This window comes from Hoplias malabaricus, chromosome 1, assembly GCF_029633855.1.
Source record: "Hoplias malabaricus isolate fHopMal1 chromosome 1, fHopMal1.hap1, whole genome shotgun sequence".
Classification (NCBI taxonomy): Eukaryota; Metazoa; Chordata; class Actinopteri; order Characiformes; family Erythrinidae; genus Hoplias; species Hoplias malabaricus.
This window is the reverse complement of record NC_089800.1, coordinates 63213026-63273973: the sequence shown is the minus strand read 5'-3', so window position 1 is coordinate 63273973 and position 60948 is coordinate 63213026. Positions and strand designations below refer to the sequence as shown.

The following is a 60948-nucleotide window of genomic DNA, read 5'->3' as shown; positions in this document are numbered from 1 at the left end:
TTATCTATATTTATGTATAGATTTGTGTAAGTATTTTTAAGCATAGAGACTTTTTTTAGTTTATAATGATCAGTTGACTTGTAAAACCAGTTTATACTGGATCATATCTGTTCATGTTGTCTTCTAGGAGTTTGTGTGCATTATTGCATGTAAGAATCAGGATATGTTTTGCCATAGCCCTCTGTTTCCAAGTGCCTCCAAGACACTTTCACAATTAGAAAGACTTTGCTTAATCATTCATTAATTGATTGCCAGGTGTCACGGTGGTGCAGCAGGTAGCGTCACAGTCACACAGCTCGGGGGACCTGGAGGTTGTGGGTTTGAGTCCTGATCCGGGTGACTGTCTGTGAGGAGTTGGTGTGTTCTCCCTGTGTCTGAGTCCAAAAACACACGTTGTTAGGTGGATTGGCGATTCAGAAGTGAATGTGTGTCTGTGAAGGACTGGATAAGCGCTTACAGATAATGAATGATAATTGATTGCCCACAGTCCAGTCAATTAAAATGGCTATATTTTTAATAATAAACACAGCTGTATTTAACATTGAAATGTATATATATATTTTTTAATACATTGACCAAAATACATTTTAATTCATTTCTACATTTTTCCAGGTCAAATATCACTCAATGTTGAGAATAAAAATTATGGAATCTCCTTGTAATTTATCTAAAAATGCTGATTTGTTTGCAGTTAAAAATGAGTTCTTACAGACCTTAGGTGTTGCCTATACATCATGCTCCTAAGTTAGGCATACTTTGAATTTTCATTGAAAATCCATCCAAAATAAATGTACTCTGTCTTTCCATTACAAGCCTTCATAGTAGAGGAATAGATGAGTTTCTTAGTCACAAAACTGATAGTAACCAACTGACTTAAAACCAATCAATCAATCAACAGCTGTTGTTAAATACATCAAATTGATGCTGACTACATGGCATTAGAAATTGTCCTGACATTGAATTTTAGTCAAATTTATGCATAACACACGTTTAATCAGAAATCAGACAAACGTTCAACCAGCTGGGTACACATTAGGTGACTTTTGCATCACAATATGTTAAACAAATGTAATTAGGGGTTAAAATGAAGTGATGTTAAGACTTTTTTTGACATCTAATGCAAACTGTCTAAAAGCAAGCAAATGTCAGGTGAGTGTTAAGGTATCACAACCCTGTCAGGAAACTGTTAAAGAAACTACTAAATGGCCGCGTTGTAAGTGCATAACATGGTAGAATTACTGAAGTCGTCCAGTTTCACAAGGTTAACCCAGTTGGTTTTAAAGTAAGTAAAACCATGCTAGAATATAATTTGCCTGCTGACACTGAATCCGCTGTGACAGAAACAAATATATATATTACATGAAAATATTTGTACATGTGTCATTGCAGATTCTGGAGCTACTGTGATTTCTAGCATTTCATGTGTTGCTAATGCAGTCATTGCTCTTAAAGCCTGCCGCTGAAATTGCAGGCCAAATGCTATAAACTGAAATAAAATTTAAATCAACCTAAATAAAACAAAAGATTTAAGTTTAAGTTTAGTATTCATTATTAGGTAATTATGTGTATGTACCACATTTCCCTGATGCTCGGTACAAAAGGTATTAAAACCACTAAAACTACTAATAATATACCAAATGATTAGCCCATCCCTGAAGTGATTTAAATAATACACAAATCTAAAACGATCTTCTCAATATAAGTACCCCACAGTCAGGATTTATTTTAGTTTTTGGGTCCAGCATTAAAATCATATATGAGGAGCATCATCAGTAATGAAGCATCTTTCATTAAAATTTCAAAGTTGTATTGGGAGTTTAAATCTCCCCTCCATTGAAAACCTTTTTAACATATCTGTTTGATACTTTCATGCACTAAAATAGGTATAATGCGTGTAATAAATAATTGCCATGACTGCACATTACTGCTGTGACTCTGCAGTCTTCCAAAGACAGTCTCAAACTGGCCAATTCAGACAGTCTGGGTTACATACGTCATAAACCTAGGCCCACAATGCTGTCAACTTGAAAGGCACGGCTTGCAAGCTGAGGGGAGCAGTGCAGGGGTGAGGGAAGACAAAGGCACGTATTAGATGCTCGTTATGATTAGGTCAAGTATAGGGTCAAATATGAGAGACGTTAGGCTAGTTTTTGGAAATAACTTAACATGTCAAATGTTAAACAGTAATTAGAATTACGGGTTTAATCGATGCCCGGAAGGGGATTGGAACACTTTTTCAGTGCAGTGGTAGTCTGTGTGAAAAGATATAAAGCATGTACTGTGTTGTGTGTCCGTGTTTCTACAACACTGTTGTACTAGTGACCGGTCTCCTGTCTTTCGCTCTCTCTCCGTTTTGGCTTCGTCCCTGCTCCTCAGAGCAGACTGAGTCTCCCGCTGCGGCTCTGGAGCACAGAGAGGCTTCGCTGACGACAGACCCGGACAGAGCAGGAAGCGGAACTAGCCACAAAACTCGCGTTAGCCCCAGACTCTGAGATTTCTGCCGGGCTGCGGTCTGAGAGGGTGATCGCACGGAGCGAGATTGAACCTGCACCCGGAGCGAGTTGTGAACGGGGCGCGCGGGAAGTAAAGGAAAGCTAAAGAAAAGCTAAAGAAAGGCTAAAGACTCAACAGTTGTACAAAGCTAGCTAAATGCTAATCCTATTGTGGTCGCGGCTGCGGCAGTTTAGCTTGCTAAGGTTTTGAATGGATTTTAAGTTTTCTGGGGGAAACGTAGCATGTAGCTCAGGTTAGAACAATATCTGGAGTATGGTCATTGAAGAGTACGCGCATATAAATGAGAGTATAAGCGGGGTTTAAGATTTAAAGATGTCTGGGGACAGGTGGACGTGGACTCTGACGGGAGGGACTGTAGCGGCGGTTACAGCGCTCTACTTGCCCGGTGTTCAGCGCACGGTCCCCGGCGGAGACTCAGGTAGGCTTTATCTGTCACGTGCGTTTGTGTTCACAACACATTCAGCCAATCAGAGCGTTGCTTTACTCACCACGCGCCACAGTGCTCCTGACTTCAGCTGAATCATATAAACCACAATCAAGCCCCTTTCTTCAGCCTGAGGCGGCTGCCTAAAGTTTGAGGTGAAAAACACGCGTTTCTGGGTTCACAGAGCTGTCGAGCTGTGCTGCCTTGTCGAAATCTGCTATAGTGTACTTTTATACGTACTGTCACCTAAATATAACAGTCGGTAGGGTATTTCGATAGGCTAAAAGCACAGTACCTCAAAATGCTGTGCAGCGTGGAGATTCAGAGCAGAAGTAGAGTGGTGTCATCTTGAAGAACTATGTATGTGATGCAAAATACAGACGATGGATTTATATTCACTGTTTGTTAGGTACAGTGCTCAAGAATGATTCCTTCACGAGTTTGATAGCACTTTAAAATCACCACAACCTGCTCAATACAACACATCAGAACAGAAGAAGCAAAAGGAAAAAGTTCTGAACCATTTTAAATGTAATGGAACGTTTATATAAAAGCCTAGGTATGAGAATGTAATTGTTGCACTGTCTAAAGTCAAGCCGAAAATGTTTATATCTCTTTTTTTATGCCCACAATTACATTAAATACTACTCATTGTGCCATATTTCTTGCTTTTAATTACTTTTAATCAAACTATGTTGATTTTCCCTTCCTGTAACACACCACCAGACGAGGATCTGCAGGATTTGAAAATCATATATTAACCAATAATTTAAGTGTTTTCAGATGCTTGCTTTTAAACAAATTGTGAGAGATCACAGTCCTGCCCATATTACTACCCTCCCAAATGTCCTGTTTCATTCAGTAATACAATATATTTAGGAAGCAAAATCCTGATAAATTTCTGATTTCTGTTCTGTGGTGATTTTGGGGTGAAACAGAAACAGTAAAAATCTTATTTCATCTTTGTTACAATATGTAATTAATTGCCTTGGGGGACTGTTGTCACATATATGTATGATCTGTGTATCTTTTGTCCATTCTGTTTTTGTTTTAAAATGGGACAGTGGAAAACAGAACATGACTCATTATCCTATTTTTGGTTTAAAATAAGAAAAAGGAAAAATCTTAGGCTATTGTTCCAGAGCCAATCAGCTGAGTTTGTGCAGAGTGAGAGCAACAGAAAACATTCAAAGTGAATATGCCTTGAGTTCCAAACAAATTGGATCTTTAAAAATTTGATAATGAGTTCAGTTTTCCATTTTGAATTTTGGTTTTGGCAGAGATTATTCATTTGTGTGTATCTTCAAGATAAACATTGATTTTTTAAAATAAAAATAAAAACCATTCAAAATATTGCATATCAAAGTGACTTTAACAATGCCAATAAAAAACAACAACACTTTTTAATAAAATTCAGATTTTGTTTCCTGACCATTTGCTAACTCGACAGTCTGCATTTTTACGAAGCCCTGGTAACAGTAAATGTCTAAAATCCAAATTTTCTCCATCCAGCATGCTAGGCTTTCTCTCTCTCTCTCTCTCTGATCATTGCAGTTAAAAAGGCATCTGGTGTTTTTAGGCAACAGAGAGAACTCCAAACTTTGAAAAGCGCAAACTGAAATGAGTATATTGCTCTATTCCTGCTCCATAGGTGGGTAATATTGAGTTATTTATTTTGCTGTTACGGATTAATTGAAAGGTGGAAATGTCTCCAAACTCAGGCGACGGCAAACTGCATGAAAGTAAGCAGAACATAAATGTTACAAATGAGTTTCTGTGGCAGCTCAAACAGTGTCTAAAAAATATAGACAAGTTAAACTTAAGCCATGTACAAACAAGAGTAGTTTTTTCTCCTCAAACACCTTAAAAATGTGGAGCTTCTGAATGTAAACATGAGAACTGCAGTTCTCCACAACCGTATACGTTGCCTTTAAATGTTGAAATTTTAGTCTTAGCTCTTGAATTTAAATGAGTAAATATAGTCCTATATCTTTTTCAGTTCACCTTTTTTCAATCATCATAAATAAATATGAAATTATGGGTCAGTGTTGGCATTGTTGATATCTATTTATTACTAGGTGTTTTCAGTATTCAGAATCATTTAGGGCTAGGTGTGACCTGATCTTTGACAGACACTTGGTTGGCGCATTCTGGTCTTCACTTTGGTATTCATTCATTCATTCATTCAATGTCTTTAACCGTTTATCCAGTTCAGGGTCTCGCCAGTCCTTTCTAGGACAACACACGCTCACTCGGTTTATTTACAATAAATATTTCACACAACTGGATAACCTCCCTCTATTGCCACAGAGACAGACTAGTATATCCAGCATTTCTATCATCATTATCAATCCAGCTCCTAGATTAAAATATACTAACACTTGTGTTATACATTATGTGTAAACACAGAAATATGTTTCAGCTTAGCTTATATTATAATAAAAAGTTTCTTTATAACAAGCTGGATCACTAAAGAAAATGTTGAAGGAGCACACAAGTGAATGGGAATTTGTCCTGTTAGCTTTTTCACTATGTTTAGCTATGGATCCAGGGTGGCAGTATAGGGGAGAGTGTTGTATGAGGGGTGTTTTTGTAGGAGGTTAAAAAAAACAACAACAAAATGGCATAGCCCCTGAGCGTGGCGTTTAGGGACAGTGCAGGATGGTTGTGTGATAGAGCCAGCTGAATACTCTGCAGAAATTCTCCAGGTCTCCGTCTCACAGCCCTAATCCCTTTAGGTGTGCTGCGCCCTGGAGAGGCTGAGCGGGCGCCCCGCGGGACCGCTGTTGTCTAGGAATGCGAGTGTGGAAATGATGGGGATTAAGGGGCAGAAAGGCTGCTGTGGGTGCCCAGTGCTGTGCTATCACAAAGACACTTGGCTCTTACCACAGCTGCCCCGCTTTCACTGCATTTCCCCCACTTTGCTTTTTTTAGAACCTGCTCCTCACGACCAGGCCCAGCTTTGCTGCTCTCAACATACAGCAGTGCGTGGTGGAAGAAAGACAAGTGATAACTTTCCTAGTCCGTTTATACACCATGACCAAATTTGATCAAAAAGAAAGCACTACACTTGGAGATATGGCAGGCCTGACCTCGCCATGTGTGAGTTTGTGTCTTTGCGTTCATGGCTGTTCTAAATAGAACAGTGAAAGCAAAGAAAATTCAGACACTGAAGAGTGAGGGGCCTGCACACACAGATAGAAAACTGACCGAAAACTGCCAGTGAAGTGCTGGAACTGCCAGCTAACGATTTCAGAATTCAGTGATGCACTAAACATTTATGGTTGCATCAGAAAACAGAGTTTATAGGATTTTCCAGTGGTTAGGCAGTGTTGCATCAGACAGCATTTCTCAGATTTTTAACCACATCTTGAGTTGAGTTCTACCTTTCGCCAAGAGGACTAGGGACACTAGTTTAAATGAAGAATGTCTTTCATCTCACCTTCTCTCTCCCATGAACAGATGTTTTCTTAGAATTTCAGTGCCCTTGCGGTACCCAAATACCAGCATATGACACCACCTGCTCTGTCCAATAGATGGCACAGTTTGATGTCAATTCCCAGTATTCAGACAGATGGCTAGTTGTTGCCAAGAAGCAGGTAACAAGTTAATTTGACAAGAGGTATTTGCATGTGCAATAAATGGTTCTTCTCTTCACTCTTTTGGGCTGATGTTCCTCTCCATTAAATGAACAGTGTTTCAGATATGAGGCAGCATATTTTTAATCAGATGGACTTTTATAGAGGCATTAAACTAATCAGATTTTTGCATTCTGTCAGAACTGTTGAAGGTTTTTTTCCCCAACACAGTTTATTTGTTATTTTAGGCTTATTTCACTTGATGTCTGAGTGTATACCTTACTCTATGTCTGTGTAGAGACAGAGTGATGGAACTGGGAATTTTAAAAGTCTGGGAAATTGCCAAGCAGTAGGTATACTTGAGTGTCTCTGTCAGACTCCATTTGTGTGGAGGATGTGTCTTAATGTTTGTTTTTGGATAATGAGGCATGTGTTTGTGTGTAAGAGAGAGAAAGAGAGTAAGCAGAGGTGTGGGCATATGGAGGTTGTGCAGTGTGCTCTGTCACAGACTGGGGAGTATTGAGGGACTGAATGTGCTTTTGTGTGTGTGTGTGTATATGTGTGTGCTGTCTGTGTGTGTGTGCCTGCGCCTGCATGGGGATCAGGGGAGCACACGCGATGGAAGAGAATGAGCGTGTCGCTTAGGAAATGTCACACTGGGAAGATTTGCAGGTTTTGATCCGGGCAAATTAATGCAAAACCCCAGTGCAAGTATTTGATTTGGGAAAACTTTCGGGAGCGGACTTGTCTCTTAATAATAATTATTGGGTTTACATTAATTTCCCTCTCTGTTTTTCTACCACAGGAGAGCTGATCACCGCTGCTTGTGAGCTGGGGGTAAGCATTAGCTGTATTGTTTAATCAATTCACTCATTAACTCTTATAAGCATTAAGGAAGTTTAATTAAGTATGGGGGGGAGAGAAAAAGCTGATTAATTTACTTTTCAGGCTACAGGTTTTTTTCGTCACCCCCTTTTCTATGCACTCCTTTTTTTTTTTTTTTTTTACTAAGTTAGGACTAGAGAATGCTATAATTTGCAACCCTGTTCTTCAAATCCAATTAGACTGAATGGTAAGGCAATGGCTTTTGTAGGCTTTGCCTTATGTACGGTATAAGGCTTATTATACTCCAACCCCTCTTCTTTTTGTGTGTGTATGTGTGTGTGCCTGTGTAAGCCGCAAAGAATGAACTAAATCGGGTTACCAGTTATAATAAGTTTTATTATTTAATAAAGTTTATTACGCCGCCATGATCCTTTTAGGGAGGCTGTGGCAGTGTCAGTATGCCAGTAATCCTTCCCTCTGTCCGTGTGGCCTGCTTGCCTGCCGGCTCTCCCCAGGGTTGGAGGGGTCTCTCTGGGGCAGAAGGCCGGCGGCCCTCCCCTCCTGCTCCCTGGAGCCCCAGATCCATTCTGCCTTAAAGCTCCCTGCAGCAGGGCTCTCAAGCTGTGTGTTCTGCATGTCTGTTACCACACGCACATACACACAGACACAATACCTTTTCCCCTTTGGCATGAGCTCTCAAAACACGTGTGCCCCACATAACATCATATATCTTCAATGTACTCTTAGGAGAATTTCTGCCATCCACACCATATATTTATACACCTCACACAGGCGCGCACACACACACACCTCTGCTTCCACCTCATGCTCACCTTGTTGGCATGACAGAGCGCCCTTCCTGACCCTACCATCTGTTTGCCATACTGTCTGTGGTTCTTCTGTCCTTTCTCTGTCCTCTCTCACTCTCTCTGCAGTTATTATAAGACAAAGTCAATTAGATGTCAGCAAAACCAATGGGGAAATAAGTCAATGTCTTAATTACGTAATCTCATGCATGAGTCTAATAATGGGGGGAGAAAAAACAAACAGCCAACCTATTTGTTTAAGTTTGCACTTTGGTGAGTTACACTGTGTGCTGCCCCTGCTGGTAGAGTTAAAATCATTTAAACTGTTACAGGGTATGTCTCCATGCCACCATTTCTAACACTGTATAAAATGTTGATGAGTCTTCTTATATTCTGAATGTATTTTTATTGCATTGCTTGTGTATGTAAGTTTTTTTCAGTACAGAATTTTTATTACGGTATAATATACATATACATATATGTATATGTATCAGTAATTTAAACATAAGCAAAACAAAAAATAAAACAAAATGAACTGGTAGATAATTTTGTGTTCTTTTGATTGTTCTCATGTATCTTTTCAAAGTAATTTTGAAACAGTTCTCCAGGTAGTTCTCTGCTGGTGGTACTCTTTAGTTTTTATATTGATTTACAGCATCTCATATTTTGTAATATCTTTGTTTTCTTGTTCAAATGGTAGCTTCTGACATAAATTGTGTAAAAATATATTTTCACCCTTTTTAAGTTTTTACAATATTTTCATATGAGACGATAACTTGGCAGAAAGAAAATTAATAAAGACTTTCAAATGTGAATTGGCCTTAAAGGGTTCACAATAAAAGTATTCAATTTTTTTTTAAATATTCCTAATGCCCTAATTTTTATTGCACCACGAAAGAAGAAATTGCAGACAGAACTGTGGCTCTCTCTCAATCCTTGCCCGAGTACCTCTAAGGAGTGCACACTTTGTGAAGTTGTACAAAAATAAAAAAAGCATAATTGGTTCACACTCAATTCACTGTTAACCCTTTAACATTAATAAACTTTAAATATATGAACACACTAGGTCATACATACTTTTATTGAGGGTTTCCTATCTTCAAACATTTTTCTCCCTGTCTCTCTCTCTCTTCTCTTTCACTCTCTCTTACTCGCCAACCCACGCACCCACAAACACATACACACACACACACACTCTTTCTCTCTCTGTCCCCCCTCTCCCTCCCACCCTCCTCGCTTTCAGACATCTCCTTGCTCTAGAGTGTGTTACGTTTTCTCAGCCTGCTGTGACTGTGTGTGTTATCAGGCCAGTAGGAGTGAGACAGCCTTTAATAGCTCAGTCCCTTATCGCTCCTGAGGGGACTTAGTGCCTAATTGCTGGGAAGGCAAGGAGACAGGAGATCAGGGTTTTGGAGGGTGATCAGGAGGGGAGGAGGAAGAGATGTGTGTATTTGTGTGTGTGTGTCTGGGTGTGTGCCCAAGTGATATGGCAAAGAGTACCAAGTCATAACTGGTAAACGTGGGGCTGCCCTTTAGTAGATTTTTGGAAAAGCATGGAAAGATAGAAGGGTAGATCAGGTCACTTTCAGACTTTTGTTTTAAAAACTTAACACTGTGTTTCCTCAGGTGGCTCATCCCCCTGGATACCCTCTGTTCACTCTCCTGGCCTCTCTGGCCCTCCACTGCTTTCCAGCCAGTTCACCAGCTCACAGCATAAATGTGCTTTGTGCTCTATTGGGGGCAGGGGCCAGCGGGACCCTCTGCTACACTGTCTGCAGGTAGGAACCTTCCACATACTTTCTCAAGGGCCTTAAGGCACTAAAGAACTGTAGAAATCCTATATAACTATTGCTTGATTACCCTTGAAGGGAGTGCTGGTCGATATGAGCGCAAATCAATATCACAATTAATTGTACATTTTACCAAGATTATGATTAATGAATGATTGTTTTGTTTTTGTATTTTTGACCCGCATAGTTCAGTGACGAGGCTTGTGCTGTAAACATGCTCAAATATTAAATATGAGATATTTTTTCTAATGTCGCTGGGAGCTTGTTTCTCTCTTGTTTTCTGAGCACTGTTTATATTTGGTGTGTGATTGTGCTTTGGTCGCTGAAACTGTTTTTTCTCAGTGTTTACATTTGACTTCTTTTTGTTCGGTGTCATCTTAATTATATTCAACGCACAGCTCGTCCAAACCACAGACTCTGTTTTCCTTTGGTACTAGCTGCTAGAGTCGCTCGGTCGGCCTCGACATTTAGGTTGCTGCCATGTGGCAAATAGAGGCAGAAACACGTGACTACAGCTTGGTAGCATGGTTTTTAAAGAACAGTACATGAACACACAGAAGGGACATAACAGAATAAAAATGTAATATGTCAATTAGAAGTTCTGAATGTCAATTTTTAGTGAAGAAGTGTCAACTCCCAAAGGACTGATTCTTAGAGCATTGTTGCCTTGAAAACATTAAACTGATTAAGCCATTTTCTGTTTTCAAATCAGAAAAAACAGGTCATGTTTCAGTCTTTCACATAATCTTTTACCTTTTACCAAAAATTTGCACAATATCTTTAAATGAGAACCAAGTAAAAACAATCATTTTGTTTTATTCTGAAGAATAGGTCATCAAAGAATTTATTTTGTCATAGTTGTCTTTAACAAACTTAACACTGATTCACACAACCTGCTTGTTTTAACATAACTATCCAACTAGTTAAGTAGCCTTCCTCAGTTAAAAAAGATTTCTTAAAATTTATTAGGAGTAATATTAACAATAATGGACACTTTTGAGTTACCAATTCACCTACCATTGCGTGTGTATTTGGACCATGGGAGGAAACCCACACAGATACAGGGAGAACACAACAAAATCCTCACAGTCACCCAGAGCGGGACTCAAACCCCCAACCCCAGGTCCCTGTAGCTGTGTGACAAATATATCTAAGTTAAAACTGATCTAAATGTGCTGTGAAATGTGCACAAGGTCATTTTACAATCAGATTTGACCAAACCATAGTTTTGATGGATGAGGGCCATTGTGTGTTGCCCATGTAAATTATTAGTCTTTACTTATCTAATCTTAAAACTGTGATCTCACTTCTAAACTAAGTCCATATTTAATCTCAAACCATGCAGCCATGCACTTAAATCTGTGAAACATGCATCTTTTTTCTTACAAGCACTGTTTTATTTCTTCCTGTATCTGAGCATGGGCCTTTGACCTGCCAGATTAAAATCTTTTATCTGAAAGTGGGTAGAACAAAGTAAAGAGTAGAAATCTGATAAAAAAAAGTGGTAGTCTTGAGCATGAAATTTGAACCTGACCTGTGCTGGAAACATATTTAGAAGGTCACATTCAGATTTGGTGTTGAGTCTTCCTTGTAGGGTTCAGACATATATTTCAAGCATAAATTATCAATGGAAAAATAACTAGAGCACCTACCATTATTCCAACACACTCAACAGTGCTGTTCTTTTCATAAGTCAGTGTCAGGGTATGTATGTTTTGATTAATGTAATTAGTGTAGGACTCCCTTAATGACGTAGATGGTATAAAGCTTGCCTGAGGTCATACTAGCCACTTCACTTGGTATTGCAAAGAGGCTGGCCAAAGACTTGGCCGGTGGCTACATGTAAAATGCAGACCCTGCTTTTAATCCCAAAAGGATTTAGATCCAATTTTGGATTAGTGGAACCTAAAAGTCATTACCCATAGCCCATGATTCCCCCTTCCTCCTCCCCTCAGCTGATCGGTGCTAAGGATTTCAGCATGCATATTTTTCCCTTCTCTTCTCTTCGCTTACACATAGTTCTTCCCAGGCACTCAAGCACTAAAGCCCTCTGAACCTTAAATGTCTGTATATAATCTATGTTTTCAATTGAGTGTTTAATCGGAATAGGTTTTGATGGTTATCTCTCTGGATTGAGGCTGAGGTTTTTGGCCTTCACGCTCGTCTGCTGGGCTGTGAGCTGTTGCTGGCAGGCAGAAGATGCCAGAACTGGAGGGAGGCATTTTAGGGCTTCAGCGCTTCCGGCACAGTCTGGGACACCCTTCTGGGTTGGCATTGGGGTCCTCAGGTGCTTGTTTCATGCCCAGTGGATGTAGTGAAGTGGCATACCACACACAGTAGGAGCACTTCCGGGCAGGCCTGTCCCCAGACTGCCACTCTGGCACCTTATGCCACTTCATTCAGTGGGTGACCAGCAAACACGTTTCTTTGAGATGAGATTGGGAAAGGTGACTGTTGTTTCAGTACATTTCACTACATTTAAAAAAGTGAGGTGTCCTGAAGGGCTGTATGCAGTAACAAAGCAGTATGCATTGCTAATATCCTGTTAAGGGAAAAGCTTCACTAATTTGCGTGAGCCTGTTCATTTCTCCCTCTCCTTTGATAATAACGGGCAAAATATAATTTAAATGTATGTATAAACTCGGGTTGAGAATGTGAGTTAAGTGTGAGTATTTTATTTACTTATTTTTTGGTTTGTTATAGCTTTCTCATGAAACATGAGTCAAATAAATTCTCCATTATTTCAATTTCTAAATGAACTGTAATATGTAAACTTCAGGAAGATCCACTCTATGCTGAGTCTTTGATGTTCAAATTAGGTGGATGTCTGCCTGTAGAAATGTAGAGTGAGCACTGATGGGCTTGGAAGCCATTTCTTTTCAAAGATGAAGTTCCCCGCTTCTCAGACCCAGCACTTGGCCTCCCTTTGATTTGTCAATTACAGAACACTCCTCTAAACCACATGGTTTGATAGCCAAATTGCATGTCTCATTATGTTTCCACACTGGTGCTTGACAAGCCTTTGAGGATGGCCGGCCTCAATAATAATGGTAATTGTTGATTTCATTGCATCTAAAACTGCAGGGAATATATATCGTTTTTATTTATTTATTTTTTTGTGTGAATACATTTTGAACTAAAAGTTCACAAGAACTATTTTTGAACCCATAAACAGGAATAATGTAGAAGTTTTCAACTGTCTTGTTGATTCTAAAACAACTTTTGAAAACTGGCACATCATGCCCGTTTTTTCATAGATATATTTGCATCTCATGCAGGTTTGGTTTTAGCCGTGCCTTGCTAATCACTAAAGTATGACCAAATGACTCCAAGTGTCTAGAGAATACTATATATTATAGAGTCCCAGGATATTATTGTTACGGTGCGTATTTAACATTTTCTGTAGTATTTTATCAAATTAGTAATACTTATATAGTAATTAAATGAGGTACACTCATGAGTCATTGATGCATATCTGTGTCTGCCTGTAGAAATTATGATCACTCAGCACTTTCCACACCTTCCTTACATCTTGGTTACATAACAGAAGCAACCAGGTGGTCCGAAGGAGGACTCCACCCATCACCCGCTTGGCCCACCTGCCCCTGGTCCCATCTCCACTGCACCTGACAGGGTTCATAACTGCCAAGTTAAGGTGGGGCCTGTCCCACATTCAGCAGCTGATTACACAGCTGGCTGGACTCCAGAGCCCACCTGTCTCTAATATTCTTCTAAGAGCCTTCGCCATATGGCTCCAACTGTACTATCCTCAGCATCGCCGCTATAGTCACTCAGCCAGTCTGAAGTGGGCCCCCATGTTGTTTTCGGTCACAAGTGGGGTGTTGGTGTAAAAATTAACCAGAGGTGTTCAGGTTAATGCCAGTTAAGCTTAGTGAAGTTAAAGTTGAGTGTTTCAGAAAGTATTTGTTTTGACTGAATGAAAGTGGCGGTGTTAATTGTTGTAACAGGTCTAGGTCTGTTTTGAGAGTGTTTTCGGTATGTAAACAGCATGTGTGCTGGCTGCGCCTTCCCTCACACCTCTGTTGTCAGGTAGAATGCAGTCCCAGGAACAACAGCTCTTGGCAGCTTAAGGCTTGGAGAACATATGTCGCCGTTTATCAGCCTAATATTAAAGATGCTTTGGTTTATGACCATGTGCTTGTTGGTGGGCGACAGTAGAGTTATGATGCATTCGGCACAGTGTTTAGATTGGCAAGCCTGCTCTTGGCTTTTGTGGTGTACATAATCAACAAATCTTTAAAGGTTCACCTTCTTCTTAAAGCTAGCAGTGCTAAATGAGTGTTGAAAACAGTGCATGTTTCTGCCGTACATGGAGCCCTCCATGTTCTCTTGCATTTTCTACCACTGCTAAATGGCCACCCCCAGCATGACCAATGGTTCATTTAACACACATGCAGTAATACATTTTAACAGATGTTTAATGAAGATGTCTTTTCCCTCATTACCCCATTCAGAATGGAGGAATATAGTTATTTTACAGTATTACGCTATTACTTTAATTTCTCCTTGCCTGGAGGCCCAAGATTGTGTCTGCCACGCTGGATGTCAGTATTACCCTCCTATTACAATTCTCGCTCTCCACAGGCACTTCCTAATAGCAGTCGCTGAGCAAGGAGAGGATAAACGGCTGCTTATTACCATATATCACGAATTAATAGTCTATAGGGCTGCGCATAATACATGACCACTGATGGCTAATGACATTGTTGAAGTAGTGATGGTGAAAAAAATGCTGAATGACATACACATTTTTATTTTCTATTATGAGAGTGTTTGTCCACATGGTGGGAGTAGTTAGGGGATTAAAATGGCATTCCAAGAGGGAAAATTGTGTCAGTGGTTGTATTTATTGTTTGGTGAGTGATTAGTTTTTAGCACATGCTAGGCAGAATATCCTGTGCTCTCCTGTAGGGGGGGTGTTTCAGACTTTTCCTGTAGCATTTCGATCTACTCATAGCTCTACACATGGGCATGGCACAGCAAATGGCTTTACAAAACACAGGCAAATTGGTTTTTGATATGTAAACTATGCTTTTGAGACATGTGTTTCTCTGAACCAGTTGTAAAATGTGAGCGAACTACTCTTGGTTACTGTGCTTTATATTTAGGATAACTGTACACTAATAGATTCTGTATTACTTTAAAATTAAAGTAAAATTTCAATTGTGCAGTTTTCGTCCCACCCCACGATGGACTGGTGCTCCCTCCATGCTACAAGCAGTTACAGACAGTGAATGAATGGGTGTTTTCCCCCGCACAAATGTATCCTCATATTATTTCATATTTAGAAATTGATGCCTGAAAGCTGAGCCATGTTTACCAATTTGCTACATCAACATTTCTTTAAAGTAATCATTTGGGACGTGAGGATATGAATTACTGCAGTTTTACAAGTGGAAATTCAGTTTTTGCTTCGTACCAGACATTAGCATTTGATGCTGCACCATAGGAGAAAGATCTGAACTTCATGAGGCCAGTCAAGCGCACATTGTGTATATATGAAGTCACATTATTGCAGCACCTGCAGAATGAGGATTGGCTTTATCTTGCAAAAATAACCATGAGCTTCTCAGGAAAATAGGTTTGTCCACCAACGTCTCTCTAAAATGCCAGTTTACTACACATCAGTGATACATTTATACATATGCAAGTGACCGATGTCTGGGCACTATTGCATTCCCTTGCCATGACAGATGTCCCAACTACTAGACTAAGTGTACACTGCCTCAAGATATAGAAGCAAATCCTAAATTCCTCTCTACATATAAAGGCTTTGTACTTGGATAATTCTATAAACTTTGCTGAATTACAAGTTATGACTTGCCTTGGGTTAAATCTTTTCATCATCCCCTGGAACCCTTCTTTATATTCTGTTAAATATGCTGGACCCTTTTATGGACCCTGCTGTTTGGAGGCTTTGTCCTGACATTGAACATAATGCAAACTGCTCAGGTATTCAAACACTTTTTGTTTTGAGAGTGTTTCTGCCAACAGCAATAACAGTCATTCGACACATTTTGCTAAATACTTTAAGTATTTGAACAGTCACATATTTTTATAATTTAGCCTTTTACACCACCACAGTGGGTTTGAAATTTAGAAATCTGAATGTTATTTGAAATGTACACTTTCACTGGTAGCACTTTATTTTAAGGTACAATTAATGCCTAGTTTTTAATAGGTAAATATGTATTAAATATTTTGGTACCTAACAAGTACTTAGTGACTTAAATGTACCAGTTAAGTACAGCAGTATACACTCTTAAATTATTGGTAAATATTTACTACTTTTGTACTAGCAATTAGATGAAATTACCTACATTTTGTGAGATATATAACACTATTAACCCCTTAACTGCTAAACATACCTCATACATTTTAGATAATAATTATATACTATCTTAGTGTGTACCATAAAATTACTAGTATTTATTACCTATGTATCTGTTAAAATATTATTACATAAATACATATACAACATTTTATTTATATAAAGTTCTACTTAGGAGATATAGACATTTTAATGTAGTCCCTCTATTTTTACAAACTCTGAAGTAATTGTGCTTTAAGTGGCCAGGTGTACCCAGTTCCTTTGTCGTGACTCTTGAAGGTTGACCAATTTCCAAACCACAGAAGTTCAAAACCACTTTTGCACAAATTCCTTTTTAGTCTCTTTTTGGATTAGGCGTATTGCATCTACTCTTATAGCTGAGCTTATTAAATTGACATATTTGGGCAAGTAATGCAAATGTCATTAATTGCAATTAAATAAATATACAGTGAATAATGTGAATCCTGTTTTTAATCCTTTGATGGCCTTAAGTGTTTATAATGTAATTGTTGGGTGTTTAACAGAATTGTCATCTTATTTTTCACCATGCATCTTGACAAAACAGTCCATCAAATATATATATTTAAAAATGTTGTTTAGCTTTAAAAACACTGCTTTTCTGAGACCATAGTGACTAAGTTTGATGAAAATGTGTCTTATGAAATCTAAACATCAGTTGAATCATGTTTGAAATATTTTCACCCTTGTAATAAAATTCATATGATGTTCATTTTCACACTAACATTCAAACGTCCTTTTAAAGATAATATGTGCTATTTTTTAAGAGTTATTGCTTAACGGTAATGCTGATGTTAGGTGTATATAATTACACATATATGTGTATATTTATACATATATGTATATCCATCTCTGCAGAAGTGCAGTGCAAGTGCTATGAAGACTACACACATACAGCAGCATGCCGCATGACATGGACAGATAAGAGTAAGCGCGCCTCTGATGCTGCACTCCAGTGTCACTCGCTCTCTTATCACAGTGTAGAGAGAGAGAGGGAGAGGGAGAATCACAGAGAGAGAAAATCAGAAAGAGAAGGGAGAAGAGGAGGCCCGGGTGGTCTTGCACAAGCAGAAACGAGAGATGTGTAACACGCAGCCTGACAGACACCTTGCCTCAGACAAAGTGACACTTGTAAATAGAGAGATGTCAAGCGGTCTTTGGAGGGATAGAGATTCAAAGAGGAAAGAGTGAATGTGGCTGAGTGCTCCTGTCAGCCTCACTGCCTGATGTGGTGGGGAGGGGCTAAGTCGGCCCAGATGTGATGTTATTTCACACTGTGGACCCCTACCTCTGGATGTTACCCCCTGCTCCAGCCCACCTACTGGCTCCCCCGCCTCAGTGTGCTGGGGGTTAATTGGCACACAGGGGGGTTGAATTGTGGGCACAGGGTCGTGCACCTTCACCAAAGCACTTCTTGCTCGCTTCCCTCCCTCCTCCTTTTCCCCTCTTAGGCTGAGCAGTTAGGGAGGTAGAAAGTGGTTGATATCACCACATACACCCCCACCCCCTCAGTACCCTGTGACAACCCGTTAGCCCAACCGCGCACGCTCACACTGGCATACACTGAAAATACTCCATATCATCTGAGAGGAAAAAAGAAAAGACGAATGCAAGGAGTGTGAAAATAAGGAAGGTGGGAGGGGGAAGGGGGTTAAGGAAGGAAGCGGTGAAGTAGTCAGCGAGCATGAGAGTTCCACACACCCCCCCACACCCTTTTTTTTCATCCTCGCCCTCCTCTCCTCTCTGTTTTTTTTTTCTCGACTTACTTTGCTTTCCCTGCGAAAGCTCCATTGTTCCCCTTCCCCTAAGTCTCATCAGGCCCTTTTGTGGCCGACTATCACAGCGGCAGGCAGAACGGGCGCTGGAAACGTCTAAATGGTATCATGGCTGGTGATTAAGCGCCGGCGCGCTGCAGCAGCGCCGCCGCTGCTTATGAGTCAGGTCTGATAAGGCGGGGGCCCTGCTCTCTACTCAATTTCAGATACCGTTAATGGAATCTGTCTTGTGCGATTGTAATGTGAGAGCGCCTAATTTGCCATGGAGCTTGAAGCTGTCAGCGGCGAGGGATTGCGGGGTCAGGAGGGACCTGGCAGCCGCTTGGCCCGCGGCATGTATCTGCGCCGCTGAATAGAGCAGCTCTCCGCCTGTCACTTAGCTGATAGGCTGATGAGGACTCTAAGCCACTCGCTACAATGAGGAGAGGGCCATACTGCCTGACTACTCCCCCCTACACCCCCCCTAATTGTCAAACCCGCAAAAATTTTCCAAGCCACTGTGCTGCTAGACTGGGCTGAGGGTTTTTTTCCCCCCTACTCCTCGTAGCTCTTTCTTCAGCTCTCTCCCCAGCACCATTCTCAACTTTTTTAACCCCCTCCCTTCATTTCTATCCACTCCAGTCTCATATAGTTTCTGCTCCCCTCCCTCTCTTCCCTGGTTTCCTCTACCCCCTGCACTCATTCAGATTTGGAGGCTGTTTTTTCTTAGCCTCTCCTTTGCCATGTGCGCTTCCTTTCTGTGTCTCGCCCTGTGTGTCTTTCTAATAAGCGGTGGGTCTTAGCACATGACAGCTTATCCCAAGTTTGCCTCAATTACTGTTAAAGAGATGTGGATAGTGGTGAGGCTGTAGGATGGGGGAGGAAGAGGACAGTGCCTTCGACGTGTTTATGGCTTTTTAAATAGTAAAAGATAGCCTTAGAATCTTTACTGGTATTAAATGGGTCTAATTTATTTATTTATTTATTTGTAAAAAAAAAAAAGGAAGAGTACCTCTGGAGAAAGAAGAATAAATTATAGATATCTGCGGAAGAGTTTGAGTAAGATGTTTCCACAAGCATGTCTTTGGCCTATTTTTTGTATACGAATGGTGCATGATATGGACAGACTACTAGTTTTGTCACTGAGTTACTCCCTGTCAAATTTGTCACAAACCTTGAAATATTTCACAACACCTGTCTTGTTTTTGAAATGTAAGTATTTATGTTTGGCCAATCACATGAATGCTCAGAAGCATTTGTAGAGGGATTTGATGTGGAAATTTTATAACCGAGACTTGTGTGTGAGAGGGATCTTATTAATGATATAGTATTGTCCAGGTCATATAAATACCATCAGTCTTTACTGGAGCAATTCATTTACTCCATAGATATATCATTTGCTGTAGATAATGTTGTTTAATTTATTTAAAAAAAAACCAACATGCACCAAAGTGAGAAAATTACATGGACCTTGCTACTATGTGGCAGACTGTGAGTGAAAATGTTGGTAGGACAACAGCGCAGAGCTATTCAGTTACCTTTAATATTGTGGCCTTTTGGTGAGGGCCAAACCCCTAGAGTGACCACCAGCTGCCCCAGCAGGCTGCTCTCTAAACCCACACCATATGGCTACTCATTACAGTAAACAGACTTAAATTGAATATTTAATAACCATAATGTCAGACCCTCGTACAGTCAAGAAGGCTTTTGATGCTGAATATATAACACATATTCAGACAGCTGAATATGTGTTATATATATATTGCAATAAAAAAAGAAGCAAGAAGGCACTAATTGAACAATATTCTATATGGGGCATGTAGCATTTAAATTAAACTGTTGTTTTTTTGTAATTTGTAATTTGACCTTTGTATTTGACATAAGGTTTGGTTGTAAGAATTACACCAGTATTTTTTTATCCTCCTAACAACAGTGCTACCAAAGTAACCTCTTTTCATTACTGTCATGTACAGTAGAAGTCAGAGACTATAATCCATACCGGGTTCGGGGATTAAGGATGTGTAGCTTTTGTTTATTAGCTGCAGTGTAAGGGAAGCTCAGCTGTAATCCCAGAGAGAGAAAGTTGCCTATGTGACTAGGGACTCAGGTAAGCACTCACTCATTGCTGTGGCTCTTCTTTTTCTCTATTCAGGTTAGTTGGGCCTGGCCCAGGAGCTGTACTGGCAGGAAGCATTTTTGCCACGTCTAAACTGGTGTGGCAGTGGTCAGTATTGGCTGAGGTGTTCTCCCTCAACAACCTTTTTGTGGGGCTCCTCTTCTCCCTCTTGGCCTGCTTCCACACTGCTGAGACTGTGGCTCAGAAGAAGAAGGTAATAATGCCCACATTTTAAAATGTCATCTCTTTTACTTGTGGCCTTAAGTGCATTACAGGACTATATATATATATATATATATATATATATATATATATATATATTCACTGACATGTACACACAACAGTATATATTTGATCACTTATTTTTTGACATTTTAGGGGACGCTGAGCTTCCCTTGCAGTCTTAGAGCAATCGCCACTGATATATATATATATATCAGTGGCAATATGTGATCAAATATATATACTGTTGTGTGTACATGTCATTGAATAAATATGCACTACAACGCGCTCAACTTTTGTTCAGAATCAGCTTCTTATCACTGGTAAAGAGGTGGCTTTCCTCTCAATCATTCGCGCAGATTCACAGTTCTTTAAACAGTGCGGACGCTGAGCGTCCACAGAGTTCAATAGTGAAGCAGCGAAGTGCAGCGAAACGCTCAGCGTCTCTGGGGGTCTATGGGGCAGTGGGCTGGCCTCGGCTGGCCCGGACGCTCAGCTTCTGCATGATGATTGGATGATCTGTCTGAGGCTGAATCCCTTTTTGATTGACAGCGAAATGAGCGAATCAGCGATCCTTTGGTGTAAAGATCCGTGGGAGCATTAAATTTTCCTTCTGTTCTGAGTTGAACCAGAGACTTTCCGAAACCTCTTAGCAAGATTTTCTTTGTTAAAAACGACTAGCGACAAATCGAGTTTCTATTTCTGGTGGGGTTTTTTTGTAGCTGCTTGTGTTTGGAGACTGACTTCTATCACTCTTTCTGACTTCTATTGCACTTTCTGACCAGCGGGTGCTGCTGAGCCCCTCCACCGTCACAAAGCACTCACAGGCGGACACACTTCCCATGGGCCAAGGCCGTTTAAGCAGCCTAGCTCTGCTGGCCATTGAGAGGACAATAGTCAAGTTCCTGGAAAAGACGCCTTGTTGATACGACAGGGTCACAGATCATTTTCTTGAAAGAGGGTAGAATTTATGTATAAATAAACCGACACATTTTATGATGTAGGCCGTAATTGAGCTTCCCCTCCTTGAAAGACCAGCATCCGCCACTTATATATGTAATCTTAGTAAATTAAAGGGGGCATATTATGAAAAAAATATATTTCATTATATATATTTCATTAGCACATTCATTTGGTGATCTAGAGCTCCTACCAACTCACAAACTGTGAAATAACCCAACCCAGTCAGTTTTTTGTGGGTTACCTGAGCCAGAAAACATGGGATATGATGAGTCATACTGATTTTGTGCTGCATCTTATGTAGATTGCAGAGACTTTAGAATTTTCATGCCTCCCCCTCTGAGTATCCCCAAGCAGGATGTTGGACCTGTGTTTATGCGAGATGTTGTTATACACAGATAAACAATTGCAATGACTGTAGCAAAGTCACTTTAATGGCTAAAAACAAGAAGGTCTGTTCCTCACTCCTCACTCCTATGCTCTCACAGTGAACAGATCTGTGGCTTATTCTTATTTAAAGGAACATACACTTAAACGGGTGGTTCGGAGCAGGGCTGTTTAGATAGGGTAGAAAAGTGCTGTGTTGTTGGATCATTGCAGTATTTTGTGCAGAACGTTACATACGTTTTATTAAGACTTTAAAATTGGTGCAATTTATATATTTAATAATAAAGTAGTTCTGTGTGTATCTACAGTGTAACTTTGATTGAAATGGATCCAGAGACTTTAATTGTGCAGCTTCTGAATTAATGTTAACGTCCAACTGCAGCAATTCTGGGCAAAATAAGCGTTATAACAATGCATGCATAAAATCATTATGCATTGATTGACTGATTAATTTGACTGAAAATTGGCAGTGCGCGCCTCTTGTGAGTAGAAAATGCTTTTTCATGGTGGTGAGGTGAGTTAATTGGTCTGACTTGCTCATAGCAGCACTTATAACTCATCAATGCAATATTTGTGGTCGCTTTGTGTAAAAAAAAAAAAAAAACTGATTTATGTGCCATTTAATCTTTTCCGAAGGCATCACATCCTCTCCTTTTGCCTGTCCCTAGTTTGCTCTGTGGGGGGCGCTGTGCTGTGGGCTCAGTCTGTGTAACCAGCACACTCTGGTTGTCTATGTGCTTGTCATCATTCCCTGGGTGCTGTTCAAGCTCTACATTCACAACGTGAGTATTGAGAAACGGTCATATTTCAGCACAGAGGTGTATGTAAAGTGCACTGTTCATGTAATGTCACAGACTCCATGGTTTTCTGCAAAGCCATATACTAATATTATTTTATGCTTTCGTAGGGAAACATAATTATCCATGCAATGTCCCGTCTTTTAACAAAAATTAGAGAGAAAATTGCCCAGCACATACGAATGTATTTAATTACTTAGTCCTCGTGCTCAGCTTGGACAGCCTTGAAATTAAATTGCTTTGCAAACCAGTTAAGCACTCTATTGGACAGGAATAGCTCCCACTCTGCTGTGATTGCTAAAAGTGTTTAGGAGCTGGCAGGCTGCTCTGTAGATTACCGGACACACTGCCAATCTGCAATGTTTTTAAGGAAATTGCTCCAAGGGAGGGCACAGAACCTATCCAGGACTGAGTGCTGTTTCTGTTTGTTTGTATAGTAATGTGCTGATAACTTAGTATAATAATAATAATGTGTGAAATTATAAACAGCAGCACATTTACATTTTAATTTTTGAATGTGACTGTTTTATCACTGAATAAGTATTTCAGTTGTTCCTAGGCTTGATTATTTCAGTAATGTCATTCTTTCAGGGCTTGTCTTTTTTGGATTTACTTTCTCTGGGCTTTTGTTTCCTGGCTGGCTTTCTGCCCTACCTCTACTTGCCCATCTCCTCATACTTGAATACAGCCCGCTGGAGCTGGGGGGACCAGACATCTTTGGGCGGCCTAATCACTCACCTGCTGAGGACTGAGTACGGCACGTTTAGCCTGGTACACGGTCTTCTCTTTCTTTTACAGTAGTGTGTGGGTAATCTTTTTACAGTAATCTGTGTGTGTAAACTTTTCACTGGTACTGTATACTTGCAGCTTACTGTGCAAGTTACACTTTATACCATTTACAGTCAAAACAGTGCATGTTTTCTATCTACATTCCCATGCACTAAAGCTAAGGTATAAAGGAACACTAGGCAAGATTTAATATTTTTGCTCATGGGCTCCCCCTACTGTTGCAGAGTGTAGTTGAAGTTTACAAGCCATTATCAAGAAGGATGGGTAGCCAGGAGGGAGTGGAAGATAGTGGGTGGGGGGGGGGGGGGGGGGGTTTGTTACTACCCTCCTCCAATAGACACATAGTGCAGTTTCTGCAGTGCTGAGCCAGGAGTAGCAACAACAGAGGCTCTATTCTACCTATTACAGGTCAGAAGAGAATCTCAACATTATGAACCTGTAATTTTAAGGTAGAAATACTACTTTGTTCCTTGTTCTTACTGCTTTGTTTTTTTTTTCATGACCATAGGCAAAATCAGAGGGAAAACTCAGCCTTGTGAAGATGCTGCAGTAAGTGCACCAGCTCAAGATTCCTTTTAGCAACCATGAGCATATTTCATGCTACATGGTCAGAGATCTAGAAAAAAATATCTAGAATCTTCTGATCTTTTGTGGCTGCTCTGACCTGTCTTACATTCATGTGCTCCTTATGTATTAAGAGCATGCTTTGATATCAGTTATTCTTCAAGTAGGGATAACCTCTTTGGAAGCCTTGTTTTTTTCTGATGTAATAAATGGTTGATGTTGAGTGTTTCGAGAAATAATTTACACTTTTGCCCCTGCAGTCAACAGATAGAGGGCTGGTAGAAGCCACCCAGCATGCATTCTTTGTTCTTCCAGTTTCCTCACCTTTCTATCAAAGCTGCATGGCACCTGCTTAGCAGGCCAAATCTGGCTGCTGTGTTTTTCTGCAGTCTCTTTTGAAATGATCGCTGGCGTTTTGAGCGTGACAGGCTACTCTGATGACAGCCAGTGCAATATAGCAGATCTGGATCCGCTCCATGGCCCTCCCTCCTGTGTTTGGGTGCTTTCTCTCTCTCTCTCTCTCTCTCTCTCTCTCTCTCTCTCTCTCTCTCTCTCTCTCTCTTTCTTTCTCTCTCTCTCTCTCTCTCCCTCTCTCTCTCCCTCTCTCTCTTTCTCTCTCTCTTCTCTCTCTCTCTCTCTCTCTCTCTCTCTCTCTCTCTCTCTCTCTCTCTCTCTCTCTCTACACACACACTTGGACAACCTACTACCCATCACTTCCACACCCCTATTTCCCATCGCCCCCACTGCTGCTTACCACACAAAATGATGGACAGCCATGTGAGAGAGAGAACGCGACAAGCACGTCACATAGTGTGTAAACCTGCCATGAGGAGCTGACACAGTCTCTCAGTCACACACATAAACACACAGACACACAGTGAGAGACACAGTTTCACACACCCACTCTCACAGCGCCTAAATAAACTGTCAGGAATGGAGATGGTATTAAGTCGTAAGGCAGGGTGCAATCTCGTGGACCAGTGAAATTGCCCATTGACTGCTGACTGGAGACAGCCAGAGAGAAAAATCACAAGTAGTTTTATATTTGCGTGTTTCAACCTCCCCAAAAAATACAAAAGCAATTAAAAGGCTACCACTTATGGCAAAGTGTAGAACTCACAGAACCCTTTTTTGTGTTCTGATTGTGTTTCTGACTTGTTTGGCAGCATCAAAAAATCCCCCAAAATACTGTATTTATGTATTGAATAGATTACACGGAAGCATTCAACACTACATATAATAGTAATTTGTTGATTGATTTGTGTGTCAAGCCCTTGTTTTTATTACAGTGTCTGAAGTATTTTTAAAAAATATTGTTTTCTAGCCAAAAAAAACCCAAAAACAACAACAACAACAAAAAAAAACCTTGTCCTTAATTTATTCATTCATTGTCTGTAACCCCTAGTCCAGTTCAGGGTCATTGTGGGTCTGGAGGCTTCCTGGAATAACATGTCTTTGTTTGCGTTTAGAGGTAATCTGAAACACATTTAATGGTGTTGAGGTCTGAGGTCTGTGGTTCTATATATCTCCTGAAAAATAATAACATGTACTTTTTACTGGAAGGTAAATAGATGAATGCACTGTTTTATATGTATTCACTTATATAGTTTATCAGTGATAAACCCACACAGTGAGTATGTTAATAACGGCATGTTTAATTTTTTTCAGGGCTCAACTGAATCACTGTATAGCAGATCTCTCAGTTCCTGTGCTATTACTCGCAGTGTTGAGTCTCCTACATGCCTTCTTGAAAGGGTAGGTTTTATTGGACAAGTCCTCATGCCACTGTAGTGTAAAATGAAGGAGTAGATAGAGGTGACAGTCTGCCTTTAAGCACATTTAAACAGCTAAATTTGGTGTACACTTTTTAGAATTATAGAAATATTTTGTCATCCTGGGTTAGAAGTAACCCTCACCACATCTGTGTACAGTGTTTGAAGTGACATGAAAACATCCATTCCACTTGGAACATGGCAACCTCTTTATTTATCGCTTGTATTCAATCCCCAGGAGGTGCTGTGTTTTCATGTGGCTGTTTGCTGCTATGGGGAGTCTCTATTCTGTGTTCTTTGCGTGGAGAGCTAACCTGGACATTGACAAGCCCCTGCTGCTGGGAGTGGTGAGTGTCAAATTGTTTCTGTAATAAACCCATAATTAGTTACAGTTATGCAAGAGCTGGAAGTTTTAATTCAAAATTACCAATGAAATTTGTTTTTTTGTCTAATTTGCAAAATTCATCCTAATTGGCAGAACTTGCTGGGTTGGCGCCCTGTGTTCTGATTTCAAGTTTCAAGCAGAAAAATCACATAACCAACAAATAGCTGAATTCATAGAAAATGTTTTAAATCCCTATCTGGTCCAAATATGGGATTTGGGAGCCAAAGATGATGTCTGATAATATTTCATGTATATACCTGATGCTGAAAATAATGGATGCAGATAAATAAGATTGCATGAAGTTTAGTAATTTTGACATCTGCTTGGAGCATTATGGAGGAAAGAAACTCCTTTTTATAGATTACAAATGACAGTAAAACAAACCAGTGCAGGCATTGTAGCATGATAGCCCAGCATCTCCTATGTACTCTGGGCTTCCAGTATAATATTAATATTATAAAAAATATGGATTTGAAATACCAGTCTAATTTAAATATCTCACCATTGTCAACATTCAAAATACATAACATACAAATATGATCCCAATATTGTCATGCATCCCCACTATGATTTTCATGTAAGGACAACACATTTTGTGTTTACTTTAACAAAAGCAGTGTGCTATTTGATACGGACAATTTGACCAGATTTCAACACAGAGGATGTGTTCTGGTTATACAGCCAGTGTTTTTGTGTTTTGGGGGCCAGGTGGAACGTTTCTGGCTGCAGGCTGATGCAGTTTTGTGTGTTCTGGCTGGTGTGGGTCTTAGCTGGTCTGTGTGCTGGTTGGAGAAACGACTGGGATATGGTGCTGTGTGGACCACAGGGGCTTGGATTCTCACTACTGGACTGCTCTCACAAATGATCCACACAAACTATAGGTAAGTGAGCATTAGTTTATCCAGTTCAGGGTCGCGGTGGGTCCAGAGTCTACCTGGAATCATTAGGCGCAAGGCAGGAACACACCCTGGAGGGGGCGCCAGTCCTTCACAGGGCACACTTTTGAGTCGCCAATCCACCTACAAACGTGTGTATTTGGAGGAAACCGGAGCACCCGGAGGAAACCCACGTGGACACAGGGAGAACACACACAAACTCCTCACAGACAGTCACCCGGAGCGGGACTTGAACCCACAACCTCCAGGTCCCTAGAGCTGTGTGACTGCGACACTACCTGCTGCACCACCATGCCGCCCATTGTTTTGTCAGACAGTGCTTCGTCAGTTACTGATATATTGAATTAAGATCACTTGGGCAAGACTCCTAACACTACATTAACCAACTTTATTAAACTTGTATGTCTCGCTGAAGAAGAACATCTACCAGCTGCCCTAAGATGTATAATTTGGTAAAGAGCTGCACTGTCTATTTAAAAGACTTTCAAAATATAAATTGTGCCACAGCTTGTTGGAAATATTCCTTCATGCTGTATTTGCTGCCATTTCCACTCCACTCTCTACATCTCAGGTTCCGAGGTTCGTAGGTTTCCACTCAGCCTTGGCCATGGTAGTCACTCACCGAATTCCTCAGCACATCCATGCTTCATCTGACTTCAAAGCTCTTGGGTTCACACCATTTTGTCTCTTTGACTCTCCACTTGATTAGTTATCCTGGCCACGCTAGTCATGCAGATTAAAGCCGCGGCATTCTGTGGTTGATTAGGCGTCCTGGCCGCGGCAGTCGTGTAGATTAGAGCCGTGTGGTTTGGTGCATGGCTGCCTCGCTATGCACTGCACTGCTTTGATCAGCCTGCTGGACTGACGCACTTGTCTGCGCTCATCACACCTGTCGGAGGCTGATTAGAGCGGCGAGGCGCTCCGCTGTGTCATCTGCGAGACTTCCACTCACCACGTGCAACTCCGCGTGGGAAAGGAGCTGACAGCAGACCGGCTGGATACATGATAGTGTCACGGATCCACATACTCGTCATCATTATCTCCTTTATGTTTGTCATTCTTGTTATCATTAGTGAGTTCTTACACAGGGGAACAGACAATGCTTTGTAGAGGTCTTGGGCCAAACAAGTTTTATTTTAGATTCTGCGTTTGGTCAGAAATTGTGTATGCACTTGTGAATACACATAAATACAGTAAAACTGTACAAGAATGTCTTATATTGAAAGTACCTGTTTTGTTTTGTTTTTAAAATCAAAATAGTATTTTTTGACACAAAATATATGTACAATTAAATGTTCTTTACATACACACAACATAATTTAGAAATGGTGTTATTGTAAGTGTGACAGAATACAATAGCAGAAATAAACTTGTGTTTTGCTCAGAATCTATTGGAATAATATTTGTTTATATTTTCTTAATATTAATATTTTTAAATGTATTCCAAACAAATAAATGATAATTAGTTTTAGGCCAAAGACTTCTGCAAGTGAACTAGCTTCAGCTGTAAAAGCCTATGTGTCTCTTGAATGATAAAGGTCAGTGAATTTAATCACACCATTGTTGCCAAAGTTTACATTATTAAATGATTGTAATTGTGTGTATTTTCCAGAGAGTGTGATCAGAGAAGTAATGATGTTGTGGAAAGATTTGCTCGTGAGGTTATGTTCTCATTCCCATATCGCTCACTGGTACTAACGCGGGGTGATCTCCCAGGCAACACCCTCCGATACTTGCATTACTGTCAAGGCTTGCGGCCGGACCTCAGCCTTGTCGAACAAGAGGTCAGCCACTTCAGTTAAAAATCTATATATGAATTATAATGCACATTCAGGTGTGTTTAAATGAATGAATTCTTGTTTTAATTAATGTCTTATATAAAAATAATTTGTTAGCACAATTGTATAATAAACTGTGTAGTTACACAGTAAATTGCACTTCTGATTTATATCTCTTATACATACAAATACAATTTTAGTTTTTATTGTAAGGTTAGAATTTATGCTTTCAACATATTTTTTTTTTCTTCCAGTGAGCCATGAGTGACAAATAATAATTTGCAACTTCTAATCTTTGATTAAGTTGTATTCATTTGAATGTTTTTATCTACACTTGTTGTTGATCAGATGATGACATATAGCTGGTATGTGCCTAAGCTTCAGCAGCATCTTCCTGGAGTAAAATTCCCTGGACGCCTTTGGGACCCAGTAAACACTAAAGAGAAAAATAGCTTCAACATTGAGCAGTTCCTACAGCATAATATGCAGTAAGTTAAATGGGCATGTGCACAATTAGGATCACTAATTATTTGCACTCTATCACCTTTGATGCTTCTCTAAAAACATCATGGCTCTGCATTAGTGCTTTCAGCAAAACTGCTGCAGGTATAATCAGAGTTACATAGGTCATTAGAAATTACATTGCCTGTGATTTTAAAGCATTTAAAGTTCTATACTGCCTCCCTCCACCAGACGGCAGTATTTCCTTGCCAAAGCCCTAAAAGCCTTTAGTGGGGGCAGTAGTCACCAGAGGCACTAACTCAGGAGCCCAGAGCACTGGGGAGAGCATGCAGAAAAATAAAAAGATAAAAGGGGGTTTTGACGACAGAGACAGATACTGAGGGCAAAAGATTTCTTGTACACAGATCAAGGTTAGTCCTCAACAAAATTATGTTGTTTTATTAATTATGTCAAATAGTCCCAAGGCTTGGCCTAAGGGTTATTTAGAAATCAGCCCTAAACATAGTATAAATTTGGTAAATTGATTGTTAATGGAGGAAACATGAGCTGAAGCAATGAAGATGTATTCTGATTCCATTTGTTCTGATTGGAATCAGACATTTTGCAGTTTATCTAATATTTTTGAAAGTCATTAGCTTTAAAACAAAATGTATCTCAAGATTTAGAGACTTGTTTTGTTTGGGTTTTTTCTCTATATGGCCTAGTAAAAAAATCTTCAATTACTCAGTTCAACTTTAGCAGACATATTGTAACACCAAAGGAATGTAGTTAACCTCTTTAAATGTACTAATTCTAATTGTCTGCTTGGTACGGTTGAAGAAACATTTTGCTACTTATACTTTCTCCAAGGTTGAACATCCTCTACAAAGAATAAACTTAAAAATATCCGATTTTGCACTTACACTATATATATAGTAGCAATAATAAAAAAATACATTGCAAAATAAGTAAATTTTGCAGTATTTGAAATAATTAAGTATTTGATTTAGACAACAGTAGCTTACCATTCATTTATGTGTCTGTGTGTCTGTAGCAGGCCGGTGTTTGTATGTATTGGTCTAACTGAGGGAGATCTGAGCTGGGAGAGGACATTTTCCCGCTGGCCATGGGGTGTGTGTGAGCATCTGGTGCCCATTACACGACATTTACACCCTGAAATTTGGGCACAACAAACACAGAACTTGTACAATTGGAGCCAGCCACACGACAGGTTAGTTTCCTTCACCCGGTATCTAACACGACCAAAGAATTTACCTTAATGAATGTAATATAGTACACAGAGCAAGACAGTTTTAAAGAGAAATACACAATATGGTACAGTTTATAATGACAATATAATAAAAAATGCATAATGCCTATGTACATACCCCATTTCCAGAAATGTTAGGACACACTATACATTTAAGACAAAATGCAGTCTATAACAGACAAAGATTTCCAATGTTTTCAATAATAAAAAAAATATTTCTGTTTGTTAAAATCTAATTTAGAAATTGATGACTACAACACACACAACACAATAAACCTGGAAGGCATTACCACTTCGTCACATCACCTTGTCTTTTAATTATCCTTTTTAATAATTTGGCAATTGCAGATATAATTGTTGGATTTTTGCTAGTGGAATTGTTGCCTTATTATTGCTGCATAAAAGACAGGAGATGCTCAACAGCCTGTTGTCCATGATCTGGTTCTGCTCTTCATAAGGTGCCATACCTTTTCAAAAGGAGACAGAGCTAGATTGAAGACAGGCCACACAGGCACATGCACTGTATCTACAAAGCCTCACTAACTTGTGCAGAATGAGGATTCTGCTGATATAGACATAGGGCTTCCGGGAACTGCCGTTGTCTTGACTGCAGCACATGTCTCTAAAATACCAATGTAAGCCTCTGCATCATTAGTACATTCACATATCTGCAGATCACCCCACTGTGGGCTCTGATGCAGTCCCATACCATCACAGTTGCTCGGTGCTGCACTTTTAATTGGTAAAAGTCTGGATAGTCTATTTCATCTTTGGCATGTAGAGTGCTGTGTATGTTTTTCCTCAAAACATGCTAAAACGTGGACTCATCTGTTAACAAAACACCTTTTCACTGTCTTTTGGTCCATATCAGATTGAGTCCAGAGAAATCGCCTATGTTTATGCACAAAATTAACATATTCTTTTCTTTTTGAAAAGTACAGTTTCAGGTTGCATTTCTTGATGCAGCAGCAGACAGTTTAAAGGGACAATGATTTTCCAAAGCACTACTAAGCTTGTGTGACTATGTCCTTCATGGTACCATGGCATTTTCTCAAACAATCCCTCCTGAAGACTCAATGGTGTTCAGCAGCAGTTTCTGTCCTTGGCCATTACCTACCAAAACGTCCCCTGCTGCCTTGAATTTTTCATGAATTTATGAAGATGTAGATGGTGAAAAATACAAATTCTTTTGCGTAAAGTGATGAGCAATGACCTATTTTTGCCTGCAGTGTAGTGCTTCAGAATGGTGTGACATGGGTTTTACAGTTATAAGTTTTATTTTGCCCTGTCTGAACTTTTTTGTGAAAATAGAATTAAGGTGGTCAGTGAAAACAATGGAATTTCTTTTGTATATTTGTTCACTAAATAAAGGTTCAAGAGAATTAACAAATAACAGGTTTATGTTTTGATTGCATTTTTCACATGTCCAGTCTTTCATGGAAATTATAAATATCTACCTATGTAAATATCTACCTGTGTGCAAGAAGAATGCGTATGACATATTGACAGAGTATGTCACAGAGTGGGAGAGAGTTTACAGTGATATAGTTCTACATTATGGACCAGGTGACCAGATTTTGTTTCATAACATAACATTATACCTGAACATTCATACTGAGATATCAGCTATATGATTATAGCCAGTAATTTTCTTTAATGATTATGTTCCAAATTTTTTTTCTGGACTAATTTGCAGCTGCTATGTTTAAGTGACTAATCGGAAAAACAGTCAGCCCTGGTCTTTTCACTCAGGCGATACAAGCAATACACTAATTAATACAACTTTATTTATTTTAAATGTGTGTGTGTGTGGTCCCCCCGCCCCCTTCCCTCTTCCCATTCCTATACGCTACACTCCCATAATGGCACATATTATGTAATAGTTACTGAATAATACATAGTGGATTCTAGATAATATGACACTAATTAGGAGCAATAATTAACTACTTAATGGTGATTACTACATAGTGATTTTGCAGGTAAATGGGCAAAGCTAAGATACAGAATACAGAATTATGTGAGAAGGAGGATCTGTCCAGGATCAGAATTGAGAACCATTGCTGTAGAGCACATTCCAACACCGTGAGTGTCAGGGAATTTATCAGGTGCACCTCCCTACCTTCTCACACTTCATGTACTTTCTTTTAAGCGTCCTCCATCCCCACAGCTACTGAAGTCCACTTAACCACTGCACCAGCATCCTGCTGGGAAGGCAGCCACCGTCTCCAGCTTCAAAGTCGTTATTAGTCTACTGACCCCACCCTAATGACTTTCTAAACTGCGGCGTGTCAATACGTGTGTATAAAGTGAAATTAGTTCTAGTCTCGGGCGCCGAGGCTCTGCGCGCCTGCCTGGTATTCAGCAAGCTAATCGGGGTTGAATGGTGTGACATTACTCTCCTCTCGGCCACTACAAGCGTGTCCATCCCTGCCCGCCAGCCAAATATTAGCAGGAAAGTCACATGCTAAAATATTCCTTTGAAGGAGAGGCCGCATGGTTATGTGCAATGAAATGGAACGGGAGAAATGGAGAAATATGTGGGTCATTTAGTGCAGGGAGTGCTTCTGAAGATTGCAGTCTGCTGAAGATCAGCTGGCCCATGTTTTTAGGATGCTAAGAATATGATTTTCAGGACTGATTGTTGGTCTGTTTTTACTCCAATTGAACATGAATGCGTACTGCTGTCAGCATTTTAAGTGTGTTTAAACATGCTGTATTTACTCTTTAACATGGGGTATCTGTTTAAATGATAACATTCTATTATGGTTATAAATTCTATTGTTTTTCATAGAGCTTTTCCCATATACAAAGCAACAGACAGCTGATAAAATTGACACTGTGTAAAAGAATGTACTGTGTTAAGTAGTCATATCTGTAATCATTCACAGAATATTAATTGGCTAATCTGGGTGACGTACCGTTTTAATATTTTCTTCCCCATCACAGCTTTCCTCCTGGTTCATGGGAAAGAGTGGCCAATGAGGAAATGTGGCAGGCTAGGTAATACACTCCATTTTTACACCAACAGCAAACTTGCTGCCTTCAACTGTAATTGATCTTACCTTGTGCTGTGTTCATAGAATTAAAATCCCATTTCTGCTGGAACCAGTATCCAATTTCTTTGCTTGTGCCATAGGATGAAGATGGCATTTTTCCTCTTTGACCTTGCTGAGAGGATGGAGGGAGGGGGCCAAACCCATCTCTATGATCTTTCCTATAATGTGAGTATGAGAGTAGTAGATATGGAAGTTTCAGTTATGATTAGAATTGATGATCTCTGACCAGCTGTGGATGCAGAACATTTTTTTCATTAACTGACAAACGCAGTATATTCCAGATCAGTTCACAAAGACATTGAGGTTTTGAAGGGGGTGAGTGGTTAAAAGCCATAAAGATGTCTGGATTGGTTTCCAATCTGGGATTTTCTATTGCTGTTGTCACTGAACATTTTCTTGGTCTGCTTGATTTTTACTGTAACTTTCAGTATGACCACAGGTCTACTCCAGTGTGTATTAGCGTCTGTGACTGGACTTGCTAAATAAATTCCTTTTAGACATTTATACCTCCTCAAGATTAAAAATGCCAGGTGGTGTGATTCTCACAACATGTTTGTAGATTACAAATGTTGGAAGATGGCACAATGGTGAATGAATGGCATTGAAGATGAAACATTTCCAAAAATAAAATAAAAAGGTTTAAGCAGTAATAATCTCTTTATAACTGCTCTGTTGTGCTTTTCTGTGTTTAGCAGCCACTCTCTTTAGGTACAGTGCTGAAAAAACAAATGTGTGTGTGCGTGAAGGGAAGGGTGTGGTGAATACGATACATTTGTTTTGGTCTGAGATGCTGGTGCTCTAGTGTGATAGTGTCACAATATCACTTTAAAACGCGCTGTAACAAAGTGGAAAACTTTCAGATGTGTTTATCTCATTCTGATTTCCCCAAAATTCCATATGACAAACTAATGACTAATGATTTAAATCTGACACATTTTATAAACATGAAGTATGAAGTGGGCAGGATATTACATCACAAACAGACCCCAAGTTACTTTCATAGTGCAATGCCAAGGTCAAGATCCTATTCACAGATATATGCCTTTTATACCCCATGTATAAAAAATATAATATATAAATATACAAATATTAAAATGATATCATTTAAAACAAAATTTTCATTTTAAAAAACATTGATTCACCACAGACCTAACCTTTTTTTTCAGGTATTTTAGTTACTAAATTGCAAAAACATTTCTCTGGGCACTTAGCAAAAATTCCTTTATATGACAACTAGTATTTTTTGTTACGTTTCTTAAAAGCAAGGCGTATGTAAGCTTCTTTTGATCACATTATGTATTGGTACTTATTATACTCATATATTGCTACTTTTTTGGTCACATATTATATTATCATAACTAAACCCCATATGTGTGGAACTGTAACTATGCTAGGTATGAAAATGCCTTCTTCACTTGAATGCATGTTAATGTTTCCTAATCTGTTTTATCTTTTTGACTGGCAGCTTTATTGTCAAATTGTGGATGCCCAACCCGTGTATCCATCTAACTGGGATAAGAATCTAGCTCTGGCTGCCGAACGGTTGCTCCGCTCTGGAGGAGGAAGCCACAAACCAGACTCTCTCATGAGCCGCAGTATCCACCACTTCGACCGCTACCTTCAGAGCGAACCCACGGACCCTCAGAGCCAGGCCATCCGTTCAGCCATCACACACCTTCGCAAGGAGAGGGATAGACTCAGAAACTCTCAGAAACAAAAACACTAGGTATCTTTGAAAGCGTTCTGAAATACTTAAAATTTTCTACTGTATGTAACTGTCCATCAGATGAACAGCCAGCAAGATGGAAAAAGGATGACTGAGATTTGAATACTTAGAAGGTTATGCTGATACAAGTGTGATGAATGAGCAATCCATACAGAGTGAAAGTTCAAACCCTCCACTCTCTGTGATGATGGGCATCAGTGTACTGTGGCTAGCTTTAAAACTGAATACACTGAGGAGAACTTTGTATGCTACTGCACATCTCTGAACAAAGACACAGTATCTTTGATGAGAGGCACAGGAGCTCTCGCCTTGTAGAGCTGTCCATTAATGTGAATGTGTATGTGGAAAATAGTGCCCCTTATGGTGCAATTCCAAACCTTGACGTGAGTGAGGGGGAGAAGAGGGTGCTTTGCATATAAAAACTCAGAAATTGTCCTTAAGGAATTGAGGAAAGTCTTAAAGTCACACTGTGGTTTTCCTTAGCCATTTTGATATATTGTTTACATTGACTGTATGGTGTATATGTTTTTTTTTTAAGTAAAGCTGGTCTTGGACTGGTATACAAATGGTTGCTTTTGTAGTGTTTTAGTATTCACGATAATGTAGTAAAATTAATTTCTTTTGAACTGACAGTCTTGTTTCTAATGCAACACTGTTTTAATTTCTCCAGACATACTGGACAGGGTTTCTACAGATAAGAAATCTAAAAAGTCTGATGAAAAAGTCTTAGGTGAAGTTGGTAAAGGTAATACTCTGGGTAGTTAGAATATTAATGTAATATTCATTCATTGTCTGTAAGCGCTTATCCAGTTCAGGGTCGCGGTGGGTCCGGAGGGGGCGCAAGGCAGGAACACACCCTGGAGAGTGCACCATTCCTCCACAGGGTGACACACACTCACACATTCACTAACATACTCACACCTACGGACACTTTAGAGTCTCCAATGCACCTACCAACGTGTGTTTTTGGACCTTGGGATGAAACCGGAGCACCCGGAGGAAACTCCTCACAGACAGTCACCTGGAGCAGGACTTGAACCCACAACCTCCAGGTCCCTGGAGCAGTGTGACAGCGACACTACCTGCTACACCACTGTGCCGCCCATTAATGTAATATCAATGTCGATATATTAGTAACCAAATGTATCCCTACCGTCCCTTTCTCTCTCTCTCTGTCTCTCTCTCTCTCACTCTCTCTTACTCTCTCACACTCGTAATTATCCCTTAGCCCTCCTGCTGTCATGTGTCTCTGGCTCCCACATTAGGAGCATGGCACTCTGGGATTGAGATTGAAGGGGAACCCAATTTTGGAGCAGCCATAAGAGATTAAGAATGGCCTGTTAATCTGGGACAGCCTCTTAAATGGTCCCGTCCTTTTCTCTAACACCGCCCCCCCCAATCTGTCCCCTCCTCCTCTGCTGCACAGCGTACTCCTTTGAACTCCAAACGCTAATGTATTTGATGAGCCTGTTTATATTTATTTTCATTTTTATAAATCTTTCTATTTGTTAAGATGACGGTCCAAGCTGGTAATCCCTGATGGACTGAGCCGTGAACACAGTATGTCAGTTTGCCAAAGACCCTTTTAGAGGTACTGTTCATGTAGCATAGTACCTTCCCACCCCCTGTGCACATGCATGCTTACATGTCTGCGCACTTGGGCATGTGGACCTCCACATTTCTGTTTTTGTAGTACTGTGTGTTATTATTTATAAGCTGTATGGCTTTCTTTAAACTTGAATGTTGCACTAGGCACATATGCTATTTGTATATTATATTTGTTGCTTTTGGTGCACAGGGTGAAGGGGGTATAAAAGTGCTGATGCCCTTTGTAGGATGTTTTTGAAAAATCTCTTCAAATGTTGCTCTTCCTTTCAGCCTGCCTGACTCGTCTGTTTCTGTGACTCTGGTTCTCTCTCTCTCTCTCTCTCTCTCTGCTGACTGTCGCTCTGTTTTTCTCTGTCCCTCTCTCAGCCGCTCTCTCTCATCTGAGGGATTGTGTGAACCCGTGGAATCGCCGTGACCGCGGATGCAGGCAGGGCGCCACGGCAACACTGGAATGTGGGCCGCCTGAGCAGATAAGAGTGGAGAGCCCAGCCAGCGGGAGGTGGGGGGGTGTGGGGGGTTGGTGGTGATGAAGAGAGAGAAAGTACGAGAGAAGGAAGGGAGAGGGTACAGATCCAGAAACAGGAGCAGGATGGGATAGGGTAAACAAACCAGCCAATAAGGATGTGGACTTAAGGACTGATGTTAATAGACACCTCAGCTGGGAAGCAGGTGTAGAAAAGGCAGAGAATAGGTGAGGAAGACACACGAGCCCCTAAATGACAAACTTTGAGCACGAGCCAAAAGAGAGAGTGGGAGAGGAGCAGTGGAACATGCACACACACAGAGGAGATGGGAAGCCAGCCTTATTCCTCTTTGCATTTCATTTACATCCCTGGCTGTATCGACCAATCGGATTGGGAGCAAAGCCCGGGGCTTAGGAGGGGAATAAAAAGACAAAAATGCCTTCGCTGCTCTCATCCCTCCCTGATAATACCCCCTTCTGTTTTTCTTTCTCTCCCTGCGCCCGGAGAGAAGTAGATACTGTCCGAAATGCCAGAGCAGAAGCGACACCTCCGCTCGCTGCGTCTCGACGATAGACCCCGCCAGCGGCACTCTGAAAAGAGGGCTTTAGCTGCAGGGCCTATCTCCTCCTCTCCTTCCTCTGACTGGGGGGAGAGGGTGGGAGGGAAGGAGAGAAGAGAGGGGGAGAAAAGGAATGAGCACTGAGCTGGCCAATGTACCAGCAGCATATTATAGAGGGAGTGCAAATGAAACTTTGGCCACTGTTGCAGATTTCTCTGCCTGTGTGTGTGTGTGTGTGTGTGGAGAGAGAGAGATGCCTGGCTTGGAGGCTGCGGATTTATGTTATAGTACAGAGCTGGTCAACATTAGCAGGGGTTGAGGGGGCCACATTTTTTAATACTTTAGCATGTACAGGAATTGAATCATGTTGATATTTGCGATGTCTTCATTCACCGATTTATGTCACATAAAATTGGACTGAGGTCTGAGATTCACTCCTCTGAAGATATCTTCCCCTAAAAAATCACTAACTTAATTTCTTGTTATTTAAAACCAAATAAAAATATGAATCATGGCCAAGATGAAGCACAAAAGCTGTATTATACATGTCTACTCTCTTACCCCACTTTACACACTCCAGCCCCCATAAGACCTCCCTGTACACCACCACCTTCTCATTCATCCCTTTTTTTATGAAAGCTTTGAACAATGGAGGTAGATATAGTGTGGATTATAGGGAAGCTGGATTGGAAGCTGTGTCCATGTCACTGTGATGATTCTTGAACCCTTTGCTTAATCCTGGCCCTGGGACCCACATAGCAGCACTGGGCAGGCAAGGAGTGAGGGAGGGAGGGAGGCAAAAGGTTTGGTGGTGAGGGTTAATAGTGGGGAGGGGAGCTGTGTGCTAGCCATAGTGACTCTGGACCTGGGGTCTGTAGGCACCTCTGATAGGAATGAGGCCACACCATAGCACTACGGGACACAGGAAGGAATGTGGGCAAATGAATGGCATTCAGTGGCCAAGGGGCCTTTAGACAATAGACTGCCTCCTTTTGATGAATTGTGTACAGGTGTGTGTGTGTGTGTGTGTGTGTGTGTATGCAGTGCCCAAGTGCACCTGCTTGCTAGTGTTTGAGCAAATGAAACATGATGAATTTAATGGCATTTCTGTGCACGTTTTCAAAAATGCCGTTCAACAGATGTTCACAACATGCCTGACTGCGATAAGACCCCTATGATATTTATTTAAAATATCAAAAGCAACTTTAGGGGAGATCATCTTTGACTCTTAAAGAGGCAAAATGCCCCCATTATGTGATCTCTGTATAGGGCCATTTAAATAATTGAGGGTAAACTCGCACATTAGACACCTTTATGAATGCCTCTAGGCCTCAGCAGAGGTGTCTTATAGAAGAGGCTGCACTGCTGGTGGGTAAGAGATGATATCTCAACTTTCCTGCGATGAGTTACTCTGTGTGTGTGTGTGTGTGTGTTGTGTAGGCCCAGAGCAGTTTTTCCAATTAAACGGGCTCCTCTCTCTCACCCCTCAGGTCCTAATTTTGTGCCACATTAAGAAAGCGCAGCGCCATTGAGGACACACAGCCACATTTTCATAATTTGCTGCCTCAGTGTGCGTATGTCCTGCTGCAGCTGTGGCCGTGTCTGAATGCCAGCCTGGGGAGGAAGAGCATCCTGCCTTCCACTGGGAGGAGAGAGCTAAAGACAGCCAGTCTGGCCACAGTAACAGGAGACTTTTGACTGTCTAAAGCATACCCTCTTAAAGAAGGCCAGAAACAATTCTTTGAAGTAGTGCCGTAGGAGATTCACCTCTGCCTCTCTAAAGAAGCTTTCATCACAGGTCGGTAGAGGAGCTCAAGCTCCAGTAAATCTGTTGTTACTTCAGTAAAAGAACCATTCGGGCAGAGGTAAATTTTTTCTGCACCTTTGTCCTAAGATGAAATTATAAACCTCTGCATCTTCAAATATTCAAGGAAGCACAAATCCATTGAACAGTTATATTGTGAGTACTAGTTATTACACATCTGCCTTTCACAAGCTTTTCAGTAAAGGTAAACTGGACACTTTAAAGGAGCACTAGGTAAGATTTGGGTTTTTCTATGCTCCCCCTAGTGTAATTAATGTTTACAGCACTGTACAGAAATTACTCAGGAAAGGGAGGGAGGGATTTTGTTTTCCTACCCTCCTCCAAAAATATACATAGTGCAGTTTCTGCAGTGCTGAATCCAGAGTACCAATAACAGAGGTAGTGTTCTCCTTATTACAAGTCAATTAAGCATCAAAATAATTGTGTAGTTGTAAGTTTAAGGTAAAAATACTACATAGTGTTCCTTTAAGGCAGAGAACCTTTGTGAGGACTTTCATGTTATATTCATGTAATATTTCTTTATAAACAAAAGATTTCTGTACAGGTAACCTGTAATTTCATATCTACTCAAAGTAAACATGTTTCTTATACTAGCTCGGTATACTGGAGAATATTTTGATTTCTTTATTTATTTACTACACAAGGCCTGAAACCTTTTGTTTTCCCCAATGACAGAATGAACAATTTACATTTGAATAGTTCCTTTTTAAGCTGGAGCTGCAGCCTATGGGCAGTACACACTGCTTGTGTGTGATTTTTCTCCTTCATCCCAGTTGTAGTGAAGCAGATGATAAACGCATCAATGAAAGGGATTAATGAGGCTGGTTTACACTGCATAGTTTTAGCAGTCTATGATTCATAATGGTGACAAACATTGAAACAGGGACTGCTTAGTTGACAGTTTTTTTTTTACCATTTCTTGTGGAAAAATATTTGTGAAGGGCTTAAAGGGATGAATCATATTTTGAAAAGTTTACATTTCCTCCCTGACAGACAGGAGCTAATCGTGCCGTTGGGGGAACGTTTAGAGAACATTTCATAATGGGCAGACACCGGCTAATCTAAAAAGCTCCCCATTTACGAATGGAAATCCCAGGATCCAATTGGGCTAATGAAGAGAGTTGAGCGGGATAATAAGATGTGCTGTAATGCTGTGTAAGAGGCCTGTAATGTTGTGCTGGTGGTGGAGCCACCACGATGAGTTGTGTGTGTGACTGACTGAAGAGACTTCCAGAAGCCTGGAGGCCTGGCCGGTGCACCCTGCATCTTTTTCTGGGCCCACATCTGTCTGGCTGCTCTGCTGGTGAAGGCTGGAACTGTGGATCTGAGCATGGCACACTGTGCGCTCTGCGCAGCCCTCAGCCTTTGGAGTTCATGCTAGGCTCCATGTCTCTGGTCATTTTGCATGATTTAGTGTTTCCAAAGCCTGGTTCTACACGTTTGTGTGTTTCCACTGCTCTGACACACCCAGTTTAACTCAAAAACGCCTTAGTAATGGTCTGATTAACAGGACCAGATGTTTTTGATCTGGGAAAACATAGAAATAACCTGGAAATACCACATTAGTCATGTGTAATTCCTAGAGACAAAAGCTCCAAAAGCCATGTTAACATTAAATGAATCTTTATATATAGTTCAATGGTATAGTGCCAAAAATGGCAGTAGTTACCAGTCACAGTGCCAGTATTGAAACATATTGAGTATGAATGTTTTCATTGAATAAAAATAAGCAGTTTGGACTTTATAAGAAATGCTGACATGTAAAAATCATTGGAGTCTTTGTATTTTGTATCCAGAAATGAAAATAATCCCTAAAGTGAGTATGAACCAGAAGAAATCATTAGCACTGTATTAGCTATGACTGCTTAAATTAAAGCTCCAAAACCATTATGGCTTGATTCCCAAACGGAGATTAAGCCTAGTCCTGGTCTATATCCTCCTTTCAATTAAAAATCACATTCCAAAATATTGTGTAGTCCAGTACTAGGCTGGGAAACCATCCCTTATTGTTGTAAGAAATGGTTTTCTGATGTTTTCTAGGAAATTAATTAACCATGAAACTTTTATTTCTGCATCCTAAAGATTATTATTTAATTTCTAAATGGAAAATAATGCAAGATGATGATTACTATTGTTTTACAAATTGATTACAGTTCAGGCGTCAGGTTTCTGTGAAGACTATTGGGTTATTGTACTTTCAATACTATATTAAAATAACTGCTGTTGGGTATGTTGGAATTCCATTGGTTCATTCTTTATTATTTGTTCTCAGGGAAAACAGTAGCTGCTGCTTTTTAAATGGCATATGCTAAAACTGATTTTCAAAAGTTTCCCCTATGGCAGGGATGATGTTTTGTGGAAGATGATTGTAAATTCTTTACATTCAGTTTGTCTTGGGTTCTTGGCTTTACCTCCCTCTGTATTTGAGAATTTGCTCTCGTGTCCTGTCTCCCCTTCATTGGCCTTTCTCCATTTACCTGCACCCCTTGTTTCCCTTTTTCTTTCTGTTTCAAAGCGCCCCTCCCCCCTCTCACACAGTGCCGCTCCTGCAGATGTGCACAAACAAGAGGAGATTAAAGCAAAACGAATCTAAACAGACAAACGGAATTAGACTGACGGGTGTTGGTGGGCTGGCGCACTGTGATAAACACAGTGATGCTGAGTGTGTGTGTGTGTGTGTGAGTGAGTGAGAGACGGAGAGAGTTTGCATGCGCACGTGTGTGCGTGTGTGTGCTTTCCAGTGTCTAGGGGATTAACAGTGGTTAGGTGTGTATGTCGGGGTGATTGCTTTTGGGTATTGCTATGTATTTGTATACTGCTCTCTGCTTTTTTGTAATTATGTTTCTTCCTAATTTCTGTGTGACATCTGTCTGAACCCATGTGCAGATGTGTCGAATTTGTGCACAAACACTGTCCATCGATCTTGCATTTTGGGCTTTGATGTTCCTCGATGTGTTTTTCAACTTTCTCTTCACACTGGCATCTCCACAGAGGTTGGCTTTCTGTTAAGATGCCATGCATTTCCATGGATGCACTGGGTAGCTTTCATACTTGCTAAACCTCCATGAATGCGTGACTTCTGCCTGCTGTCCTACTCTTTCCCTACTCTGCCTAAACCCGTGTGTGTGTGTGTGAGAGCGAGAGAGAGAGAGTTTTTACAGGTTTTCTTCTCCATGCTGGGCTCTTTTAAAAGTGCCTTCTATATAGGCCTGCAGTATGTCTTTCTGTGACATGTTACTAATTTCACAAGACATTCATTTCTTACGTTTTTAACATCTTGCATCATGCAGTGTTTGGCTGTGTAGAAATCCACTCAACCTACCCAAATAAGACTACACTCAATACACTGCCAACTTGACAGCCCTCCTTCAGGGATCGCTCCACACAACACCCCTGATTGGATACATGATTCTGTCATATGAATTAAGTTTGGAGGCCTGTCATTCTGTGGTTGCTCAGTATGACCACAGTCATCTGTGAATGATGGGACCTTTTCACTTTGGGATTGGTATAATAAGAGAACTAAAAAGGAGTACGCTGAAGTCAGAAGCTTATTGCAAAAAAGGAGATGAAACCTATTTCAGAATCCCAAAAAATAAATGGCCCACTACACTTGTTTATTTATGATTGAATGCTTCTTTTTGCCACAACAGGTCTCCATAAACTGATATTTAAAAGTAACATGATGATAAAAACCATAATTAGTGATTACTCATGAAAATATAAATGTATGAGGAATGCTTGTTTTAAACACACACCATTTGTATAAAGAAAATTTAAGAAGAGAACAATATACACACCAACAGTCCTGTGCAAAAGTTAATCAAAACTATCAAAACAGTTAAATTCATACATTCTGATTGCTGTATTCAAATGTATGTGTTTAATGTACTGTATTATGTACAGCACATTATTATTAAATGTGCTTTATGAATAAATTAATTACTGATTATAAAGCACAGTATGTGATTATCTATAAGTACATAAACACATTGTCCTGGAAGGTAGAGAATTTATTCTATTCTAAGGTATTGTGTACCATTAAAGGAATACTATGTAATATTTTTTAGCTTAAAACTACAGTTTCAAAATCATTGTGATGCTTCATTGACCTGTAATAATCAGAATAGGGCCTCTGTCATTGCTACTCTGGGACTAGCACTGCAGTAATTCATGTACCAACCCCTAACAGGTGGCTAAACAACACGGACACACTTGGTAATGCGTAGAAGTATCTTGTAATGTTAATGTTAGGTGTGTTATGGTAAGAGATGAGAAGGATTTTGAGGAATCTCAGTCCATGTAGGGCAAGGCCAGAAACTACTACTGAATGTGTGAAGCATTGCATGAGGAATCATCATGCACTTTGGAAGACCGTTACTTGACACAGTACGCATCAGCATCAAGAAATTAAACCTAAAACTCTCATTGTCACACTACAAGAAATGCTTGCATTTTTTCTATGCAGGAAGAGTGCTGAGCTTTCTGGGCTCAAGCTCATCTCAGATGATCTGAGAGTCCATGTTTCAGCTTGTTTTTCAAGAAAATGAACATAGTATTCTCTGTACCAAAGGCAAAAAACACCATCCAGACTCTTATCAGTCATAGTTTTGGGGTGCAACAGTACCCACTACATGGGTGACTTGGATATTGGTGAAAGTATCATTGAATCTGTTTCCTATGGTGCATTACGAAAGATACATAACAACCACAGAGTTTTGAGCAGCAGAAATCTTGTTTCTTAAATCATATTTTGCTTGCAGTTAATATCATCAGTTCCTAACTTATTAAAACATATGATTGAATGTCAAGGGAATTTTGAGTGAGTTGCAAACATCATTCAAAATATATTTATACTTAAAAATAAAATAATGTTTTTCAATACAGGAATATTTTCTGTACCAGTTAAAGATTTAACAACTCAGAGGTTAACAAAAACATTAAGTATGACTTATAATAGCCATTAGGTGTGAGGTATATAACATCGTGTGTTTCCTTTGGAGAGGTACGGTTGTGTGATCGCTGCTGCACCTTTCAGCTGAACCTGTGGAGAGATGCTTACCAGCATCTGTGTATCTGTTACCAATAGAAACAGCAGTGGAAGCATGATTTGAACTCTTCAAAGTGGTTCACACTCTGGTGTGTGTCTAGTCAGCAGATTGAGGTGTGTGTGAAGGTGAGAGTGTGTAAATGGTGGCTAATGGCTTGTTTTGATCACCTGTCTGTGTCTGATTTCAGAGCTGCAGGCTACAATTCCATCAGAGAGAGAGAGATATAGAGAGAGAGAGAAATAGTCTAGCACACACTGAGGATCTGATGTATGAGTGAGTACTCATCATCCACATCCACAAATATGTACACTCTGTTGGCCCAATGTGTACTAGTGCCATGAGACCAGGATTACAAGGTTGAGCAGAGTTATATGATACAAAGTGACTTTGGTGGTGTTGTGTTTATTGCTTATATTAAGAATATTGTGCATATATGGCTCCAAAAAAGCAGCAGACAGCACATATTCCCTCTCCCCCACCTGGGAGCTCTATTCCCGGCACTTTGCAAAATCTCCTTCCAACACCAGAAAGCTGATTACATGGGAGAAGTGTACAAACAAACAAAAGATTACATACTGTAAACATCTTCAGCCCAGTGCCCTTTTGAACAAGCTTTCAGAGCACAATGCGGTCTTATTCTATCTCGTCCCCACAACTAAAGCCCCCTTCCTGCTCTGCCTGTTGGCCTGCTGCAGTAAAGGGGGATTGTTTTTCAGTGCAACACGTGCAGCGAAGGTATTCTCCTAATGACACTGTTCCACGCCAATGCCCTGTCTGCTCAACTGGTATTAGTTAGGCTTTGGAGTTCAAGTGACTATGGGGGTTTAGAGATGGATTTAAAGGGAGAAGAGGAGAGAGGGAAGAAAAAGAGAGAGAGAGAGAGAGCCTCTCTGTTGTTCTTGAAAAGCTGTGTTTATCCAGGATTAGAGACACCAACATGTTAATAATTGTTTCTCAGAGAACTGCGAAGAAGCACTTCCCCTGTAATCCCCTAATCAGACATTACACCTCTGAGCATGCCCGCTACGGAGGCACGCCAACTGTGCATCCTCACTTGCACGTACACAAATACACACGCACACCCAACCCCAGGAGTGTGTGAGAGACACCCACTGAAGTGTGGAAACGCCCAGAGTGCAGTGACCTATTGCTATCGTAGTAGTGGCACCTACATTAACCCCTTAAACTGCAAGCCTCTGTATATGGACCTGCTCCTTTAATCCTCACTCTCATAAATACAGAACAAAGTTTCATAGACTTCTCTAAATGTGTTTCAAGACGTCCAGGACAATATCATCCATTTTTGGCCAGTTAATTTTCTGTGAAATATTAAATGTTTGTTAGATATTATATTATTCTACCTTATCTCATTTATGTGAGTACAATTTTAGTGCATCCAATAAATATATATATATATGTTCTTTTTGGGGCATATATTGCTCCCAGATTCTAGTATTTCAAGTGGTGTGACTTACATGAAGGTGAAGTAAACCATAAAAATGTAATTTGTTTGGTTATTTAAAATTGAAATTAATAAATTGTATCAAACATAAATAATATGACATTATGTTTATATATAAAACATTTAAAAAGTTGTTAAAATATAAATTATTCAACTCATTTAAAAATATTTGGCAAATATTCTGATTTCCATGTTGTCAAACAAACACACACACACACACACACACACACACACACACACACAAAATACTTTTATTCTGCCAGGATTTAAATTGGGAGCAGGGGACGGCAACATAATGAAGACCTCAGATGACCTTCAGAGTGAAATGTTAAGGTCAGTAGGGACCTTAACAGGGATACTCAAATAAATGGCTATGTTTTCATGGTGAGGCTGATTCAGTTTATCAGTTTAGGTGGTGTGACCTCCTGTAAACCATGAAAATATTTCATCTATTTATTAAATAATCTCTTGAGTTCAAGGATAAAGATTTATGGGGTGTCCATGTGCAAAAACTTTGAGTGTCTGTACATTTTCTGTATTTATACTTTAAAATCCCTTGTTTGGGCCACATGGTAGACTTCCAAATACAGAGTACTCAGTATTCTCAATAGACACATGACAAACCACATAGCGCCACCTTACACATGTCTAGTATAACCTTTGTGGTATATGGGTGGTATTTTTAACCGCCCCCTTGTCGTTCTGTCACATTTAATAAAGTGAGAGTGTGACTCTCACAGTCTTCGTGTTGAAGAGGTCATCAAAACTCCATTCCTCAAGAGCCGACCAGTCCAGAGGGGGCGGACAGCCAGGCAGCCAGAGGTGTGTTTATGAGTGGTGCATGCTGGGAGAATGACAGGGCAGTGGTATCTCTCTCCAGGCTGACTGGTAGACCTACTGTGGTCGGGGTCAAAGGTTGTTCTTTTCAATTAGAGATTCTGTGGAGTGTTTTGTTGGTCACATACAGTACAGTCGTTAAGATTCTGATGTTCAAATTGTGAAAATGTGTCCATTGACAAAGCCACATCCAGATCTGTATCAGTGCATGGCTTAGCCTGCATTAAAAAAAACTAACAGTGTCACTCACAACAATGACCTATTGTGTTTTGTTTAGTTTTTTTTTTCTATTGCCAGTAAGGACAATACGTCACTTCTTTCTTGCAGCAGGTGTAAGTCATTGTTAGTTTGTTGTTGTTATTGTTGTTGTTGTTGTTATCAGCTCTGAGTTTGTTTGTTAGGATGCTGTTCGTGTGTCCTTCTCATAACAGCATCTCAACCCAAGTGGCCCATTGTTTGTTTCATCGGGCCTGCTGTTTTCTGATTGTTTTTTGTGTATTACTAATTTTGCAACCTATTGTTAATGATGAATGTTTATTGTTTGTTGCTTGTCCCCCCTTGCATGCGTGGGCTGGAGATTGAGTGGAGGGGACACAGAGGGATTAACCTGGCAGAATTTAATTAGTGGAGCTGTTGTCTCTGCCCATAACCACTCACCCCCCTCCGCCTGTCTCAGCCTGGCCTCTGACGGACAGGCGTTGTGGGTGGGGTGTTTGGGGCTGGGGTGGAGGGGGGACTTAGTGTTTTAGTTTGTGTCCTTCTTACTGTAAAATCAAACACGTGTATGGATTTTGTGGTGACTTTTTTTTCTGTTTCAAAAGTTTGGATTCACTTAGCATACATATATATAATTGTTTTTTTGGGTTTCAGTAGTAGTCTCTGCAGTGAGGACTTAAATATTATAAACACATCATAGGTATTTTGTACTGCTTCATACAAATGAATTAACAAGAAAACAAATTGACAAATAATTCATAATAAATATGATTCATAAAGTTAATATAATTCATCTCTGGTCTTGTCGTTTGATCAAAGATCTTAGAATCCAATTCACTTTAAGCAACATTTTCTTACAGCACGGTGCATTATGTACTTAACTTTTTCCATGAGGAGAGAGGGCATTAAATAATTCAGTTGCACAGAGGAAAGTAAAGTAAAAGGAAATTAAGTAAAAAAGAAAATACCCAATAACTGGAGAATATAACAACCACGCAAGACCCGGTAAACGTCTAAACCTGTCACCATCGGAGAAACAGAACGTAAATATTTCAGATTTAATGTGTGCAGCTGTTAAGAAACTATTATACAAAAAAGGAAATAGAGAAATGATGAGAAAATTTGAACTACAAAATCAATTCTAGACATCTGAGAAATGGAGTAATGCTTTATGGACGTTAAATTTCTAAGACTGAATTTTGAAGACATTTACAAGAATTATGGGAAAAGGTTATGACAAAAATAATAGTGATTAATTAATAACACAATTCCAGTTAGCCACATGACAGAAATTTTGTTTCTTGTCTTGTACCTACTGTTTGTTTTGAGTGCAGCAAAGGAATAAAAAATGTCCATGTCGATACTCTTTTTACACAGACCAGAGCATTCTGAGCCGATGGGACTGGTTTGAAGGCTGGATTGACAGATGTAGCTGCAGACAGAGTGGCAGATTGTCCAGTATGACTTGGGGGATGTAGAGAGTGAGGTGTAACTGGTAGCATACTGGTGTTTATCTCCCCCTCCCTCCCCACACACCCCACCCTTAGTCCCCCAGGTCAGATTGAACGTGAGGTCCTGCGCGTGGGCTTGGGGGCAATCACTGCCAAATCTGAAGCCGACACTGTTGCATTGTAATCATGATGCTAAGCTCCCCATTAACCCATCTGGGGCCCCGCCGCCCTGAGTAACCTCGCCAGCACACACACACATGCAAGCACACACACTTTTGATGCTGGCCATGTGCAGGAAGTGTGCCTACACACCCAAGCACCTGCTGAGTATTAAAAAAAACAATAGCGTATACAACAGGACTGCATACTAACGTTCACAATACAGTACGAGTGTGGGTTTGCGTCATCGGTTAATATGCTTTGTTGATTTATGAACGGAAGAAGCAGCATTCGTCAGAAAAGCAAGGTCAACCCATCAGAGCATGGGCAATCAAAAGAGGTTATTACAATTTATGGACAGGCTTCCATAACATGTGAGTTGTGTGATTGTGTATTTGGTCTGAACCAAATTTCAAATCTTTCAAAAGCAATTTTATAGAGGAATGTCAAAAACTGTTTTTCGTTTAAATTTAATATAGCAAACTTTTAATGCCTACAATTTAGAATAATGTTGGTACATATCTATTGGTTGATTTGTCATGAAGTATAGATGAGTTATTAACAGTATTTATTTTAAAAACACAAAACTTGCGATGCAGTGTTTTGCTTTGATAAGACATAAAAATGTTTCTGATTCTATGTTTGCAAACAAATATAAATTTGGATATTTTTGTTGCATGGAATTTAGCAGTTAGATCCAATAATAGACTGGCAGATTGAGATTGATAGAGTGATTTGTTTCATTGCTTATGAAGACTTTATGCTCCTGGGGCTCCCTCTAGTGTAATTAATTTATACAGCATTATACTGAAATCAACTGGGGGTCTATTTCCTACCCTCCTCCAAAAGTTACACAGTGCAGTTTCCGCAGTGCTGAGCCCAGTGTAGCAATGACAGAGCCTCTATTCTCCCTATTACAGGTTAGTGGAGCAACGCAATGATTTTCAAGCTGTAATTCTAAGGCAAAAATATTACATAGTGTTCCTTTAACAAGCATGTTATTAAACTGTAATCTAAAATGTACATCTTGACCATGATCCCACCTCCCCCGGACATCTCTCTCACACACAGCCTGCCTTTGAAGCACTGTGTACCACTAATTAGAGAGGAGTCTCATTAGGAAGCTCCAGAGTGCTTACTGCTGTCCCAGTAGAGGCAGAGGGAGGGCTTGTAAGGAGAGTTGGTTTGATAAGACTGAACACTTGACACTTCTCTGACACCGAGGGGTAAAAGTCAACATGCTGTTTTTATTTTTGTAGTGATAGGCCATATCTACCCAAACCTGACCATAGTCTCATAGATCATGCCTTTGTTCTGACCCCTATTTATTAAAACAATGTGTCGTGCTGTGTCAGAGTGCATTGCAGAATATATTTTAGGGTAATGTATTGTTGCACTGTGATTACCTTCTGGCTACGTTTAGAGTTTGGCTAAAGTATTACATACAAAGCACTATGTTAATTTGAAATATATTTATAATGTTGAATTCTTTAATGATACAGTGAAATGTTGATAATGGATCGAATTCATTGTACTGAACAAATTCTGAATATTGAATATTTCTTTCACATTAATAATCACAAGGACTGATAAGAACGAGGACATATTTTCTAACATTTTTGTTTTATTACTAATGATTATGGCTTTTGTTACTGAAATGTTTGTTCTTTTTCACTCAGTCCAACAATTCAGTGAGTATTGTCTCTATTAACATACAAATGACAGCTAGAAAACAGTGTAAGTGGGTTTGCTGTATGTAGGAAACTAGGCCAAACAACTGCTGACAAACAGAAGGGGAGTTGTGGGTCACTGGCACGACGCGGCTGTGACAAAGGAAACAATAAACAAAAACAGCTCTCACTAGCACGCAGCATTTTGATGTAACACAGTCTAGACTGCTCAGTGCATGTTGAACAAATACAGAAGCTTTAAAGAGCTGTGAGCCCTCATTACAGAGGTACATGTGTGTTATAGATGTATATAATACTGTATTGTATGTTGTGATAGAGATGAAGTCTGTCAAACATTTTATTTATCTAACCTGGAAAACCTCTCAGATTAAATATGGGCATAAGATCATATAGGATTATGATAAGAAGCATCTTCTGAGGATGTTAACGTCTGCACATAAAAAAAAGCAACAAAAAACACAAGAATTATGTCAAATAAAACTTTTGGGATGTTATGGTAGTGTAATTAGACGTTTTCTTCTTTCCCGCTGAATACCACTGTGTTCATCTTTCTGCACAAGGCAACATTTTCAGGTGACATTTGTAGCACATTTTATCCTGAGGCCTAACAAGTCGTTTTAAAGGTGAATGAGAGGTTAAAGCCACAGCTCCCCATGGAGACTGTAGTTTGACCTCTGCTGCTTCTCTGGACTCCCCCTGGGATAGAGAAGTCAATGAAACCACACAATGTGAGCAGAGGGACACAAAACAGAGAGATCAATTCAGTTGGGCTATATTTACACTGAACCAGTGCTCCCCCAAAACAATATCCCTAAGCTCTTAACAGAAAACAGAGGCTCCTTAGCACCCAGAGGCAAAATAAGCTAGCAGCACAGTGACAAATATCTGTCCTGGACTCACACTTTAAGCGATGATCTGGACCATATCATTAGAAATGGTACAACACACATTCATGTATCTACTGGCACTCTTGCACTTGATGGGCACCTAGGAATCAAGTAAGAAACACATTTATGGGGCTGCAGTAGTTATTCCTTTGCTGTCTACATCCATTGCAGGCCGTCACATACTCACCCATTTACTCATATCTGTGAACGGTTTTGCTCAGTGAAAAAAGCGACTTAATTTTTAATGGAAGTTTGTGATGAAATATTTTATTCCAAGATATTTTGGAGTATTTCAATTTTTTTTAATTAGTATTCACACAATGTAAAGGACAGCTGTTCCAGTGGTGTAGTAAATTAAAAATGGGCAAATATGGAGATACATGTTGTTGTTTTACACAACAATGTATTTTTGGACTGTGGGAGGAAACCAGAACACCATGAGGAAACCTCTGCAGACACAGAAGGAAAACACCAAACTCCTCATATTTCACCCACAAACTACCTCACTCTGCCAGCACTCCTCCTGTCTCTCATTACATGTACGAACTAGAGGTAATGGATCATCCTCAGAGCTCTGTTGCACTGTGGACAGATCTGTGAGTGACTCTAAATGTCTGTAGTAATTTCACTCTATTCTGGTTTATGCTGATGTTCTATGAAAATGTGAATCGTTATTACAAACACTTCTCACACCGTTACACACAAACAAGTTGCTGTGCAGCTGCCCACAATGTATGCCACTCGTTCTGGGCCAGTCGGCTAGTCTGAAGTCTGCCAGATTTGGTCCATAATAACCTTTTTTACCCCCTTTTTTTCCCAAGATCCACTGCCTGCCCTAGGGGTGTGTTGCCCAGCCTAAATACCCCTTTTGTCTGGGTGGGATAATAACTGGTGGCCAAGCGGCTGGTACGGCACGCGCTGTCTCCAGGGCACAGTCTCTGCTCTAAACAGGTGGGTCAAGATAGTAAGTGGTGATTCATTTAAAGGACAGGGAGTGGAGAATGAACCTGCCTCTTGATCCTGGGCCTGTGAACGTTATGAACACTTTTTTTCTGAGTGTAGAGAAAAGTATAGAATATGCAATATGTGACTAAAAGTAAAGTGTCATTAAAAGGAAATTGTGAAGTTTATATGATAGACATAATACTTTGCTGCTGTTATATTTCTAAACTCCACTGAATATTATAACAAATAAAGATTTGATGCAAATATCACGTCATATAACAGGCACTCAGGTCTGAATGGCTGCAGCTCATTAGTGTTCATCTTACGCTTTTCTCTTTATGGCTCTTAGACTGATGATGCTTTCCATTTGGCATTGACTGAAATGAAAGCAAAAGGGGCATAAGCTAAAAGTAACAAGCTTACAACGTGTAATTGCTATTCTTATATTCCTTCTCCTCATCTTCAAAGACTCACATGGCCACATATAGCTACAGCTCCTGTTGATTCATTCCATAACTTATGAAAAGGATTTGTTAATTAATAAACAAGCTTTAACTTGACATGGCCTGAGGCACACCTGCCTGATTCCGAGGTTGGTGATGAAAGCTGTTACCACTCCCCCACCCCACTCGCCACGTATGTTCAAGTGCTCTGATTTCTCTTGTCTTTGATTAGGATAATGAAGGATTCCCTTGAGCAGGTCATCTTTTTATCCCCAAACAATTAGGAGCCTCTGGACTAATTATGCTTTGTAAGACCGTAACCTGAGATGCGAAGGGAAAAATAATAGAAGGTTGAGCTGTAAGGAAAGGCAATGTAATCTAATTGTATAAAGCCTCTAAAAGTGTGTGTAGAACAATAGTTATATTTGATGCTACACTGTGAATGACATTGAATGTGCAGCACATAAAAGAGCTGGATTACTCATTCTAATACATAAAAATCTTACTAATAGAAAATAATAACAGAAAACAAGTCTGGCAGGAAATATCCATTATAAAATTTCTATTTTAAATTCCTCTTTCAAATGAACAACGAATTAATCAGACTTCTGTTCCTTTATACAGTTTTACGTCAATAAGGTAACATAGTAAAATGATGTAAATATATTTTTGCTTTAGCCAGGTCTCTTAGAAACGGCCTGCACAAGGTTTATTACCAAAGAAAACTGGAGTGCATGGTCCCACCTGAGCAATCCGACACCTTCAACCTTAATTTCCACTCATTTTCAGGATTCTAGCCCAATGCTGTCCATCCAGGGGAGTCTCAGAGCTATAATCTCATGCTTTCGGCTAATTAATTTGCACTCTCTGTTACATTTCCTCACATGTGCATCTTGTTTGCAGGAGATTAAGAGCAAGTGAGAGGTCGTTAGAAAGGTAAATGATTGGTAAGACCTCTTCTTCTGCACCTGCCTAATTGGGCTAATGATGCAGCCTGATGGGCCTGCGCTGGAGAGCTGCTGTCTCATCACTTCATCTGGAGAGTAATAACACACCACTGCAGACCGGAGCAGGAGGAACATGATATAATTAGTACATAGCAGTTAATACTTAGTTATATTTTTTAAGATTCAAATGTTAATTTCCTAATGCTTTTCGTCCCATCAATTGGAATATTACTCAGTTATAGTACTGTGAAACAGTCAAAGGCCATCCTTCTCCCTTCATTCTTAAATGGTAGGAGAGCAGGTAGAGCACCAAATCTGATAAATGTAACTTAAAACATTTGCCTTTGAGAGACATTATGAAATCAAGGCCAACTCTTGCTTCAGATATGAAGAGATGCACAGGTATTCCAGTCCATCCTTCCACTATAAAAGGACAGAGTAGTGATAGCATGTGCAGTCAAAAAGCTGTTACTGAGAATAAAAAATAAAACTGCAGGTCTAACTGAGAAACTGATGGTGTGTTTACAACAACGGACTGACCTCTAGAACCCAGACTTTGACACCACTGAGGTGTGGGAAAACTATTTCTGCGGTTTCTGTGAAAAAACCTTAACCATGCCTGCTGAATAAAATTGAAAATAAAAAACAGCAAGCCATAATACAGCAAATACTGATAGATCTGACAGTATGCTTGTTGTTGGAGGGTTTGTGTAATTTTTCAGTTCATGTTTTTGCACAGTGCTGTTCTATTTATTTATTTATTTATTTATTTATTTGTCATTCATACTGGGCTGCTTTTTAGTCCAAAAAACATAACAGCTAACAGTTCTTGACCTGGTCACTTTGATTCGTTTTACCGTTTCACTTTAGACCTAGGTGTAAAACAGTGGTTGGTTTTTATTTGTTTTATTTTATTATAATAGTTTTAAGTTAGTATTCTTTCTTATTCTGAGCATTTTGCTCAGTGAGAAAACAATGCTTCCACTTGAATAATAATTCATGCTATTGATAAAATGTTAAAAATAATGCATTTGTCTCTTAATGCTGTGTGATGGACATGTGGTTGATGTTGGCCAGCATGCTGTCTAGTTCTTGGAATTTTTGTCCATGGTTGGGATTAGACTACCATTTTGCTGTTAGTGCTCCTGTATCCAAGCATAAAAAAACACCATTAGAGTCCAATAATCCTCTGTAAAAGTATTTCCATTTGCCTCCTTATGGAGATTTTTCATTAATGTTCTAACAGAGGAAATAGGCTAGATGTTGTGTAGCTGTTCCATCCAGCATAATCCATGAGTTTTAGAGTCTCACTGGGGCCTAAATGGACTCTCACTGAAGACCCTGGTTGGGCATTAGCTAACTAGGTATTAAGTGACCACTGGACGGAGCTATGACACGCAGTTGCAGTGCAGCATATGTTGAGACCACTTAAGCAGCTTATGCATTTTTTTTCATCATTTCAACCAAACAGAATTCAGTCTAATAGTAAGAGGCCTGTTCTGCTTGTTCATTTCTGTTCTGCTTAGAGGCAGGAGAGTCATGTGAAAGGTCTGGAGAAGACTGACCACACTTTTCATGCTCCCTGTTTCATTGCAGATTAAAGCTGTCACAGTCACTATTAGGCAAAGCACATAGTAGCAGGTGAACGTGATCACATGCACAAAATATGCATAGAGAGAGAAAGAGAGAGGGGGCGTGTGTGTGGCCTGTACATTATCACCCATCCAAGAGCTGTCAAGCTGCTAGCTCTATATTATCAGTATCGGATCTCTACAAATCCACAGATTTATGTGAGCAGTCGGAGAAATTAAAATCACATGCTTTTTAGTGCGCTTAACCCAATCCCTTTAGACTTCATTTTTAAAACATCTAAATCTGTTATTATGGGTACAAAACCCCTTTAATTTAATCTTTGACAAGATTACCAAATTCATTGATGATGTCACAAACTTAAATAAGTAGTGCGAAAACATAGTCCGCTTAGCTTGGATAAATATGGGCAACCAGATAAGCCTGCTGTTCAATTGATTAATGCCTTATTATTATTATTATTATTATTATTATTATTATTATTATTATTATAACAGCTAACTCATCTTCCAAGTGTCTGTATTACAGTTTTTTTTACAATTGCTACCATCACTTTGTCCAAACTGTAGACATATTTTCAAAATTCTAAACAATGTTAGCACATAACTGACATCTGTCAGTTATAAACTATACAATTAACATCATTCATGTTGTTTTCACAAAACATACCATCAATGAACATGTTTCTGAAATCTCCTGTAGTTACAAGCCTTCAAACAATACAAACATCACAAATTTTGGATCATTTACAAATGTTTGCACACAGCGTGCCAGAAATGAAAACCTAGTGTTTAAAACTTTAAAAACAGTATAAAACATCTATGTCTAGATCATCAGCAACTGAAGTGATATGTTGAAAATACTGACAAGCATCTCTGAATGAACAGATCACTGACACATTAAAAAATATCTGATGTAAGTAGATGAACCACAGCTGAATCCAAACTGAATCGCAAACATAAGCAGTTGTTGAAGTGCTGTCAATGAAACTGACTCATCAAAAACGGCGTGTCAGATTTCATAATTGAGCTGGGTTCAAGGCTGGATATAAGACTAGGTGGCCTGGTAGCACAGTGGGTAGTGTGATCAAGTCCAGCTCTGAGTGACTGTCTATGAGGAATTTGTGAACGTCCCATGTCCATGTAATTTTCCTCTTGGTGCTCCAATTACCTCCCACAGTCCAAAAACACACGTTGGATTGGTGACTCAAAAGTGTCCATAGGTGTGAATGGGTGAGTGTGTGTTGCCCTGTGAAGGACTGGCACACCCTCCAGGGTGTGTTCCTGCCTTGCGCCCAGTGATTCTGGGTAGGCTTCGGACCCACCATGACCCTGAACTGGATAAGCGGTTGCAGAGAACGAATGAATAAATAATATAGGGCTGAAACTTTGTTTTGCTTATTTTTGTAACTTCTAACCCTTTACACTTACGGTCTCCAAAAGCCACATCAAAGAGGAAACAAAAGCAAACCACTCATCTGTTGTAAATCATATTACTCATATATTTTTACTTTATATTTGCTAAAGGAAATATGTAAACAATAATATTTTACGTTACAAAAAAAATAAAATAATAAAAATGACTTAGTATGTTTAGCAGTGTGTTGGAGTGTTTAGCTGTGCTGAGTTGTGTGCTGAACATTGTTGAGTTGTGATAAACAGTGTTAAGGTCTGCTGCACTGAACAGCGCTGAGCTGTGTTTTGATGAACAGTGTTGAATTGTGTTGCGCTGAACAATGTTGAGCTGTGTTGTGATGAACAGTGTTGGCCTGTGTTGTGATGAACAGTGTTGAGCTGTATTACGATGAACAGTGTTCAGCTGTATTACGATGAACAGTGTTGAACTGTGTTCTGATGAACAGTGTTGACCTGTGTTGTGATGAACAGTGTTGAGCTGTGTTGTGATGAACAGTGTTGAACTGTGTTGCGATGAAAAGTGTTGTGATGAATAGTGTTGAGCTGTGTTGTGATGAACAGTATTGAACAGTGTTGTGATGAACAATGTTGAACTGTGTTGTGATGAACAGTGTAGAACTATGTTGTGATTAACAGTGTTGAGCTGTGTTGCGGTGAACAGTGTTGAGCTGTGTTGTGATGAACAATGTTGAGCTGTGTTGTGATGAACAGTGTTGAACTGTATTGTGATGAACAGTGTTGAACTGTATTGTGATGAACAGTGTTGAGCTGTATTGTGATGAACAGTGTTGAACTGTGTTGCGATGAAAAGTTTTATGATGAACAGGGTTGAGCTGTGTTGTGATGAACAGTGTTGAACCGTGTTGTGATGAACAGTGTTGGCCTGTGTTGTGATGAACAGTGTTGAGCTGTGTTGTGATGAACAGTGTTGAGCTGTGTTGTGTTTAACTGTGTTCTGATGAACAGTGTTGAGCTGTGTTGTGATGAACAGTGTTGAACTGTTGTGATGAACAGTTTTGAGCTGTGTTGTGTTTAACTGTGTTGTGATGAACAGTTTTGAACTGTGTTGTGATGAACAGCGTTGAGCTGTGTTGAGATTAATAGTGCTGAGCTGTGTTGCGACGAACAGTGTTGAACTGTGTTGCATGAGAAGTGTTGTGATGAACAGTGTTGAACTGTTGTGATGAACAGTGTTGAGCTGTGTTGTGTTTAACTGTTTTGTGATGAACAGTTTTGAACTGTGTTGTGATGTACAGTGTTGAGCTGTGTTGAGATGAACAGCATTGAACTGTGTTGTGATGAACAGTGTTGAGCTGTTTTGTGATGAACAGTGTTGAACTGTGTTGTGATGAACAGTGTTGAACTGTGTTGTGATGAACAGTGTTGAGCTGTGTTGTGATGAACAGTGTTGAGCTGTGTTGTGATGAACAGTGTTGAGCTGTGTTGTGATGAACAGTGTTGAACTGTGTTGTGATGAACTGTGTTCTGATGAACAGTGTTGAACTGTGTTGTGATCAACAGTGTTGCGCTGAACAGTGTTCAGCTGTGTTGCGATGAACAGTGTTGAACTGTGTTGCGATGTAAAGTGTTGTGATGAACAGTGTTGAACAGTGTTGTGATGAACAGTGTTGAGCTGTGTTGTGATGAACAGTGTTGAACTGTGTTGTGATGAACAGTGTAGGCCTGTGTTGTGATGAACAGTGTTGAGCTGTGCTGTAATGAACAGGGTTGAAATGTGTTGTGATGAACAGGGTTGTGATGAACAGTGTTGAAATGTGTTGTGATGAACAGTGTTGTGCTGAACAGTGTTCAGCTGTGTTGCGATGAACAGTGTTGAACTGTGTTGCAATGAAATGTGTTGTGATGAACAGTGTTGAGCTGTGTTGTGATGAACAGTATTGAACGCTGTTGTGATGAACAGTGTTGAACGGTGTTGTGATGAACAGTGTCCAGCTGTCTTATGATGAACAGTGTAGAACTATGTTGAGATGAACAATGTTGAACTGTGTTGTGATGAACAGTGTTGAGATGAACAATGTTGAACTGTATTGTGATGAACAGTGTTGAACTGTGTTGTGATGAACAGTATTGAACTGTGTTGTGATGCACAGTATTGAACTGTGTTGTGATCAACAGTATTGAACTGTGTTGTGATCAACAGTGTTGAGATGAACAGTGTTGCGATGAACAGTGTTGTGTTGTATTGTGTTTAACTGTGTTGTGATGAACAGTGTTGAGCTGTGTTGCGATGAACAGCGTTGAACTGTGTTGCATGAGAAGTGTTGTGATGAACAGTGTTGAGTTGTGTTGTGTTTAACTCTGTTGTGATGAACAGTTTTGAACTGAGTTGTGATGAACAGTGTTCAACTGTTTTGTGATGAACAGCGTTGAGCTGTGTTGTGATGAACAGTGTTGAGCTGTATTGTGATGAACAGTGTTGAACTGTGTTGTGATGAACAGTGTTGAGCTGTGTTGTGATGAACAGTGTGGAACTGTGTTGAGATGAACAGTGTTGAACTGTGTTGAGGTGAACAGTGTTGAGCTGTGCTGTGATGAACAGTGTTGAGCTATGTTTTGATGAACAGTGTTGAGCTTTGTTGTGATGAACAGTGTTGAGCTGTGATGCGATGAACAGTGTTGAGATTAATTGTGGAACTGTGTTGCGATGAACAGTGTTGTATTGTGTTGTGTTAAACAGTGTTGAGTTGTGTTGAGATGAACAGTGTTGAGCTGTGTTGTGATGAATAGTGTTGAGCTGTGTTGAGATGAACAATGTTGAACTGTGTTCTGATGAACAGTGTTGAACTGTGTTGTGATGAATTGTGTTGAGATTAACAGTGTTGAACTGTGTTGTGATGAACAGTATTGATCTGTGTTGTGATCAACAGTATTGAACTGTGTTGTGATCAACAGTGTTGTGATCAACAGTGTTGAACTGTGTTGTGACGAACAGTGTTGAGCTGTGTTTTGATGAACAGTGTTTAGCTGTGTTGCAATGAACCGTGTTGAACCGTGTTGTGTGAGAAGTGTTGTGATGAACAGTGTTGAAATGTTGTGATGAACAGTGTTGAGCTGTGTTGTGTTTAACTGTGTTCTGATGAACAGTGTTGAGCTGTGTTGCAATGAACCATGTTGAACCGTGTTGTGTGAGAAGTGTTGTGATGAACAGTGTTGAAATGTTGTGATGAACAGTGTTGAGCTGTGTTGTGTTTAACTGTGTTCTGATGAACAGTGTTGAGCTGTGTTGTGATAAACAGTGTTGAACTGTGTTGTGATGAACTGTGTTGAACTGTGTTGTGATGAACTGTGTTGAACTGTGTTGTGATGAACAGTGTTGAGCTGTGTTGTGATGAACAGTGTTGAACTGTGCTGTGATGAACATTGTTGAGCTGTGCTGTGTTGAACAGTGTTGAGCTTTGTTGTGTTGAACAGTGTTGATCTGTGTTGTGTTGAACAGTGTTGATCTGTGTTGTGTTGAACAGTGTTGAGCTGTGATGCGATGAAGTGTTGAGCTGTGTTGTGATGAACAGTGTTGCGCTGTGTTGTGATGAACAGTGTTGAGCTGTGTTGCGATGAACAGTGTTGAATTGTGTTGTGTTAAACAGTGTTGAGTTGTGTTGAGATGAACAGTTTTGAGCTATGTTGCGATGAACAGTGTTGAGCTGTGTTGTGATGAATAGTGTCGAACTGTGTTGAGATGAATAGTGTTGAGATGAACAATGTTGAACTGTGTTGTGATGAACAGTGTTGAACTGTGTTGTGATGAACTATGTTGAGATTAACAGTGTTGAACTGTGTTGTGATGAACAGTGTTGAACTGTGCTGTGACGAACAGTGTTGAAATGTTGTGATGAACAGTGTTGAGCTGTGTTGTGATGAACAGTGTTGAACTGTGTTGTGATGAACAGTGTTGAACTGTGTTGTGATGAACAGTGATGAGCTGTGTTGTGATGAACAGTGTTGAGCTTTGTTGTGTTGAACAGTGTTGATCTGTGTTGTGTTGAACAGTGTTGAGCTGTGATGCGATGAAGTGTTGAGCTATGTTGTGATGAACAGTGTTGAGCTGTGTTGTGATTAACAGTGTTGAGCTGTGTTGCGATGAACAGTGTTGAATTGTGTTGTGTTAAACAGTGTTGAGTTGTGTTGAGATGAACAGTTTTGAGCTATGTTGCGATGAA

At 40.0% G+C, this 60948-nt stretch overlaps 1 protein-coding gene across 4 annotated transcripts; it reads left to right on the top strand.

Moving 5' to 3' along the window:
• The first annotated feature begins 2486 nt into the window (after positions 1–2486).
• tmem260 (transmembrane protein 260) lies at positions 2487–35762 on the top strand. Of its 4 annotated transcripts, none has more exons than XM_066681191.1 (16): positions 2487–2932; positions 7322–7353; positions 9774–9925; positions 20214–20391; positions 22415–22528; positions 23135–23314; positions 23841–23881; positions 25565–25651; positions 25907–26015; positions 26762–26934; positions 28562–28733; positions 29076–29215; positions 30223–30399; positions 33385–33438; positions 33575–33659; positions 34960–35762. In XM_066681191.1, the coding sequence occupies exons 1-16, from the start codon at positions 2827–2829 to the stop codon at positions 35218–35220; spliced, it is 2061 nt and encodes a 686-aa protein (XP_066537288.1). In that variant the 5' UTR covers positions 2487–2826; the 3' UTR covers positions 35221–35762. The 4 variants fall into 4 exon arrangements, with proteins under 4 accessions (XP_066537288.1, XP_066537304.1, XP_066537311.1 ...); XM_066681198.1 differs by lacking the exon at positions 2487–2932 and adding an exon at positions 3123–3497; XM_066681207.1 differs by lacking the exon at positions 30223–30399.
• The last annotated feature ends 25186 nt before the right edge of the window (positions 35763–60948 follow it).

Bases quoted from the DNA above. Each gene is read 5' to 3' on its own strand.
- tmem260 (XM_066681191.1), top strand. From the start codon at position 2,827: ATGTCTGGGGACAGGTGGACGTGGACTCTGACGGGAGGGACTGTAGCG. The intron at 9,926-20,213 runs GTAGGAACCTTC...TTCTCTATTCAG, and splicing joins CTCTGCTACACTGTCTGCAG to GTTAGTTGGGCCTGGCCCAG. The intron at 25,652-25,906 runs GTAGGTTTTATT...TTCAATCCCCAG, and splicing joins CTACATGCCTTCTTGAAAGG to GAGGTGCTGTGTTTTCATGT.